A 60,948-nucleotide genomic window follows, 5' to 3' on the forward strand; every position below is an offset into this window, starting at 1 on the left:
GTGGGTGGCTTCATCATGACTGACTGTAAGAGTGCTTCTTTTGTTTATGCGCTATCGCTATACAACTCCATAGATAGATGTCGATATACAGTTAGGATTGCAAGTATTTGCACTGGGACAGAGTTTGTATGAGTTTTGCCTCAATGCACGACCATGATGGATTTGAAATGAATAAACTGTCCTGTATAGACAGTAATGGAAGATGTTTCACACGAGCAGGGCTTTTACGGTTCAGTAATTGCAACTGTTGACAAGCAGAATATATTGTGAATATAATCATCTCAATGACCCTGTAACTATTGATATGGTTAGAGAAATAAATATGTTAAAACGTATGTTATGCTCACTGATGTTGAAGTGGTTCACGAGTCTGACTTTAATGACGGTAGCATGGGTTCAATTCCCACTCGGTGACAATGTTCTTTCATGGCACAGAAGCCGTCAGTGTACGCTGTTAGCTTCATGGCACATGCGCACCGGTCAATTTTCTTCTCACCACATTGTGCATGTTAGTGAATCCAATTCTAATTGACGGACACAAGCCTGCAACTTGCAATCTGAATAAGCCACGCCCTTATTTCCCTAACCTGGCAATAGCATCTGGTACCTCTCCGCAGTAATTTCGGCGGGAAAAGGCGGGACATTCTGTACAATAATTCGAGCTGATTGGACGATGCGACATTCTACACGTTTGTTTTAACCAATCACGGCCATGGGTGAAAACTTCGTGTTCGTGTCCGTTCATCGTTCTTGCCGAAGGGGGGGGAAAGCACAAACATCTTACCATCTAGAAATGCACGAAGCGCCTCTCGCTGTTCAACATTCAACAGGGAAACGGTGAATAATTCTGCGAGAAAAGAATTAATTGTAGCGTCCATTCATCCATGTTGAGTTTGTTTGTTAGCCCCTGCATCGGCGCTGGCTTCCTGGCTTCGTCACAGTTGCATATCCCGCCCCCAAACACAATGTCGCTCTGTGATTGGTCCGAACCACCAGCGGTTCGGAACGGCGGCTATCTGCGGGAGCGGTACAAGATGTATTCTCCGGAGTTTGGGAACTTACAAATACCGATATTTGAAGTTGCAAAGCATGGCCCCAATAATGACCAGATGACATTTCACAACAATGGAAATTGAGGTTGTCGTGTCAGAGGTGAAACGAAGGCAAGGAAAACAACCCCTTTTTAAAGTGCTTCCACTGGACTGTTGATGACAAAAAAAAAAAAAGATAACTGAGTCTCTATCACAAAAGCTTTCGGACATTTACGTGTATGGTAAATTGCTGAAATAACTTTGGCCAAAGTGTCCAATGGAATTGCTGTATTAATGTTATAACTTGCCTTCCAAGATGTCGCAATGTCTGTTTTTGGTCAAGTCGTTTGTAAAATAAATTACTCCACAGAAAAATGTCTCTTATACTCCAGTGTGACTTATATATGGGTTTTTTCTACCTAATTATGCATTTTTGGCCTAGTGCATGTAGTCCGGAGCGCCTTATAGTCCTCTATTTATTTATTACTGGTTTTATTTATTTTTTTAAACAATCTGCAGTATGTTGCTGTAACACTAAAGGCTTATCTTATCATATTTTATAATTATTCATCAACTTGTCAAGTGCACCCTTACCCCTGTATGCGAACAAAGTGATAGTGAGTTGATGATTGACATTCTCTGGCAGAGTGACCATCATTTGTCCACCGAAAGAGCGTCAAATGCCACGGAGTATGTGTGTGTGTGTGTGTGTGGGGGGGGGGGGGGGGGTCCAAACAACGGGCTCTCTGCTGGGCTATTCGGCCCTCTTGTCAACAAGGATTGGCCCCCATTTGGAAGAGGTCCGCTTGGTCGACATCCTCACCCACTTTGTGGCGCATCATTAGATGGGCCTGCCAATTTCCAGGCTCGTGTTAGCTGGATGCATCGTTCCTCCTCATGTTTGCGACCATCCTGCTGCTTGATGACTTTACAGTTTGGTTTATCGGCATCTTTGTTGTTGACATTATTATGCCTAATTGTGGCTAGCCTGACAGGTAGCGTTTCTCACGTTTCCTCCGCTAAACCTGCAACGAGGCTCAAATAGGTAAACACGGTTGAAGATCGTGTACATTTATCCTGACTTCAGAGTGGATTTGTTCAGTGCCGATAAAGGGCCAAGACAGGTTTAGAGCATCATTACTCCACAGGGAGTTTGTAGACCCCGAGTCGCCATGCTGGCGCATGGCTAAATTGGCTGCTTGTCAGTCTGCTTGTCCGTTGTGCGGCACTAAGGAGCCTAATGATGTCTGGTCCGGGCTGCTCCATTGTTTGGACGTTTGATCTTCCTCTGCTGGTTCTGTAAGGTTTGAGCTGTTACCGCCGTGCTATCAGCAATAAGATTTCCCCAAATGCATGTTATGTGTCCCAGTGGATAAGCATGGATACGAGATGGAATGTTGATTTGCACTTGGGCCATTGAGTTTATGGTGCCGTCAAGAAAATTACGCAATGCTATGCTTTGTTTAAGAGTGACCAATGGCATTCCCAAGTTGTGTGGATTTTAACAGTCAGACTCATACTGACACAATGAAGTCAAATTGGACTGCAATGCTTGCTTGCATTCCACAAACATGCAAGGATGTAAGGTCAATTAAAGACTCGAGTTGTCCAGGTGAGAGCCCTGGGTTACCCCTTCTATAAGCCGGGATTCGGAATACCTTGATTGAACGAGACACAGTTTATCGATTTGTGAATGCTCAATCATCTTCTTCATCTTCTTTTTATTCTTCTTTGCTAATTTGCATTCTCAAGGAATTTTGGTCGTGTATGGACAGCGCCGTCTCATTCGTGACACGGGCCTCGTTCGAATATACTGATTTCTCTGCTGCCTTTTCATGTTATTTTGTGTCTTTACGGCGAAAATGCCGTTTTGTCAATTACACACAGATATATGAGTATAAGTCCACATCTCCGGTGGGTTACACCAATAAATAATCAAACCGGTGTAAACAAACATAACGGCGACGCAGCAAAGAACATTTCTGGAGCGGGCAGGAAACCGACTACTTTATATTTAGCGTGGTGAGTGACGTGAATATAATGTCTTTTATTGGCTGTCGAAAGTTAAAAGCGGAAATGACGTCTATTTACGTAATTGCGTAACACTTACGAACCGGATATTCCGATTTAGCACAAATGACCATGTAAACGGGGCATCTCGAATGTTTCATAAACTGTAAATCTGACCTTAACCCGAATATTGACCGCATGTAATAATAATAATAATAATAATAATAATAATAATTTATCTAAAGAAAATTTACATTTGATGGAAAACAAATCGAAGACTACAACCTTGACGTTTCTATTAATCAACAAAGGACGTTTCAAGGGAATGTCTTTCTTACTTAAAATATTCTGCAGTGAGATTGAACCTGTAAACCAACATTACCAAGCAGGGACTTTGACTGTTTCAAGTATAAGATCAAACTGACGTGCCATGCAACCCTTTCTTTTTTTTCTTCTTTTTTTTTATTCCCAGTGACAAACCAAGCCATCTAAATTTATGTGTACTTTGGGCAAAGCAAGTCCACTTCACTCTGTCCCTAAAAGAATTAATAATAGAATCAAGATCATTAAGTAAACACAGTGTTTGACATGGAATTTAGGTTCCACTTCAGAATGATGAAAAAAAAAAAAAAGATTAAGCTCAAAGTGATTCTTTCATTTCGCAGGATGATTTTTAGATGGGATGGATCCAACCAAGCAGACTTGCGGGATTTATGGACTTTAAAAGCATGCCCACATTTCTTTTCCCATGCTAAGATGGAATTTCCTGTGTAGCCTTGACACCTTTGACAATTGGGACGAGAGGCAACCTTCACAACTTTCAAGTGCGCATAAAACTTAGATCAGTTGTATTTTTTTGAAAGTGCAAAGAGAGCGTTGCGGCTCACCACTGAATCAACATTTCAAAGTCTTCGCGGAGCCCTTGACTTGTGCCGCACATCACGGCAAAGACTCATTTACATTGTTGGGACATGTGCAGAAACTTGAAGGGAAAATATACTTGCTGTATTTGAACTTGTAGTTCATGTAAAATTGAATAGATGAGAATAGAATAAAATTACTTGTGATTCATATCAAATGTGAGGATTAATATGGAAAAAATACATAAATTGTGCTCAAATATAATATTGTGCGCATATCCCTACATTCTGTTGCCAACAAAAAAAAAGCAGCTTAACTCGACTTCTGATTGGATTGTGCTCACCTCTAAAATTAATACACTTGAATGGAAATCAACTTGCAACAATATAAAGTCATTTTAAAGCAATCATTGTTCTTCTTTAAACATGTTAAATATTCATGCAATAATTGATAGATTTCAATTCTTGATGGGAAACTTAAATATTGACTGTTATTAGCTTGTAACTTAAAGTGGCCATTATTGGTTTCATAACAAACATTGTTGCGTTCTGATCCGTCCAAGTCACCTTCTACATTCATTTAAACATAAAAATGGTATGTTGTGCAGAGATGCTAAATAAATGAAATTGGGTTTTTTGTTCTATTGTTTTACAGATCATTTGTCTATTTTTGCCTAGACAAAAATGATTTTTATTTTTGATCTATTGAACACCCTGTTAAATATTTGTTGTTGAAAATTTCAGCCCTGCATTGAAAATATTCAGTGAATGAATGAAATCAAATATTACTTCAGATTTTTATTTTTTTTAATAAACATTTTTTCTTTGTTCCTTGTGATTAATGTCTGTTAATTAAACACACAAATGTAAAGTTCGTGTTGGAGCGACTTACTGTAATATTGTTGCATTTTGTCAGTTTTTCACAAAAATATTATTATACTATTACGCTATACACTATTTCAAAAATATTTTTAGTTGAATGGTGTGTCAACATAATCATTTTTTTTTCCATTTTATTTTTTCTTTTAAAATTGTTCCCCAGTGTTGCAGGTGGGATGAACTCCGCCAAGGTTACCATATATGGTTCCTTGCTTGACACGGGTTTTTAAGAAATAAGAAAAAGTTGACTTCCTGCGTGAGCTCTCAGTTGATTAACCACCTTGATTAGCATTCGTAAAAGACGCATTATTTGCATTCCAATTTAGCAGCGACTCTGCGGCCGGCGCACCGTGATTAAACTTGTCAAGGGACTTGATTGACAGGGTCAAATCTCGACTGAAATGAGGATGGGGAGGAAGGAAAAAAAGACAGAAGTAAAATGGACATTTGATGTGTCAGCATGCATTTCCTCTGTCGCTGTAATGCTCCCCCTACCAGCCTCACTCAGGAATGTTTTCATTTTACGACTTAGATTCCGCCTGTCAAGAGGAACTGGATGGGCTTCAGTTCAGCCGAGGAGATGTGATGGGTGTAAAACAATAAAAAAAAAAAGAAAAAAAGAAGAAGACGACGATCAGGAGATGGGCGAGGACAAAAAGGGAAAGAGCTCCCTTTATTGGACAGATTTAATTACACTGAATAGAGATTAAGGTAGGCGCTCCACTGAGGTGTGAAATTAACCCTTGATTACTGATGGAGGCTGAAAACAAGCGTTAAGATTGACCACTTGCTGGTGCAATTATATTGCAGATCACTGCCTTTTTTTTCCCCGTACCTGCACTCGGATAGGTAATGTTAGCGCACATAAATGAAGAGCGAAAGGTAACTACATTATTAAGCGCTCTGCTGAGAGAGAAAAGACTTGATGTTCGGCCAAAATCGAGCAGCTCGCTTGCATCGGAGCACGTAACCTTTCCATTATGCTGGGCAAGAAGAATGAAAAGAAGAAAATAAACAACTAGCGATACAAAAATTAGTTCATGTAATCGAACTTACAGAAACGTGTTGGACTACGTATCTCAACACAGAGCTGTGGACTACATGGGATTCATGATTTGCTTCGTGCTATTATCTAAACCATTTCTTTGCACTGCATCGAATGGTAGCACAGTTCTTGGTTGGGGGTTCAATTCCGTGGCTCACCGTGGCACGCCTCTCCCCGCCCACATTGTGCGACAAGCAGCTCCCGCCGACATTGTTCGGGCAAGATTAGCGAAACAGCATGCGCTGTAATGGCAAAGTTGTCAGAGCTTCCTTGTAGGGATAGACCGATTATCGGCTGGGCCGATTATCGGCGCCGATGTTCAGCATTTTGAGAAATATCGGCATCGGCCATTTTGAAGAATCATATGGCCTTTTTTTTTTAAAGTGTTAAATTCAGGGAACTAATTTAAATTTAAATTAAAAAAAAAAAAAGGTTTTATTTTCATTTTTGTCGACCCTGGGAACTCTCTGCACCTTCTGTTTTTGATTGAAATTAAAACTAAGACAAGTAAACATTTAATACTTTGGATATTTTGAAATTTTGGAAGACTTTTATTTAAATTGTTTGTTTTTATTTAACTTTTAAAAACATGCTCCTGCGCCTGGGAGATCCCTGAACTTGTCTATTGACTAAGATTTTGAAAAAAAAAAATAAAAAATATTTTTACTAACCCTAAAAGTTGTTCAATAAACATATGCTTGAGTTTGTATTTTTTCCAAATTTTGATGTCCCTTTTTAGTGAAAATGAATATCGGCTCCAAATATCGGTTATCGGCATCCTTCACTACTAATAATTGATATCGGTATCGGGCCCGAAAAAAACTTATCGGTCTATCTCTACTTCCTTGTGACTTCTCGGTCAGGTATTTTCAGGAAGCAAGCAAAGGGGGCTTTAATTTTTTCAGTTAAGTATCTTCACTCACTCACCATGCAATTTTCCCCAAAAACAAAAGGAAATCCACATCGCTGTCTGCTGCTGCAGATGTAAAGAAAAGACCGAGTCGCCTCACTCACTTCGACCGTTTGTCGGCAAAACCGAAGTTTTTGGACATTATTCCTGTCAACAGGGTAAGAATGAATTTATTTTACCTCTTAGTTTCAATGTTTTGTTGGCATTTATAGTAAATAGTAAGTCAAGAAACATGTGGACGGTTAGCTACCTGGAGCTATCGTTAGCCTTTGGCTAAAAACAACAAGGGAGAATATTACCTTAGCACAGACAGTGGTTTCTGGTCATTTTGGAGGGATTCAACTGGTCGTGTGTTCAAAGTTTGTTCTGTTGGCATTTATAGTTAATCGTAAGTCAACAAACGTGTGGACGGTTAGCTACCTGGAGCTATCGTTAGCCTTTGGCAAAAAACAACAAAGGAGAATATTACCTTAGCGCAGACGTAATAGTTTCTGGTTATTTTAGAGGGATTCGACTGGACATGTGTGGTCTTCCACAAAGATTGATCCAGCGCAGACATTTTTCGTAGTTTGAGGCTTTAGGGAAAGGAATAAACCAGACAGTTGTCTTCCTCGTGTCTCTCTTACACAAACCGTGACTACAGCAGGACGCGCGTCAGTTGATTGGGATAACGGCTATCACTCTTACACAAGCCGTGACTACAGCGTTTAACCATTTTATTGATTTTTAAAAAAAAAAAATCTTGGCTTTGGACAACCATGAAAGGCACATACCGGAAGCTGCATTGCTTTTGTTTGTCCGCAGCAAAACGCACGTGCCGTCGCAGACATGACATCTTGCGTCATGATTGGTTTACTAGGTCATGCGAGCACGGTGTACGGTAAGGTCAATTGAGTAAAAGAGAGTCTTGTGAGGTTTACCTTGTTATAAATATACGATTTGCCATGAAAATTTAACAGGAAGTACATACCCACCTTACAAACAGTATAACAAACAAATCTAATTAAACGGAAGCAAAACATCTTTTGTGAGGTGCTGAAAAATGAAACAAAGTGGTCACAACCCCCCCAGCAGGCTGATGCAGCTCATCCCATCCCACACATTAGCAGTCAGCCATCCAGGAGGGAAATGTGCACATCCGCCCGTTCAAACCTGATGTTCACGACTCGGAGACAGCCAAATGCGCTTCCCCCCGCCAAGGCTGTAGCTGTTTTGTATAATTAGCAGTAATTAATGAGCACAAAGTCAGGAGTCGTTTGTGTTTTAAATCATCTTAAACGATCCCATTAGCACTTGTCATAGTCGCGTACACCAAACAGCGTGAGATCAATTAGATTTTTGTCAAATTAAAGTGGTTTCAGGACACCTTATTTTGAGTCTTCCAGTGGTTCTCCTCCACGCTGGACCGGCCCGGGCCATATAAGGACAGAGCTGTAGACGACGTTCACGCCTAGTTTGTTGGAATTTTGAATCTTGTTGTTTTGTTTTTTTGTTTTTTCCCACACAAGAGATAATTGAAATGTTATTAAATAGGATCTAGAGGTAAACCATCACCATAATAAAATCTTTATACACTGTTTGGGAAACATACTAACTTTTTTACATTATTATGAAAGAGTAAAAATAAAGTGGTAACTAACAATTTGCCCTTTGACGAGAAACTAAACAAAAAACGAACAAAAAACTAAAACTAAAATTCCAAAAACAATTCCATTAACGAAATAAAATAAAAACGAAAATGCTTTTTAAAAAACGAAAACTAACTGAAACTACATTTTATGTTTACAAAACTAACTAAAACTAACTATTATAGCAAAAGTGTCCTTGGTTTTAGCCTTTGGTAATTAATTTAATGCATGAACCTTTGGGTATGATTTTAAATGTGATTTTAAGTAGAATTATTTTGAAATATATATATATATATATATATATATATATATATATATATATATATATATATTTTTTATTTTTTAATTTTTTTAATATTGCGCAGAAGTAAAACACATTTAAACAAAAACAAAAAACTAACAGAACCACCCTGAAAACTAAATTTAAAGAACAAAATTCAAATCGAAATCAAAACTAACTACATTTAAAGAACAAAATTCAAAACAAAATCCATCCATCCATCCATCCATTTTCTTGACCGCTTATTCCTCACAAGGGTCGCGGGGGCTGCTGGCGCCTATCTCAGCTGGCTCTGGGCAGTAGGCGGGGGACAACCTGGACTGGTTGCCAACCAATCGCAGCAAAACAAAATCAAAACTAACTAAAATGAAAAATTCCAAAACTATAACAACCTTGCTGGTGACCTACTAATAACGATGAGGGCCACAATGAATAAAGCGCAATGGTAAAATGATCAGGAAAAGGTTGTAAAATCCTAAGCTGGAATTTAAAATCAAAGTCAGACCAAATTTTAAAATACAAATTTCCCACTTCAATGTAAAATCAGACACCATCACTCTCTCTCATGAATATCAATTAAAAACACATTGGAAACTCAACAAAACAGTCAAATTGTGCAGTTCTCGCTTAGAACTTGTTTAAACCATCAACCAAGTTAAAATTTTTAGCCCATCCAGATTGAAACTGACAACATAAAACTTACTACTGTATTTCATTGCTTGCAAAACTTATACTGACCCCGGGTTTTCACTGGATGCGGTTGCGGTGCGGTTGCAGTGCGGTCCGGCGACGCAAGCAATTAGATTCCATTCATTCGAATGGTGCAGTCTACACCGCTTGCGGGTGCGTTGCGTGTTGACTGCGGAAGGCTTGCGGCGTGCCGCAAGCCTTCCGCAAGGATAGCCTATTTTCTATTTTTGCCGGACGCCGCAGCGGTAGGCCTCCGGCAAATGGCAAGCTAGCACAAAACACATCGAGCGCGACAGGAAGACCGAGGCAGTTTCAAAATAAATTTCCGGTTACCTTTCAGAATAAAACACTCGCCAGCTCCTATTTCGCAAGTTTTTCAGCAAAACGTGACGTGGGCGTCGCCGGGCCATGTGCTCATTCACGGTTTAGACACCAGCGAACATGGACGAGGAGAGGTTTATATTGGAGGTGGAAAACCACAAAATAATATATGACACGGCACATCCTTTTTATAAGGACTGTAATGTATTGTGAGTTTGATGTTCGCGATTGCTTGTTGTGCCCGTCTCGCTTGCCGTACTGAGCGGCAGCCGGACCCGGAAGACAGAAATAAAGAGTGGACCCGCACTGACCCGACTCTCGTTATTAATATACTTTACAAGGACAACCAAAAAAAGGATGCTGCATGGAATCTCATATCTTTCTGCTTCTCTGTTGAGCAGACTTTCTGTATGTTTGTCGTTGTGAAATGCCACATGATCGCGCGCGCGCGGTCCCGCGAGACACGTTGGGAAGTGGGCGGCGACGGAGCTGCCGGACCGCAGCTGTGCGGAGCCGGTGTGGATTGACAAAAAAATTGACCCGTCCGGAGCACGCAGTCAAGACGCACCGCACCGCAACCGCACCGCAACCGCATCCAGTGAAAACCCGGGGTAAAGTGTAACAGTCCACCATCTTAACATAATGTTTAAATTTTGCTTTAATATTTTAACTTTATTTTTGTGAATTACCACTTTATTTCCTCATATTTCAGTTGCATTCCCAAAAATTATAACCATCATATTTTCATTTAAATCAGATTTAGTGTATTGCGTTGTAGTTCACGTAGTTGTTTTGTTTTTTGTTTTTGTTTTTAAATGTAGCGACAAATGTTTTCCGCTTCGGAAGGGCTTTTGATATTATTTTTTACTTATTCTCAGTTGTATTGATGTTTACATAACTTTTCTCCATGCCAAAGTTTTGGTTGTACAGTATGTTCATCCTTACATTTGCACGAGACGATCACAAGTGCTCACCAGATACCCGATTTGATCTAAATTTCTTCATGGGCAACTTTAAGGATGCATTTTTCCCCCCCCACCAAAATGGTGTCATTCTGTGCTTTGCACTGTAAGCACAAGCGCTGGCTTCCATTTTGTGTGTGCGTGACAGTGTGCATACTATAAAATATGTAGCCTGTCTTGTACGTTTCATTGCTGCAAGCTGAGCAGACAAGGGGGGAGGACATAGAGGAGAAATAAGGTGCCATAATGAATCTAAAAGGCATAATTCATTCAGATCAAGCGCGCTCTGGGATGAGTCATGCACCGGTGAGCCCCCCCCACACCCCCCACCAGACCAACCCAGAGGTCTGAAGACGACGAAGGCGGGATTGACGAGCGCGCATAAATTCTAATTATTCCCAATGCATGCCATGCTGCAAATGGCCGTCCTCACAGTGGTGGCCTATGATGCCTTTCTCTAACAAACTAAACCTTCCTCTCAAAATGTCTCCTTGGACTATTTTATGAAGAAGCAGGACAGAAAGAAGGAGTGGGCGAAAAAAAAAAAAGAAGAGTATCAGTAAGGGCTGGGAAAATAAGGCAGGGCGATCAATTAATCCAGCCGGTAATTGGACGAGTGTGTACATAAGGCCGTAATGTTGTAATGAAAGTCATCCATTGTGCGCGTTCCCTACCTCCCCGGCCGGTGAACCCTCCCCCCCTAACCGCCCCCCACATCATCCTCTGGATCTCAGGTGCTTAGCCATGCAAATCTGTCTGACAGCCCAGTACATCTCTGTCCGCCTAATTGGACAGTATGGAGTTGTTTATGGATATCACAGACATTTAGGGCTCAGTCGGGGGCTGCTCAAAAATCATTAGCAAGCGGCCCCCGTTACTGGCCTGTCAGCTTCGCTTCACCCACGTCAACGGCGTGCGATAAAGAATGTTTATCTCCAGCAGCGGGAAGAAGCGGGCTCCTTACAGACGACACAAGAACTTGCTGATTGTTCAAACAGGAGTGTTCAGATTTTAAAAAAATGTGTTGCCATATGACAACACAGTTCCCTATATATATTTTTTTGGCATTAAAAAGTCATGATGGGACCAACACTGTCAGTTTTTGCAATCAAAGTCAGCAAATGCCCAACCTCTTAAACAGTTACTCTCAAGGTAGTCCTAGTACTAGTACTAGAAAATGAGCTCCCTCTAGTAGTACATGAAAGAATCACTGAATTAAATGTCCAAACTGTGCATAATATTATTGGTGGCTTCAGTACAGTACATTTGCTACAGTTCAGTTTTACTTTGTGTAAAATGTTTAAGAACTACTGCTCTAAAAAAAAATAATGTACTGAGTGATTTTCCTGTTTCCTGTGGGTGTATTAAAGGGGAACCCCCCCAAAACCATTATTGACAACAATATGTTCTATATGCAGCTCCACTAGTCTAAATACAGTATTCAATATTGTGCTAAGTTGACTATGAGTTAAACAGCAAAATCCAGCAGGTTTTATCAATATCAGAAGGCGGCCATTTTGCCACTTGCTGTTGAGTGAAAATGGCATCAATGTTGCTTAGATAACAATCACAGCTCAGCTTCAGAGAACAGGTGAGTTCCCCCGAACACTTTTTTAAATTGATCTATTATTAACCGTGTGATTCTTCAAAATTCTTTATATTATATACCTATATATTTATACCTTATATATTTTTTGCTTGCAATAAATAAATAGTTCGAACTCGGCTCCCATTTTAAAAATTTTGTAAGTCAGGTTACTTGTACCAAAAGGCACTTGAAGTATATATTTTGCAAAATCACACTTGTGATCAAAATAAAATCCTAAATCAGATTGGTGTCATTTGGGTCAACTGCAAATCTTTTTTTTTTTTTTTTCTGAAATAATGTCATTTTCAAGAAAGTGCATACGAAGAGAGCGAAAGTCATGTCAAAGACAAAGCAGACAATTCCATCATCGCCATCGCGTCATCAATGGCCGCCTTTTAAAGGAGCAACTGATTGATTGGGCTCATTTTCCAGGACTTGACGCGATTGCACAAAAACAGGTGACAGGACAAGGGTATGATCAAGGTTCAGCAACGCTCACTTGGACCCCTTTCCCCCCCACTACCCTCTTGAAGCCATTGTATCTTTATAGGTGGACCAATCAATGGCAGAGCGGTGTCTTTGTGTGTTCTGCGCTCGGGCCGCTGGCCTCCTCCTGCACCCGACGACCATTATAGAAATGTTTCTTCCCATCAGTGCCCTTACTTATCACTTCCCCGGTGACATTGAACTTCCGATGCCCCCGCCGACGAGACACATCTCTGAACTCGCGCAATCACTCTTCATCCCCCACTAACAATTTAGTAATGAAGTATTGATTTCCAGATTCCCTCTCTTATGGATGATATTAGATTTTGTTTGATAAACTGTGGCCGGGCCTCTAATCTGCGCGCTCCCTTTTCCCACTGTCTGTAAAACAAAGTGCCACTGGAGGGATAATGACCGGGGAACACCGATGAACTCATTTCATCAATTTGTAACACTTGACAATGAAAAAGGGCAGGCATTTTTCAAACGGCAATGTCAAAGTTTATTGCTCTGGGTACAGTCTTATTGGAAGCCAGACATCTTGAGCGGCGTTGGGCCCTAATTTATAGGCCCCGCTGTGCCAGTTTACTTTTAAAGGAAATGTTTGGGTAACCGGGATGATATTACAGCTGCACCTGGTTCATCTGATTCCAACTGGCTCCCCAGGGGAATTTGCGTGCCATATTAGAAAATAGGAAAACAGCAGAGGGGAGCTCGGTTACTTGCAAGGCGACACGATGCTGCTTTGAGGACGTAAATCAATGTTTACATGCGCGTTCGGCTTTCATGGCTGGAGCAAACATGAACGACGTTTGTAAGGTGTGTCTCTATGACAAGCGATGCGTTGTGCATTCAATATTATTTATGGCACTTTACAAAAGTCCACCTCTAGCTTTGTTCTTTTCATGACCTTTTTCACAGTCATGTCAACATAGTGAAACAGTAGATAACGGCATGACACATAAAAATACTAAACTGTGTAAGCACGGGCCATTAAAGAAGCAATTACATCTGCATCTAGATAAAGTTACGGACAGAGAATTTATTTACTGGCATCAATGGAAGCAGACAGCAAAATTTATGGTATTATTTCAAATTCTGAGGTATTTATGAATTTGTTAAAGTGCAAAAACTGGTATTTGTTTATGCACTTTTATCTGCAGAATTTGAAACATGTCAATTGGGCAACTCACATGGTTATTATGAAGCTGTTTACGTCTTGTCTTTGACCTTATGCAAAAAGTGGACTACAGTGGGCCACGACCATTTGCCCTGTCAGTGAGTAGCAACAAAGCTGAATTTAGGTCATTATCATTGTTTATGATTTTTACCATATGTCTAAGACATTTTATTATTCAGATTACATTTGCATTGGACTGCTGCCATGAAATTAGTGTTTTTATGTTTTGTTGCCTTTACTAATATGGTCTAAAATTGTAAACTATCATTAACTTTTGGGAAATAAGACTCTAATTATGGCTGGGGGACAGTATGTGGGTTTTCATCCACCTATTTTCAGTCGAAGTTTCAAGAATTGTGAAAATAAACACAGATGGAAATTTAAATAAAATTAAAAACAAAACAAAAAAATATCTGAAAAAAAACAAACTTTTTGTCTTGGAGTGTATTGATAAAGGAAAATGCAAATTTTGGCTATGAAATGTTGCGAATGAACGATGACAGGATACCACATAGCATGGGCGATAAAGTAAATATGTTTGTGGGGATGAAAAAAAAAAAAGAAATATCTCTGGAATTAATAAAAGAAGTGAACATTAATATTTTGTTGCCCAACAAGCGTCTAATGGCAGAGAAGCACTCTCATATGACGTCGCGCAGAAATCGCATGGTGGTTTTGCGCATTTTCACTAAATCTGCTTACATTTGTGAAACATTTGGATGGAAATCCCATTATTGACACATAAAACCGAGGAAGCATCAAAACAATTGCTCAAGATAGGAAACAAATCACAAGCATCTTTACCGTTATGAATCAAATTATTTGAAAAGGACCCATATAAATCTAATTTGAATGAAATAAAAAGCTTGTCTGATGGGAAAATGATACACTTTCCTTAGTGCAAAATCGATTCTTAATGCCTATTTAGTCAGACGACCTGCAATTGAGTCATTTGACTGACAGCATGCAAAAAGTTCACCTGGTGGTTAGCAGTAAAGCAACCATGCCAGGTGCTGAGCCGCTTCCGGGTTTGTTTGCAGGCGGAGCTGGGGATCGAACCCGGAGAGCCTGCGGTGGCTGGGCGACTCACGCTACATCCTCTTTTGCAGCTGTCCCGAGGCATATCAGGGTGCGAGAATGCTGACGCTAGCGTTCAGCTCACTGCTTTTCCTCCCGAGTGCTCATAAACTGGTCCCGTTAAACCAAGGAACCGGAATCTCATTAGCCCCAGTCGGCTTCGGGAAAGGAATTAATCTCCGCCTTCACTCGCCGACTGTTAGTCTTTGTTATTCAATAAAGAAACATTGAAAAGTTTGTTTTTCCGCCTACTTGCGCTTATAGCTCCGGCAGGTGGAATGCATCTAAAGCGCTGCCTGCAAATTAAGAGTCCTCAGAGACACTACATGAAACATCAAACCTTTTTGTAACTTTTCTGCACACGTGCTGTTCTCAAGTGTTCACTCGCTGGTGAGCCTCGGGCGGTTTATCTGCTGCAAAGTCAAATCATTTATTTCCCCTCATTCATCCTGATAGAGTGAGGGACCCAAGGAACAACAGCCAATTTAGACGGAAAATCCCAGTTCGGCTGGGAGTAATGTGATTGCTCCACTCCACTGAAATCTACATGTATAGTGCTTATCAAGTGGATTACTGGCAGGTAGGAAGAATAACCCAATTTCAGGTTACTTGTTTCTTGCTGTGTACTATTCAGTGTCACAATGAATTAGCAGACAGCAGCTATTGCTTTCTCTGGGACGGATGCGTAACTTCCTTGTTCCAGTTGTAGCAGCTCATTTGCTTTTTTTTGCTTTTTGCAGCACAGGGTGGAACAAACAATCAAATGTAAATGTTCTGCAATCGGATAATGGCTTTGAGCGAGGCATTTAAGTGGAGGATTCGAGTTTGACTGCATGTGAACATCTTTAAACACATTTTTCACTTTTGAAGGCAGTTTTGCAGGCCTGCTAACTGCTAACTGGGCTGGCTATTTTTTAAAGGGTATTTTAAGCCCTTCCAAAAGTTAGCTATAGTCATCCATCCATTTTCTTGACCGCTTATTCCTCACAAGGGTCGCGGGGGGTGCTGGCGCCTATCTCAGCTGGCTCTGGGCAGTAGGCGGGGGACACCTTGGACTGGTTGCCAGCCAATCGCAGGGCACACAGAGACGGACAACCATCCACACTCACAAACACACCTTGGGACAATTTGGAGCGCCCAATTAACCTGCCATGCATGTCTTTGGAATGTGGGAGGAGACCGGAGTACCCGGAGAAGACCCACGCGGGCACGGGGAGAACATGCAAACTCCACCCAGGAAGGCCGGAGCCTGGACTCGAACCCGAGTCCTCAGAACTGGGAAGCGGACGTGCTAACCACTCGAACACCGTGCCGCCCAATCTGTTTATTATTATTATTATTATTATTATTATTATTATTATTATTATTATTATTATTATAATAAGGCAAATTACATTACCTGAACATATAAATTGAGCTCAGTTGCAATCTGTTTCCACTGCTCTTCTTTGGGGTGTTAGTCTGAGCACAAACCAAGCATGACGTCAAGGGAATTTGAAATTTTGAACCTTGGCTTGATTTGAAATAGTCAATTATAATAGACAATTTAGAGCAACTTAAGCCCAGCTAATGCTACTGTACAAACCTAAATTGTAGTTTTTGTGAGGCTTAGGTAACAGATCGTCCCCGCCCTCCCTAATCCATGGACCATCATCAGTACAGAAGTCACTCGCCCTTGAGCAAGAGCAACACTCCTCCCAAAGGTGGTTTATGGGTGACACACCAATGTAGGCATGAGCGATACCACCCTCTGGTCCAATCACTCCTCCTCCTAGTTGTGGACAGGGAGACCTTGCTTAATGTACAAACACTGTGGCGGGACACTATTCCCTCACCTATTGAGCGACCATAAAAGAAACGGAGTGGAAACCATTAGGGATGCGAGGGACCGTGAGACTTCGTCCTCACGCGTCTCGGCCAATCATATTTTCTGATCAACTTCACAGTCATGCACCGTAAACGCATCACGTGCACAACCCTTTCTTTATGTTGTCTCATCTTGCGATGCATCTTTACACTAGATACATCATCTTAACGCTCTGTTAGGCAGCCTCGTATAGCTTGTTTACATCTCCATGCTCTCATCTATAGACTTAGTGCTTTCGAAATTGCTGCAAGAGCCATTTTTAAGGATGTTTGTGGAGTTCTTTTAAAATCAATAACTCATTCCAACAGCATTTGTTGTAGCCATAATGAACATTTGATAATGCAGCACAGCATATTGTAATCACAAGTCGGGTGGAAACTCTTAGAGCACATGCTCCATCAAATGTTTTCACACTGCCATGTGCACACTGAAATCAGGTAATCACCAATAAAGCAATCAGTGAACATGGTTTTAAATAAAATAAAATAATAAAACATTTAAATTATTATTATTATTATTATTATTATTATTACATTGAATAAATTGTCAAGGAAGAATGTGGTTCTCAATTATGAATGAATAAAATTTCTTTAAAGTTTGCTGTTTCAGAAAATCCCAACTGGTGAAATACTGGCAAAAAGCTCTACCTATTATTAAAATACTTACCAACTTTCCACAGTATTTCTTGGTGTGCAATAGCACTGTCATTACGTTACAATGGTATTAGAGAAAAATTGATTAGGTGTGTCTGGTTGGAGGGAAAACAAAAAACAAAAACAAAAAAAAACATTTTTAGCTAAATATTTGACAATATGCAAGTCAAATATTGAATGAATTTAAAATAGTAGACTATTCTCTGCTTTTTTTTTTGTTTTTGTTTTTTTTTTTTTGGTTTTTTTTTAGCTGCACGTTTCACCTCTAACATTGAGCCGGACGAACAGTGTCCCTTGTGTGAATAATGCATCCTGGAGAAAATATGGAGAAGTACGAAAGCTGATACCAAAGTGAAGTAAAAAGAGAACAGAAAGGGACGGGAGCTTTGAACATTTTCCTTCCATTATACAGGTACGAAGTTACTCCACCAACAATCAAACTAATGGTTGCTTTAAAAAAAAAAATGCAAATGTTAATTAACCTAAGTTAATATTACATACGGCGATTGGCTGGCAACCAGTCCAGGGTGTGCCCCGCCTACTGCCCAATGCCAGCTCAGCTTTTAGCGCGTGAAGACCTGCGCGAGTCGGTGACGTCAGTACGCTGGTGCACGTATAATGTTGCGTTCGAGTGCGTCATGGAAAATCATCAATTATTCTACCCCTGCACAGTCACAACTTTTGAAAGACGTGCTTCATTCAACCGAAACAAGGCACCGTTTGATTTTACGTGAATCGGTGCTCGGAAGTGCCGACCCAAATCGACCCAAATCGGTCCATACCACAAAAAGTACCGTCTTCAGTACCCATCCCTTATCTGGGACATTTCCATCTAAAGACACATGGAGGCACAGAAGAACTCTCTTGCATTTTTAAAGATATTTTAATATTCATTATTGTTATTATTACTATTATCATTTGCATTTTAGGTCTTATGTTCGATTAAATTTATGTACAGTACTTGGTTTCAGCCTCGGTCGTTGGTGTATTATAAAGTTGAGAATTATGCTGATGTTTAAATTGCTTTTACAACATTATGATGTAAACAATTCTCTATCATAAAATCTGAAAAATAAAACTACTTTATTTGCTATTAAATATATTGTAATATTCTCACAGAAGTGTCTTTCTGTTATTTCATTTTACACGTCTTTATTTCCACCTTTATTGCTATTAATATTACCACTGCTGCTCACATTTTTATAAATCCCCAAATACCAATCATTTTAACTAGAAATGTTTGCGTTTGAGCGTCCCAGTGCAAACTGTAAAGCGTAGCAAGTTAGGGAAAACAACAGTTGCTTCTAAAGGAGGCTCCGATGTCACCTTAGGGGGAATCTCATGGCTGTCATCCCAGAAAGCCTGCCGCATTGACGCCCGCTTACCATCTGCTCCCCATATGAGCAGAAAGGCACCTCAATCACGCTGTCATTGAACTATCACACCAAACATGTTCTCCGCCTTTGGACCGCATCTTGGTAGAATACGCAATGGTGCTATTTGGCTGCCACAGATAAGGAGTGAACGATTGTGCCAGAATGTGAGAACATGTAAAGTGTACATCATTGTCCCGCCCCCTTACTTTCTCATTTGGCATCTAAACTGGAAGCCTTTGGACTCTTGTAAATAACCCCTCCATGCCTTTGGTTTTATCATTCCCTGACAAAATTATCCCATGCAGGCCCCTCCAGAGTCGATGAGAAATAGCATTACTTTATGGCACGGAAAAAAGGAGGAGATAAAAAAAAAAAAAAAAAAGAGCAGCCAGGGAGAGTAAAAGGGAGATGGGGCTAAAAAAGGTCCTTCAGGGAATGTGGTGTAAATGAAGTTCCAGGAATGACACAGGCGAGCAATGAGGCGTGGATGGAAAATATACGCTGCACATCATCAGATAGAGATGCCGGTGGAAATGGCTTCATTGAAGTGTCAACCCTCATCCATCAATCAATCATCCGCGAGAAACAATAACGCTGCAGCGGCGGCGGCGGGTCGGCTTTTATGGGGCTTACTCATGGGTATCGGAAACAGCACTTAAGTGTCGTTCCAACACCGGGCGGGAACAGAGGCGAGCTGCCGGGCTTATTCCACATGCAGGTAGATGGGTGAGGGGGCTAAGTACGGTATACTGGAACACCTGACATGACATAATAGACACAAACTTCATAGGCTCAATTGATGGAACATGTGAAGCAGAAATGAAAAGTGTGTATTAAGTGAAATATTTCAGCAAGCATTCATTGAATTATTAACTTTGCTTTGCAAAACGTGCCCACTGTACAGTGAATTTTAGCTGAAAAAATTATGCAATACCATTAGTGTTGTTCCAATACCGTTTTTGGGCCCCCGATACCGATACCCAGCTTTGCAGTATCGGCCGATACCGATACTATACCGATACTTGAGGGTTTATTTTTTTCCTCAACATGAAAAAGCTGTCCTGCTATTGGTTCAGAGCATTCAAGGGCCAATAGGATATCTTAGATTGGCATGCAGTGAACATGTCACATACCAGTGAATGTCATGCACGAGCAAGACACAAGATGCTGCATCCAAAGTCCTATATTAGCGTTATCGGCATGTTACTTGTGAGTAGTCACCGATACCACTGTTTTAATGCAGTATCAGCACCTCTGCCGATACCAGTATCGGTATCGGAACAACACTAGTTTCAACCAACAATAAAGTTTACTGACCTATTTGGACAGCCACCTAGCCACTGTTGTTTCTCGTATGTCCTTTCTTGAAAGTGAGGAACGAAATTCGTCCCTGTTTTCGTTGGAGCATTCCTGGAGCGCCCCGGAAGACCACGGAGCGCGGCCGGACCACGGCTGGAGCCTCCTCGGGCATGAAATATGGTCATTTGCCGGTCCTCTATCTCCGGGATGCAAAGCCACTGACTGCTAGCCAGTGCTAGTTACAATATAACCAGCACAGTACAACAGCTCTCGATGCTAGCAGGAAAAAAAGAAAAGAAAAGTACAACAAACTGAACTGCACGCCTCCTACCCTCCCTCCCGCGAGACCTGTGTTGCGTCCACTAACAATCAGACATCATAATGCTCAACCTAAATGGCAACCCCACTTAGTTCGTTACACTTCCTTTCCTCAAAAGTTCTCCGGGAAAAAGGCACTCATTGGGATTCGGTGCTGAACTTGAACTGAACAATGACTGCTGACCACAGAACAAGACAAGTAAGCCAATTTTGCGCATGCACGTTGTCAGATAGGCTGCGTGACCGACAGCTTTTTTGCCATTCAAAAGCCGCACGTACCGGAAATAATGTTCACGGAACTAACACATGTTTTCACATTGTGTATGCGCGAAACAAACTGTCGAATTCTCTGCTCCCGGCGAGGAAAACAGGACAAAATATACAGGAATTTAAGACCAAAACAGTAGAACCACGGTATTGTATTTTAGAGGACACTGACAGAAATATTTTCAATTATTTTATTTTGAAGAGGTCAGACAAGCACCGCCTAATAGCTTACTATGAGGATCGCAATTGCTTTGATTTCATAATTATATTTATTTACTTAAATTACCCTGTAATTGCCCTATATTTATTGTTTTATTTATTTAATTATTTATTTTTTAACCGCACATATTGAAGTACCTGCGATTGGCTGGCAACCAGTCCAGGGTGTCCCCCGCCTGGTGCCCAGAGCCAGCTGAGATAGGCGCCAGCACCCCCCGCGACCCTTGTGAGGAATAAGCTGTCAAGAAAATGGACAGAAGGATATTGAAGTACCAGGTTGCAGGTCCTGTCCTGTCTGGTGTCTGTTTGGTTGTTGTTTTTTAGTCCAATCCGCAAGCCAATTGTTAGGGTCATGTGTTTGTCAATCACACAGTTGTCATAGTGATTATGAGGCATACTGCTTACAGTAAATGAGACCATTATTGAAATGTTGCAGTCTGAGTACTTAAGCTAACATGTTATGGTATAAATGCTTATAAATCTACAGTAAGTAATGGGTGGATGGTGAAGCTAAAGTAAAACGGGTCAAAAAACAGGAAAGTATTCTCCTATAAGAAGAGCTTGAGTAAATCACTTTCAACTCAATATAAAGGCATGAGACATTGTGCTGGGCTATAAGATCAGCACTCTGACAACATAAAAATAAGCACCCAAAAAGCTTAATGGTCCAACAGTCACTTTTGCTGTATATGAGTCTTTTGAATTCCCCAAACCGAGTCTCTTGATGGCTTCTGGGCATCATGAAACATGACACATCATCCATTATTCTGTACATGTGCCCTGCTATCTCAGCTCGCTCCATATGGCCTCTGTTGTCTCCAGACACCCAAATCCCTTTCCTGAGGCCAGGGGCTGTTTTTGTGGGAACCACGACATCGCTCCTCTTCCTCAGAGGAGCGGCGCTAGCTGACGATGATGAGCTATCACAGCCAGAGCCCAGATTCCGCCTCCATATACTGACAGGATGTGAAACAATCGACTCGACTGGCTTTTGTTGGCCCAATTGCTAATTCATGCAAGTTGACAATCTGGAGGCAACAATTAGGAGTGATGAAAGCGGCGCTTTGACGATCACGAGAGTTGAGAGGAAGAAGACAGAACACTTCCTCGGCCTTCAAAACATGTACGTACCTCGGCATGCGGAATGGACGAGTGGATGCTAACGCGAGCGTGAAACGCCATTTGTCTTTGGAATGGTGCACTCCGATGGGTCCAAACTCCCAACGTGAAAAAAACAGACCTGCAAAGGAGCCGTGAAGACCTCAGGTGCTTCATTCCCAAGTGATGGAATTATTTTCATGATGAAAAAACACAGATGGCTCCAATATGTCATTTTTATGAATTACTGTACTTTCTTAAAAGTGTTCTTTCGTCTCTCTAATTGATGCTGTGCCCCAATTACTTTGTCATTTAAGACAAATGCACCCTCCCTCAAATTGATGTCTGTTACCTCTGTCAGGAGGAAAAGTGTATCTTAGTTCACGGACATTGCCATTCACACACAAAGATTAAAGGGATACTTTACTTATTTAGCCATTTTTGGCAGTCAAACATTTAATATTTTTCCTATAATAAATTTGATATTTTCATTATTTTTCATGTACAATTGGGACCTTTAAAAACACATTTTGCAACTTGCTGTCGACTGAAAATGACATCACAAGGACGCGGGTAACCAATCACAGCTCAGCTTGTGAATGTCACATGACCAAACCTAGAAAACAGGTGAGCTGTGATTGGTTATCTGAGCACTAGTGATGTCATTTTCACTTGACAGCAAGTTGCAAAGTCTGTTTTTAAAGGTACTATTTGTACGTGAAAAATAATGAAAGTATCAAATTAATTATACACAAAATATTAACTTTTTATTGCTATAATGGGCTAAATGAGTGAAGTATCCCTTTAAATAGTTAACTGCTGAGCTAATTTGAACTCTGTTGTTAACCAAAACAACAGCACCCACCAAAGCACAAAAGCAGTCTCTGTGTGGAATCTTGCCACACATTGTAATCAAATCCTCTGCAGCGTATTAATGTCTTTTTTAATAATAAATATTAATAAAATAATCATTTATAATAATTTTTATTTTGTCCCCATTTCCACTTGTAACACAGCAAAAGTATTGTTAATATTTCAAACAAGCATTTATACAAATAAAAGCCCCCCTCCCATCTGCAGTTCAGTAAATAAACCACCGCTATTTGCAGAAATGCAGTAATTAAGGTTTATGATTATGATGATCATTAAATGAAGGCCTGCCATGTTATCTTTGTGTCGGGTCTTAAGATGGAGGTAAACATCTGGCACGGCACAATCTCCTGATGTTCCAGTACTCCAGCAGACTTTTTCAGAGTATCTTTGTCTGTTTATAGTTTGAGCCATCATTAAAAATAAAAATAAATAACAAAGAACATACCCTGGCGACCCAGAGACGTAGAGAGTCGGCAGACGGATGTCATAAGCAGTTGTCGACTTGCGAGGAGCCCCGCGCGTTTGCGCAGTGCAGGGTAATATGAGGGTGATGCTAAGTGAAATGCTCATTTTGCGTTCGTGATTACGGAGGCCCATGGGCAATATGCACTAATGTGAGCTAATGCAATAGATTACACAGTGCTGGCCCAAGGGAGCAGACAGCAAACAGATGTGGTCTACTCAAAGGGAAGGGGGAGTGACGGAGGGGCAAAAAGGGAAAAAAAAAAAAAAAGCCCAAAGTTGAAAGTATTCATTGTGATGAAGATTGTCCACAGTCATTTGTTGCCTACACGATGCTCAGTCTTGATCGAATGTGTCATTCATTCTGCAAAAAATAGCCTTAAAAAACAAACAAACAAAAAAACAAAAAAAAAACAGTGTGTGCTCTAGGTCTAAGTTTGACATACAGTATACTATAGCTTATACTGGGCTATACACAACCTGCAGGCCCCAGCACCTCTAGTAAGGTGAAACTACAGCATGTAAAATAATAAGCGACTACCAACAATAATATATATTTACAAATTACATGTGTGATACATTTTTTTTGTATACTATTGACATAGTCGGTTTTCAAAATGAATGATTAGTTCACTATCAGATGGCGCTAGGGATCACTAACTGTACATTTAAAGCCCCAGTGTTTATTTTTATTGGTGAACTAATAATTGATTAAATTAAAAAACCCACTACTGATTTAAATAATGTGCAAAAATATATATATATTCCATCACATCAACATACATTTTTTTATGTAATCCTAGGTGTAGTCATCACTAGTAGTCAGCCTGGGTGGTGTTTTCATCGAGAGTTGGACGCAATGGGTCGACACCGCTTAGCAGGCTGCTGTGAGTCAGTGGTTGAATGGTCGGCCCGCAACCCAAAGTTTGTGGGTTCAATTCCATGTCATTGTGACCACGTCAAAGTATTCTTGAGCTGCCTTCCAGATAGTCACCATGTTGTTTTGTTTTGTTTTTTAAAGCAAAAGCACCATGACATCATCTTTTTGTCGACATTTTCGTTTTCTCTCTGCCTGCCAGTCCCCAACTAGGGCCGCGCAATGTGTATGCGGAAATGCTCCCACACCGTCAATCAAGCGGAGCATTTACCGAAGTCGCACAACATTTAAAGATTTTGTAACTTGATGCACACAAAAGAATCATTTCATTATTAAGTCCGCCGTCGATTATTGAGAAAATTTAAGACTTTTAAGTGACCCTAATTGTCATAGAAATAGTGAAATACGGTAACTCTAATGTATAAAACGGGGACTAACGACTCGAGTGCAGCCCAATATAGCGGAGTAAGAGTAGCTTCCTTCTTCACACATCTACTGAAGTAAAAGTAAAAAGTATGGTGTAGTAACACTACTCTTAGAAGTATTTTTTCCCCAAAAAAGTTCAAGTAAATGTAGCTTAGTAAATGTAACTCGTTACTACCCACCTCTGAAAACGAGTGACATCATAGTGAAAGATCCTAGAGTCGGACAGTAGTGACTCAGTGGGTAGCGTTTGAAGCCTGATTGTCAACACCTGGTGACACATAGGAGACTCCAAAACAGAGACACCCCATGAGGAGGCAGAGACGGGCAACGGCAATTTATATGTATTAAAGCAAACACGATATAAAATAAAATCAATGGTCTGCACCATACTCTTTAGCGACAACGGAGTTGGCCTGAAGGTCCATGGAGCTTTATACAGTACAGTACTTTGTAAATATTGCCCTCTGGTGGCAGATTTCTCAAGTCTCTGTTGAGCTCAACAAAACACAGTACAACCCTAAATCATAAGCCTGTATGATGCATGTACTGTTTTTTCCCCCCATTCACATTATCAGACAAATATTTTTAGGATTAAAGATCAGAGGTTTAAGTTAAAATGGCCTGTACTTTAATTTTACGAAGGTATAGCACGAGGCTATCTAAATGATGGTCCTGACAAGAGTAGTCGCTACAGCCAGTAATACCAATATAGCCAATAACTGACACGCACGTCTTTGCCTCTCTCTCTCTTTTTTTTTTTTATTTAAACGTGTAATATAAACCTCAAACAATATATTTCAATTATGCAAGTTTTGAAACAAAAACAAACATAACTTAATCTGAACACATCAAAGTGGCACGATATCAATTCAATCTGACTTTGCCTGCGATTTATTCACATTGACAAATGGATTCTGCTGATAGTAGTTATGGCTGTTTCATTTGTTTGGCCCTGAGAACCCAGTCGCCTTTAATAGAGATAACAAGCTGGGAAGAACAACTGCTGTATGAAAGTAAATACTTTCAAGAGTCGGCAAGACTCGAAAAACTGACTGAAAATGTGTCATAGAACAACAAAGTACAGCACTAATAATAAAGTAACCACCAAATCCGAGGACCATTTGAAGAACAGCACCACCCAAACTGTGCCAACACTCGGTCAACCAGACAACCAAGTAGCACATCGGGCTTCTTTAAATTAAAAAAATAAAATAAAAAATAAAATAAAAAAATTAAAAAAAACTCAATATACCATGTACTCCAACTTAAAAGTTTCACCTTGTGCATCACTGGTTTGACATTAGGAACACTGCAGTCAGTGCATCGGGAGAGGGGCACCTCTAATGAACAAAGCAGCAACATTTCACAAAGCAAAGGTTTGCTAGATATTATTATTACGTACTGAAAAGACACACAAATGTTATGTGATAAACTCTGGTGAACATTAGTGTTGGTCAGACAGGAATGGAAGCTTCTGGGCCTGCAAATATTGGAGTGCATTTTTTTTCCAGCCCTAACAACAACAACAAAAAACACTTAACACCTGACAATCTCCAAAATAAGGTAGCAGCATATGAAAATAAATTCACATTTTCAAAAGGACCCATTTGTGTTAGGTCATAGGTGGGGAAAAAACACACAAAAAAAGATTTTGTAAGTCCTCCAGTGTGCTTTGACCTTTTTACGTTGTATTGTCAGTGGTCCCATGGTGTTGATTAGGGACGGGGGCCGGGGGGTCGCTCCTGGGCAAGATGGGTGGGAATTTCTGGAACAGCACACTCAAGCCCCCTGAGGAAAACATCGGCCATGTTAGACCCACAACATGCAACCAGACAGTCACAGACAGTCCCTTTCAATCTATCACAATTCGATTCCTCTGTTCGTATGCTTCAGTTGATCAGGTGTGAACACAGTACTCAAACCCGATGTTGTGTGGACATTAATCAACAGTATCATTTGAAATCTGCACTAAATCTGATCCAACTGGCAAATGAATGAATCAGTATAAGATAACAGAGGTCAGATGACCTGTATATCAGCATATACTGTAGAGTAAATTTTACTCAAAATAGAGTGTTTGGTCCCACTCTAAACGGAGCAAAATTTACACTTGGAAGAGAGTAAAATTCAATACTCGAAGGTACTCATAGTATTTTGAGTGTGTATGAGAGAATTTTCCTATCCCATAAAAAACCTATTAAAGATTTTTCACTCAGTAATTCTAAGTAAATTTTGCAAGGAGAGATTTTGACTAAATTCTCAGAGGTACGAAGATTCCAGCTTACACGAGTGATATACCAACACACAGTAGGAGTGGCATAGCTCAGGTGGTAGAGTTGCAGTCTCCCAGGCTGAAGGTTGTGAGTTCATTCCTCAACCCGTCTGCAACTTATTTTCTTTTTTTCTTTCTTTTCTTTTTTTTTTTTTTTAAAGGATTACACCACGGTATTTTAAGACCTTCCAACAACTAACTTTAGACATCTAAGAATTAAATATTGCCTTTGATACCATGGCGATGTAAATTTTTTTATGAAATATTAGGTATTTTGCTGGTTACTTTTTTAACGCGTAAGCAAAACGCCCGGTTCAATAAAACTCCGCCTCTCCCCGTGTGATTGACGCGCCCCTGGCGAGCCGACTACTGTTGGAGCACTCATTGAATGGCCACACATCTTGACGCAAGCCAATTCTTCAAGAAACATTTGAAACAAAACAACTCCTTGCAGCAAGAAATCGTGGAGAAGGAAGGGAAGAAAGAGAGGGAAGAAGAGAGAAAAAAAAACAAAAAACAAACCTGAGCTGGTCTCGAACCAGGTACTTGCTGCTTACAGAGAGAGCGCACTAACTACTATACCAGTGGTGTCAAAATACGGTTCTTGAGAGCCTGAGTCCTGCACGTTTTTGAGGTTTTCCATGTTCAACACAGCTGATTCATAGTTAAGCTCATCAGCAAGCGCTGCAGGAGCCCGATAATGATCCTGATCAGGTGTGTAGGAATAGAAAAACCTTGAAAACATGCAGGACTCAGGCCCTCGAGGACCGGATCTTGACACATGTGCACTGTACTATGCATTCAGTTAGGTTCTGCAGCGCCAAAGTTGTACTTGTAGTTTACACAAGTGTCAGCCAGAACCTTTCTGGGATTTTAAGACAGCCAATTGGCGTTGCACTTTGGCATTGCAAATGTGAAAGATAATTGATTGCTTTGATTTCATTTGGACAGAACGTTTACTGATAAAGGCTCATTTTCTCAGGTTGGGAGGGGCTGGTGCTTGGAGAGCAGAATGTGGAGGACACCACCACTTTGGTGATCTTTTTTTGTGAGGAAATAGCATTTTAACACGGCTAAAAGCTCCAAAAAGTTTATTTTTCATGTTGCTGTCCCTTTAGATAAACTAGTAAAATTTAGTCACAATCTCTCCTTGAATTACTTAGAATTTCTGAGTGAAAAATCTTTAATAGTTTTTTTTCATAGGATAGGCAAATTATCTCGCACAAACTAAAAATAAGTCAAATTTACTCCAAAAGTTTTTACTCTTTTCCAACTGTAAATTTTACTCTGTTTAGAGTGGGACCAAATATACTGTTTAGAGTAAAATTTGCTCTACAGAATTTACTGCGTTGTGTTGTATTTTACTTTGTGTAAAGAAACAGAAGTGGGCCAAATTTACAAATCCTCAACTGAGTCCGACTTCAGAACTACAATCATAGGTGAGTGCCGCTAGCCCCACCCTGTAGCATACGTACCTGCTGTTGGATGAGCGAGTGCCATGTGGTTTTGGTTCAGCGGGATGTCTTGGTAAAGAGATGCCAGGTTGTTGGGGGTGCAGGCACCAAAGAGGTTCATCAGATTCCAGTCAGCATCCAAACCTCCTCCAACAGCCGGAGCAAATATGTCCGCGGGCGGACATGACCCTTGCGACGTACCTTGAACACCACTGCCTTGGAGACGCAGCCTGATGCGTCCGTCACCCGGTGGTGGTCCTCTGAAGCCAATGTCCATGCCCCCTGCAGGTAGAATTCGCTTTAACTTCTTGCTGGATGGCTCGGCGATATGAGGCACCCCCACGAACTGGCTGGGCAGGAACAGGTGCGCGGCGTCAGATTGCCACATGGCTGCGCTTCTCTCAGGGAAACTCCTCTCAGCAGCTGCCACTTTGGTGAAGGTGGGCGCATGCTCAGCCTGGTACACGCCCACCGGGCTGGATATCCTCACCTGCTCGGTTAAGCGAGCGGACTTCTGACCCAACTGCGACTCCGTGTTTTGCTTGTGATGCTTTCTCTCTTGGGGACCAACGTCAGGTGGTGCGCGGATTTGCTTCGGAGCGTGAGGTAGGGTGGAAGTCATCGTTTCTTTGGGTTTCGTCTCTGGAGGGGACGGAGACTTGGTTCTGCGAGGGTGGAGCCTGTCAATAACAGCAAGAGGGATGACGTCTTTCCCTTGGAGCGCAGGTGGGCAGCCTGTGAGGCGTCTCTGCTTGTTGTAAGTATTCTTTCTTGCGCCACCACTCTGCTCTTTGTGAATCAGCCTTTTGTGTATAGTCAGAACCTCCGGGTACAGGGTTTTATACGTGCAGAATGAACATACAGATGGAATTAATGCGTTTCTAGGTTGCGTGCTGGCAGGGACGGAGAGAGACACTTTTGAGGACAGATTTAATGGGGCCTCGCCATTCTCCTCTTTTATCTCCACCTTCAGATTAACAGCTACAGGGCACTTTATGGTCACGTTCTCAGTTGGGCTGAAAGCTCGATTAGCAATTACTTTTTCATGCTCGTCATCGTTCTGCACAGGCACTTTGTCAAGATCGCCTTTAAGGCGCTGCAATTCATCCGGCAGTTCTCCCATGTCCAGAGGAAGCCAAAGTTTTGAGCTTTTCACTGTTGAATTTCCTTTCCTGTCACTCGGGGAGGGCACGGGAATCACAGGTTTTCTTGGGATCTCCATGTAAGGTTTGCCCTTGTGACGCCGTTCCAGGTGATATTTCAGGGACGTCCTCTGGGTGGCAGCATAGTCACAATACATGCACTTGTAGGGTTTTTCACCTGACACACAGAGAGAGTATAACATGAATGAACAGAGAAAAATGTAATGTTAATGTATGCACTGTAATGTTAATGTATGCACAGAAACATCTGAAGTTATTTGATTCACAATCAAACTTTTAACACAACAAATATCCTGGTGTGTTTTGTCGTGTGTTTTGCTTTTTCTTTGTTCGTTTCGTGACGGCAAAGGAGAAAAATGGGATCTTGATAACAGAACCAAAAACTGTTATTTTCACTTAAAGTGGTACCATATCTCTGTTCTGGATAATGAGTACAATTTGAAAACATTTTGAATGTAGGGATCTGCGTGAACGATTTACCTCGCAAACATGATCAATATTGTCTCTTTGCATTGTTTCTCGTAAAAATATGGATGGCAAGAGATTTGGTGAATGTTTTACTGTTCAGAGGTTTTTACAATAATGGCTGAAGAATGTTAAAGTGAAACACTGAAGTCTGTAGTAGTCCTCGATTTCTAAGTTTGCCTCAGTGTCTCTTAATATCAAATTTTAGATTGAAAAAACGTGTTGTTTTTATGTTCTACCATGAAAACGTATTGACTTGTATTTTTATACCACTTTTAGTTACTCCCGCCGAAAAATATTATTTGCAAGATGTGCCCCAACTAGTCTAAACATAGCATTCTGATTAATAACGCATTTGTGGAATATGAATTAAGCAGCAAAATCCACCAGTTTTTATCCATCTCAGTGGGCGGCCGTTTTGACACTTGCTGTCGACTGAAGATGACATCACAGTTGCTCAGGGCTCAGGTTACAACCAATCACAGCTCAGCTTCACAGCTCAGAGCGTCACATGACCAAACTCAGAAACAGGCAAGCCGTGACTGACCTGACCTGAGCAACTGTGATGTCATTTTCACCAGACAGCAAGCGGCAAAATGGCCTGTCCCTGAGAATGATAAAAATTAAAAAAAAACTGGTGGATTTTGCTGCTTAATCCATATTCCAGAAGCATAATATTAATATCAGAATGCCGTGTTTGACTAATGGGGGCGCATGAAACATTTTATTGTAAACAATTTTGACCTTGGAACATATTTCCTATGAGAACATATTTCACGTTTCTACTGTAAAAATTCAAGTGGGATGAATGTACCTGTGTGAGTCCTCAGATGCACTGTTAAGTAATAGGTCGTGCGAAATGATTTGCCACAGTAGCTGCAGTGTTTCGATCTCGAGCCATCTTCACCTGAAACAAGAGAACACAGGAACAGAAATAAAAACTCAAAGAGCTCAGACCTACATACAGACAACAAGAAAGCCAGATGTGGGTGGGGCCCCCCTTCCTAGATTTGCGACTACTGTACATGGGAGAAACACAGAAAAAAATCAGGCAGCAATATTTTTACATTTGCTCTGGTCTTTAAAGGGGAAGTCAATCCCCCCCAAAAAATGTGGATGACTGGTTAGCACGTCCGCCTCCCAGTTCTGAGGACTCGGGTTTGAGTCCAGGCTCCGGCCTTCCTGGGTGGCGTTTGCATGTTCTCCCCGTGCCTGCGTGGGTCTTCTCCAGGTACTCCGGACTCCTCCCACATTCCAAAGATATGCATGATGGCAAATTAATTGGGCGCTCCAAATTGTCCCTAGGTGTGCTAGTGTGCGTGGATGGTTGTCTCCGTGTGCCCTGCCATTGGCTGGCAACCAGTCCAGGGTGTACCCCGCCTACTGCCCCAAAGCCAGCTGAGATAGGCTCCAGCACCCCCGCGACCCTTGTGAGGAATAAGCGGTTCAGAAAATGGATGGATGAATGTTCTATGCAGCCCCACCTCGTCTAAATATGGTTAATATTTTGTTAATGGAATATAAGTTAAAAGCAAAATGCAGCTGTTTTTATATCAATAACAGAAGGCGGCCATTTTGCTATTTGCCATCGAGTGAAAATGACATCACAGTTGCTCAGGTCTCAGGAACAACCAATCACAGCTCAGCTCCACAAAACAGGTGGTTGCCTGAGCAACTATGATGTCATCTTCAGTTGACAGAAAGTAGCAAAATGGCTGCCCCCGAAAGTTTGGAATTACCATGTTCCACTCTAACTGTTCCAATCGGCTGACAAGTCATGTCTGATTTGTTTTCACAATGATAAATATCAATTTGTTTATTTTTTCACTACTTTATTTAACCAGGTAAGAAACTCATTTAGATTAAAAATTTATTTTCCAGGAGTGATCTGGCCACAGGGGCAACAAACACACAATTGTTAAAATTTAAGCCAAACAGCAATATATATGTATTAATAAATTCAACGAATTTGCTAAAACTTTAAAAACAGTCATATTGTCCAATAGCATTTGTTTCGCGCCTTCCTTTACAATAGCCTTGAACTCTCCAAGTGTAATACGTTCGTTCAGGCAAGATCAAATACTTTTGTAAGGTATTCCATGAAAAGAGAACAGCATATTTGAAAGCTGTCTTTCCTAACTCCGTCCTGACCCTAGGAACTGTCATTTGTAGACATTTTTTGAGAGCGCAAACCATAAAGCTGTTGTTGATGTAAATATACGCAAAGGAAGAAGTGAGAAGCTCAATCATACATTTATATTTATCCGCATCAAAATTTGACTTCTGTGAAAATCTTCAAATCTTGCACACAAACAAGCGTACAGCTAAACAAATAAATAAATACCTGTGTCAAAGCCTTCCTCAGTCCCGTCCTCAATGTAGGCTGCTGACCCTGCTCTGGACGTCGTTCCGTCGGTGGGCAAGGTGAGACTCTGCTCTCCGCCTGCCTCACGCTTGTGTATCCTCGAGTGAAGTACTAACTGGTGGTAGGTCTTAAAGCTTCGCTGGCATTCCATACAAGCGGTGGGCTTATAAATGTCTTTGTTCTTTTGCATCAGGCGCCGACGCTGCGGAAGTTGCGGTTCCAGGATCGCCGCCACATCCTGCTGCTGAGATCCAAGCTCTCTGCTGGGAACCTCTTTGATATTTTTGTCCCCTTGACCATCACACCCGGAAATGCTCATCTGCTCCTTGTCAGAGGTGCAGTCTTCGTTGTCTGTGCTGGCATCCGGGCCAAGTTCTTTCGTAGTAGTAGGACCAATTGCAATCTTGCCCCTTGTGGTCAATTGCCAGGCCTGAAACGTATTATAAGGATCTAGTTGAGGAATCCATGTTGACATTCTTTCAGGTTGCAAAGATTTGCCTGCAGGGCAAGGTTTGAGATTGAGATTGTGGAAAAAACTCTGCTTGGTCAGGGTTTCAGTCGTAGTGCCCTTTGACTCGGCGTCTTCGTCTTTTCCAGGCCTGACCTCGCGATTGTGTACTTTACTGTGTTCTACCAAGCTGCTGTGGTCCGGGAAGAAAAACCCACAAGCCATGCACATTTTGTAGGCAGTGACCACTGGCTCCGACGTGGGTTCTTGGACCACGCCGTTGACGGTGACAGGGCCCTCCTGGTCTTGCAGGGCCTTGCTCTTGGCTCCTGACTTGCCATGCATCTTCATGTGGTTCTTGAGGCACCAGGGCTCTCTGAACCGCCGCCCACACACATGACAGCAATAGCTGAAGTAGTCCTTGTGCTTCCTCAGGTGGGTCTCCAGCTCGCCGGCGTCCCGCGACGCCAGGCCGCACACGATACAGGTGTGGACGTCCTCTTTATCAGACACCAAGCTGCTCGGTTTAGCCCGGGCTCTCTGCCCCGGGATTCTAAACTCCGCTTCGATTCTGAGCACGGTCGGCTCAAAGAAAGTGGTGGGGTGCTGCGTCAGAACGTGATGCCCCACCTCATCCTGGTGAACGAACGTCTCGTCGCAGAACATGCACGACGTCGACTCATTCTCTCCGCATTGTGCCACAGTCTTTGAGAGGTAGGAGGCGTGAGGGGTCATGCTCGAGTCAGACTCCGGGATGCTGGCGGTGTTGCTGATCAAACTGTCTTGGGTGAGCCCCTCCGGGCTCTCCACAAACGACGGCAGAGACTGAGTTGGCATGGTGGGATGGAGCAACAGTGCCGTGACGGTTACTTGGAATCTGCAAACAAAAAGAACAGTCTCCTAAGGCTTTGGTCAAAGATGACATGAAACATTACATCAGTAATTCTTGTGAAAAGAAAAACTGCCATCCAAACAATGTAGTGAAACAGGAAATTAAGCTTACTAACAACCAAATTCAGACAGAACTGATTACTGTACCTCAAACTGGAGACTGCTTGAAAAACATGTTTTTGTAATTTGACATACAATAGAATAAATACATAAACAGAAATATACATAGTAAATATAAATAGACATACATAGATCGACGTAGACCCTGAATATATCCTATAATCTCATTTCCAAACACTTCCCAACACATGTTCAAAATAATTAACCTTAATGTAAACCAGCAAGTGTGTGTATTAATACAGCTTATAAGCAGAGAGAAGAAATGCAATAAGTTGAAGAAAGTGAGCGATAGTAAGGTAAAACACGCACGCACACACAAAAGCGCTTTATCTAAAATGTGTCCAAGTTTCAAATTAAGTTCAGAGTGACACCTGGCCAATTTATTCCCTAATTAAGAGAAAAACACTTTCCTAAAATTACCAAATACAAATTAGATTATATCTATTAATAATTTCATTTCATAAGTAGAATTGAATGATCTGTTCATTTGAGCTATTTTGAGATGTTTATGGCAAAAAATATTTTTTAAATCAAAATATGACTCATTACCTTGAGGTGATGATATGAAAACTGCTTGCAGTCAAATAAACCAAATAAAAAAAATTACAAATTAAAATCAAACGACAGCCTGAAAGCAGACAATATTGATTTCTACAATTGTAGATCTTAATTTGATTTCAATCTGCCCGCTACCTGTCATGTGTTTGGCCCAAAAGTGGAGTAACTGGACCAGCCAGTTATAGTGTAAGCACTGTACTGTACACACAATACTTAACCACCCACGGTTACACATCACAAATAAACTTATTCATTATTTATTTAGTATCACACATGCTTCTGTCCATCATTCCATTTCCGGAGTCAACTGAAGATAAAGCAGCCCCAAAGATTGCAGCTTTAAAAATAAATAAATAAATAAATAAATAAAGATAGAAATGTAAAAAAAAATAAATTTTGAACCGTCACTGATAGATATTGGTGCTACCTCTCAATATATAACCCATCCAACAATCCACCCATTTTCAAACAGTATCAATCTCCATGCCACTCCAGCAGGCGTCTTGGAACAGCACACTTGTTGATTAATAATCTTTTATTTTTGTTTACGATTATGCTAATTTTGTAATTGTGGAGTTTAATCATTCAAATTGTAATTGAATTTCAAGATGAGATAGATAGATAGATAGATAGATAGATAGATTTTGTGCCGGGGTGGTCACTATTTTTTTAACAAGCGAAAGAAAAAATAAAAAAACAGAACAAAACACCCACCCCGCCTCCGGCCTTATACTAACTGCCTACGAGTTGCATATGTCTCATCTGTATGTATACCTTGTGGTTTACACAGTTGTCTGCTCGCGACGTGGGAGTAACAAGATGGCCGCCCTGTGACTTCAACGGCTTGCACTGGCGTGTGTGGGCTATCAGCTATTCAGTCATATACAGGTCAGTGGTCTGCAACAAGTCATTTGGAGTTCAGAGGTCCCCAAAAAAATACTCTGAAAAACAGAAGTTAGTGTTCTGTTTTTTGGATATGAATATTTGTAATATATGTATGTAATATATGATTTTTTTTTTTTTTTTGCTATTTTTTGGAATATTTTTTTTCTGTTTTCCTGAATATTTCCCCCCCTGTTTTTCTGATTTTTTTTTCAGAATAATTTTTTCCCGTTTTTCTGATTTTTTTTTATGACAGGAAAAAATATTAAGTAAAACAGGGGGAAAAAATCAGCAAAACAGAAATATAAAATTACTAAAAAAAAAACAAAAAACAAAAAAAACTCCGGAAAAAACAAAATCCCCCAAGTGAATGCAATCCTTCCGTAAGAACCACTGCTTTAAAACAACAAACGCATAGCGAGCAGTGCACAGTACTGAATGGTACCACTAACCCAAAGTGATATTTCATTTAAATAATGACTTCATTAAACGCTGGCAATAATTTAGTCTGTCAATAAACGTTCAAAAGTAACGACAAGAGTCGGGCATGCTCACATAATTCATGCATCTTAATACAGTACTCATTCACATTATGTGCCCCACAAGAAACTTTCCCCCAGAAACTTGTCAAGCAAGAGCAAACAATTCTTATTGTTACATGCATGTCCAAGGTGAACAACACGGCTCGTGTCACGCACACTTTTGTGTATGCACTGTGCGCTTGCCATTATAGCCACGTTTATAATCAGGAAGCTGGCCAAAATGGTCTTCATTCCTCCGTTCGTTTCATTCGGCACTTGAGCCCAGAGTATAAACGTTTGTTAAGAAACGTCCTATTACGTTTCTATTATCTGCCTCTTTGTACATGTTGAAATGTTTTCCTGAATCAAATGCATCTCACATACGTTAGAAAGACACTTTTTTTTTTTGCAGTACGTGTACTTACTTTAGGCGTATCTGTGGTGCGTTCAGAGTCCAAACAACGACTTAACTGTCAACAAGTTGTTGTTTTTTAGAAGAAGAAACAATAACCGAACCTCTCGTTTCCGGTTTAATAAACGCCGACTTCTGTAGTGTCTTTTGTTGTTTTGTAGGAGGGATCTTTTCAAAGTTTGCTTTGATGCCGTCTGTCCCGCTCAACTCACCTTTCCGCCCCCAACAAATTGTTCAATCATTTTTGTCAGCCGTTGGGAAGAAGATGAGGCGCGTGCACGACGCCCCCCACCACCACCACCACAACCACTTCTTCCCTTCCTCCTTCTTTCCTAATCTGACCTCACGCGCACGCGCGTCCTCTCTGAAGAGGAGTGATGTCACGTGGTTGCGAGCAACAGATGAGATGAAACAAAAACGATAACTGCTCATTTGGAACGTGCAGTTAGTTTATTTTCATTTGTTTAAGGAACTTGCAGTTTAGTTACCCGGTGCTTGTTGCCATGCCGACGTCACAATATTCAATCAGCTGCGAACGAGCGACTAATTACGTTTGTATGCTAAAACAGTAATTATGAACGAGATGTTTAAGTGCCTTGTCACAAAGTGTGCGTTAATAACTATATTTAAGATGGTGTAAGCTACCTTTTGAAGCGCTGTTGCTCTTCTTCCTCTTCATTTTTCTCTTTAGGCACCATGTGGGGGTGGGGGAGGGGCAATCTCCAACCTTTTCAGAGTTATATGGGGAGTTTTTTTTTTTTTTTTAACAAGTTGATTGAGTGAGTCAGCTTCCTCCTATTTCACGATTTTGAGCTTCGGGAATTGTTATCAAATCAATTGATGCAGCTTAGACAATAATGGTGAATATGGCCTGTGTGTAAATTTGAATGTATAAGGATGACACGTACATCATATGTGTGACAGTTGTGTCAAGGGAATAAAATCAGTAACAATTCACGACTCTTTCTTTCTTTTCATTTTTTATGATATACTGTACAGAAAAAGAAGGAGCAAAGTGAAGAGAAACAGCCCCTCCTCCACCCCTCAAGCAACCAGACAGCAGGCACATAGCGGTTTAAAAGCCACATACATACAATGATACAATCAATGAGTATATTCACTGAACACACTAACTCACGGCCTGGATGCCTGCGGGAAAAGACGAGCATTATGTACAAGCACGCCCAGCTGAGGAACAGTAGAACAAAGAGCAGTTGTGAGCCCAAAGTACATTAGTTTAACTTCTCCAGTCCAAGTTTTGCTAGCCACCATATTTCATTTTCATGGGATGAAAAGTGGATTTGTGGAGTCGGGCCTTACCAAAACGTAAATATAATGTGCTACAATGTACAAGTAACTGCCTAAAAGCTGTATATTGAAGTAAAACAGCTCAGTGAGCACCTATAGGTACACAAAGGAAAAGCAATACAATGTCGTAGTACACAATAATTTTGCAATGGGTCTTTCCAATAAAAATAATAATAATGATAGACTATAAAGGTCGAAAAAAATAGCATAAAGTTTTGTATTGAAAGATTTTTATGTTTAAAAAAAAGTTTTGTATTTCTATATATTTGATTAATGACGTTCTACGAGGTATAAAATATGCCCAAAAGTTGTATATATTTTCACAATTGCATGTTGTTTGTTTTAGTTCATTAATTCATATTGAAATATATATTTTATGTTTTCATGAAAAACATCTCACCACTTTTACACAAAAACGACACTGTACAGTAGTCCCTGGCCTTTCGCACACATTTCCATTTGTTTTAATTACCTCTACAGCTCTACTAATTAGCATTCAGTACACCAAATGGAAACAGCCTCGCTGTTGGATTATTGTTCTCTTTGACTTCCTAACAAGTAACAAAAAAAAACAATACTTCCAAATAGCAACATCAACAACAACAGTAAAGTTATGTACAATAAGGCCTAATAAGAAATGGATGTATGCAAAGGACCATGTGTTTTTTGTCCTGACTTGTCAGGAGCAGCTGACTTCTTTGTTCTTCTCTAGTTTCATGACCCCAACCCCCCCTTCTTTTATAATGGCTCCTCAAAAAGGGAGTGATAGTATAAAGCTGATCTCCTTCCACACCCTTGTAGCCTCCATTGTGTTCCATATGCAACCAGCTGTTTGAGTTGCCAATCACTGGAAACATTCTCAAATCTGAATTTTCTGACATCTTAAATGATTATCCGTTTCTAAATATGCAATTGAGAACTGGTTTGTATTCGGAATGAACATGTACTTTTTGAATTCAGAAGGAATTCTGGGTATCATTACTCCATGTGAACATAACAGACGCGAAACAACTGCCAAGCTTACCTGATTAGATCTTATCGTGTCAGTTAGCGTGCAGTCAGATCTGGTTTCAACATGGTTTGACATTATGATCCTGCATACTCATTGCGCAAATGGAGGAAATAATGTCATCAATTAAATAATGAATCACAAACTGTCGCACAAACAGTAGATAAAAGTGATTTTTTTTGTTTTGTTTTATTTGTTGCTTTGATAAATGAGTCATGTGATAGTATTGATGTGCTTCACATCATGTAAATGCTTTTTTTTAAGAGTCTGCTTAAAAATACATAATGTTGTTTTAAGACCAGCTCCATGAAATGTCATTTTCATGGGCTTCCAAAAGCTTTTCGTCACTATCAACTTCGGATGCCTTTTGTTGTCACACTCAAAGAGCATCTCCATGACAATGACCCCCCCCCCCCCCCAATTCAGCCTGCAGGCGCTGCTGTTTTGAGCCTATAGCCTGATGAAGATCTGAGTTGCAAATTTGTAATCATCTTTAGTCGACAGCTTTTCATTTTTTCTAGAAGTATCGCTACACCAGCAGGAAAGTTTATTAGCTGCAAGTAGCATCATAACGCACATTTAGGGCCTCCACCCAGGCCGGCCTGCCCATTGAGCCTCATGCCCTGGGATGAACCTCAGTAGTATGGTGGTCCATGCATCTGATCTAATCCTTTGCATGATTAATTCTGTAGACACAACCATTCCACAGCTCCACTCAAATGTCAAAGCTTATTGAAAAGATATATGCTTTCACATTGTACATATGGAGATTTCCATTTGTTTGTTAGTGAAGGCAAAAACGTAGAGGGGAAAAAAAAACTTGTGGATAAATGTAACGAGCAATATTATTAACCTGTAGCACAGCTTTTATGACTCTCCAGGATGGGTGAACGTATAAAAATGAAGAACTCTGTTACCAAATTTATTATCAATAAAGATGACAAAACTTCTCTGTAACAGAATGCCTCAGCTTCTTCATGTCTCAGCTTCTCAGAGTGCTACAAAGTTAAAAGAAAAGAAAAAAATTGTTGGTATTCCAGATCTGGATGAGATGTGTGGATGTTAAAATCTCAATCTATGCTTTTTGGGATTAAAAAAAAAAAAAAAAATGTCGTTGGAGGAAAAAGAACATTTGATCATTTTATTACATGAAGCTTCTGTATTTTGTGACTACTTCCTAATTTGTTTTACTCAAGCTCCCTCCCACTTGCTCTGTCATAAAGCTGGGAGTGTGCAAAACTACTCAGGCGATGTCGTCACTTTCTTCCTGTCATTGCTTCTGCAACTACATTGATGCACAATTGAAAATGATCCACCTATTACGGAGAGTAACGCAAGAAGAGTCTCCTCGATAACAAAGGAGCGGTGTGAGTTCTGGCTGCAAGGGCCGTGATGACTCATCACTTAGTGGTGGCTGAATGCTTTGCGCTATATTGAAAACAATCATGTGAAATGTATTATATTAGCAATTGTGTAAATCAGTGGTTCTTAACCTGGGTTTGATTGAACTTGAGGGTTTTGGTGAGTCAGTTTTGGCGGAGGTCAAGACACACACCTGACTCATATGATTTGTGACGATACTCCTGCTTGGCCATCATTGGCTGCAGATAATAAGTACTCAACTTGTGACTGTTGTGTTGGTACGCAGTGCGATTTCTTGATTATTGTAAGTAATCCATTCTAATACAGTACATTAGCCAAAAAAAAAAAAGTTGCGCATAGGAAACGTGTGGGGTTCAGTACCTTCAACAATGTTAAAGTGGAAGTCAACCTTAAACATTTCTTGACAATAATATGTTATGTGTGACCTCACCAGTCCAAACATGACATTCTGATTAATATTACATTTGTGTAATATGAGTTATGAAGCAAAATCTAGCCGTTTTTATCCAACTGAATGAGTGGCCATTTTGCCACTTGCTGTCGACTGAAGATGACATCACAGTTGCAAATCAAGCTAATGCTGCATTCGAGGAAGTCGGATTTATGCGAGTTGGTTTTTCCCAGTTTTGACCTGAAAGCGTTCGAGGCAAAAGTACACAACCAAAATGGCGGCTAGCGATAAATTGCTTTTATTTTGGTCCTCAAAACTTATTTTGACCTCCAGCAATTTTGCTTCATTTATTGTTTTTATCTTATTTCATACACTTCAGTATACTTCACCGTATTTCATGCAGGGAGATAGCGGCATATTATCATGTATGTTGTGTTACGTGAAGTTATGTTGAATATGTATGAATGAAGAAAGCTATCTAGTATCTACTATCTAGTATCTCTTACTCAAATAAATTGTGTTTTACCATTCTGGTCTGTGTTTCCAAAAGGAGTCGCTACTGTAAGCGTGACATGACATTGTAGTCGGGTTACTTTTTTCCCCCCGACTTCGCGAGTGGGATTTCCGAGTTCAAGGGGGCCTTCCCGTACACACAACGTGGTTTGAAGTTGGACTTTTCCAACTTCAAAACATTCTCGAATGCAGCAATAGCTCACCTGTTTTCTGAAGGTGAGCTGTGATTGGTTGTTACCCGATACCTGAGCAACTGTGATACCATTTATCCTCACCATGTTCTCGGGTGAGCTGGAGCCTATCCTGGCTACCCTCAGATGAGAGGTGGAGTACAGTGTTCCCTCACTATAACGTGGTTCACTTTTTGCAGCTTCACTGTATCGCGGATTTTTTGTGTGTGCAATTTTTCATGCATTTTTTTTTTTTTTTTTTAACAGTAATGTACCTATTTTATAAACATTGAGAATGTTTAAACGAGAGAATTGTGAGAAAATGTAAATGCCTCGATGAGAGAAGTGTATGAACTGTGTTGTGGGGTGTTTTAGAACCTTAAAACATTTATAATAAATGTAAAACATAAAGCTAACTACTTTTTTTGAGCCCCCAACAACAGAACCGCGAGGTGTATGTGTTAACCACACATCCGTAACGCTGCAAATAACTTCATGAGCTCTATTTTCATACCCAGTGGGAAAGTCTGTCAGTACAGGCAGGCTAGACCGGATTTTGATATTTTTGGATAAGTACGCACTCTTTGGCACAGTTTAGAACAGGCACTTTGCGCCGTTGTGGGCATGCTCACTGCTGATGAGGCCTGGAGATAAATTGTTAGGCGCATAACAAAGGAATGTCCATCATGGCGTACAACAGTCTGCCAATTTCCTAAACAGGTGAAACAAGGCTTGCACAGGCACAAAATCAGGATGCACCAGTTTTTTATACTACTCAAGTGCAGCTGTGCCAACTCAGCTAAATAAAATCCTTCCTTGGGAGAGTTTGTGTTGTTTCCTTGCAGGTATCAGTCAGCGAGGCAAATGAATAATAAAAAATAATGACTATGAATTTACAGCAAGCGATTGATGCGTCACACTTTCTCACAAGTTCACCAAACACGTACGCATGATGGCCGTGTCATATTCTGAACATGGTCCAACCCAGTGACTCATTGTGGGTTGTTTTAAGCAGCAGCGGCCTAATATGAAACATTTCACACTGAGCATGAAACGACAAACCTGTTTATTGTCCTCAGGATGTTACACATAAACACATTAACAGAAGCAGACAAAAGCACAATGTTAATTACACAAAAAATGCCACAGGACAGCCACTGCTTGACAGTGCACAAAGAGGCAACATCATATTGATATGGTGTCAGTTGCAATTTATACAAGATACTTACGCAACATTCACGATCATTTCACCGTATATTCATTCCCACCTGAATTTGTTATTTTTCGAAGCATGCAATTATTTTCAGACATTGTAACGATTGTGATTTATCTCAAGTGTCCAATAGATGGGGTCAATACCAAGCGCTCACATCAACATAACATCGTCTTTAAGTGCAATCAATTTTGTCAAGCGCATACCAATTTAAGTTGACTCAGTAACAAAAGCGAACGGTTTCTATTTGGCACCCAAGTCGAGTGTACAAGTGGATCTTGTAAAAGGTGTTTATTAGTCCACACAAAGCGAATTTCATTTCATGTTGAGTCCTTAAATTGTCCAAAAGTTGACCTCTCCCACATTGTCACTAAGCAGAGCATCTAAAAACTCCACCTTCAGCTACCTGCACTCCCTTTCATGTTCACTTTTGTTTTTTCACAACTGACCTTGAAACTGCTAAACAGACAAAAACAAGCAATTATTAATGTGATGGTTCCACGAGATGGAGGCATGAGCCAGAGAGGGAAATAAAGATCGAGAGGACTCTATACAGAAGAGCTTGAGTGTGGATTCTATTTTCATTTGGCTGCTGGAGCCACAGTCACTGGCTCGGTCTGGACCCCGGCGTCTGTTGAGTGACGTTTCTGACCCTAAAGAGAGGAGGAATATTAATATTACAACATGGATCAGGCTTCTCTTGATGCTTGTAGTGTTTCCTTACAAAGTGACATCGCTAAACACGACCTGGAAGCACTGACATCTATATTACAAATGCTTTTGTTTTTGCAGGTTCATATTAATAGAGATCTTTTTGACATTTGTATGCATTAGCACAGTGTGGATCGCCAACACCCAGAGCAAAACAAATGTTTACACTTCACCAGTCCTTCGGTCTCTTCCACCCGTCTAATATTTAGTCCGTGGGACAAAACAAATCAACCACATTTTGTTTTCTACATACATTATCACTCATTATTACCACTACTAATTTTACTATCTAAGTTCTCGAAATTTTGTAAAATTGATTTCCACCCAGAGATGGCTGAAATACAGTAAACCGAGCAAAACTGATAACAACTTGGTGTGATGAGATCTGAGCTTAAACATGAACACGGTGAATTTGCTGCTGGTTAAATCTGATACATCCAACTCAGGTCCCAATTGGTTTGATATTTGATTGTGATTGTGAATTCCGATATAAGATGATCTCAGTTTTTAATGTGTTGTCCAAACTGTATACCTTGTTGTTGTTGTACAGTGAAAGTATCAATGTATCAGTCCAGCTAAATTCAATATGAATATTGTAATAATACAATATATATAGTAAATATAATAAAATCCCGTTCTTGAGCAGGCAGACAAATGAAAATACAAACCTACTCTCCCCATGGTGACACTAAAATTGACTTTATTTGTTACCTGGTGAACCGCTGCTGCCATCTGGTGGAGACAGTGCTAGCAGCATACTGAAACGGGTTACTTTGCGCCTTTGAAAATTAGCTCTCCGGGGAGATGAGACCAACTAATTAAGGTGTGGGAGCTGTAACTAAAAATTGATTGCGTTTTGTTTATTTATTTATGTGTTTATTTATTTATGTATTTATTTATTTATTTATTTACTTATGTATGTATGTATGTATTTATTTATTTATTTATTTATTTATTTTACCAGATGTTTCAAGAAGAGCTGGATGGAGTTCCTCTTCTCGGACTTCCGGCCCGCATTAGCGACATTGTCGCCTGCTTTGGGGGCCACTGAGGCCGCTTTGTCGTCTCCGACCACCTCGCACGACTTCGCCGCCGCTTTGGGCTCCTCTTTGGGCTTTACTGCTGTGGGAGGTGCGTCTGCAGCTTTGACGGGGGAGGGGCTCGCCTTCTTGGGTTCGCTAGCCTGATAACAGTGAAGTACACAAAGAGGAAGGGGCGTCGTGAGTAAGATACAGTCGTGAATGTTTGGTTCGTCAACTAAGGGCTATTTTGTTAGCCACCACATTACAAATATACGTAAGCTATGTTAAGACTTTAAATTGTAATTAAAAAGTGACTTCAATTATTAAAACAGAAAAACACACACACACATTTAAGGACAGGTACTTGCATGTACCAAGCCCAATTTACCAGTTAAACCAAATGGGTCTGAAAGATTATCATCCTGATTGATTTATCCAGTGGTTTGGAATGTGCTCAGACTGATTTAATTAACCTCAATCCGCTCAGAAAAAGTCGGCCGACAATTTGAAATGTTAAACCTGTTGATGATGATTTCCACTCACAAAGACAGTCAATAGGTTCTCACTTTAGGCTTGAAGAAGGTCAAGAATGATGACTTTGATGGATTTTTCTTGTCCTCGTGAACTGGAGGTGGGGGGTCTGGCTTGGCAGTGGCCTCCAGAGTCCCAGCTTTAGAAGGATCCACCTTCTTTTATGAAAGACAAAAAAAAAAAAAGAATCATAAACATCACCAGCTATTTTATGAGGATGATGACAAGGACGGCATGAAAGTGGACACCTAAGAGTGAAAAATGATGTTAGGTGAGGAAAATTTTGAGACAAGAATCACATCCCAGCAAGAATAGGGAAAAAAAGCACACCCTGATCCATCTTTTTCTAATGATTATTGTCTTGATAATAGTGTAAATAGAAGAAGTGATAGAAAGTGTCACCCCAAAATTTTTTACAAATTCCTGGACCTTCAAATGGATTTGCATCAAACTGCAATGCAATCTCCACACCACTCCACAAAATTTCATGCTAACCGGTTAAATAATTTTAGCCACAAACCAGTAAACAACATGCTGTTAAGGTAATAATGACCAGAGTTGACACCTGCAAGTCAAAGAGGAGGTAAGAATGACAAACATTATTAACCGAGACAGGATGAGGAAAAGAACCAAAGCCCAGCAAGAATTAAAATCGACGCCTTAAAATAATCGCCTAAAGTCATTTTTTCAGATAACCCAAAAAAACTGAATCATTTGCATCATAAGGCAGAAAAAATAATTTGACACAAAAAAATGTCTTAGGCAGTTATTTTAAGATGGTGACAAAATGTAAAAATCTAGAGACCAGTGTAACGCCTCTGGGTGATTACCTCATTTTCTACCTCTGTCTCTACCGTCATCTACGGAAAGGAAAAGGTTATTTTCTCACCAATTGTGCTACAACTAACTAACTAACTCTAAACATAGTCACTATTTTTGCAATCTTATATTTAGTGCAATACATTTTTGCCAGTTATAACCTTTAAAAAAGAGGCCCATGGTTGAATTTTCAGATTTGGGAATAATTTTTCAGCATTAAGTGTGGAATTAGAAATTATTTGTTTGTGGGTCAGACTGTCGCCATCATAAAAAAGCAGTAATTTTTCAGACTGAAATTGTATCTTGGGAGGTAGACAAATTTACTGGAAATTTTAGTGTGCAGTTTGAAGTTTCAGTACAACTTTAGAGGTGCCGTTTCCTCCCCAAAATTGGGCGAATTATATATGTACGACCTCTGGGTTGTTCCACTTTATATGTTCCTGAGTATTAAACTCCATGTCGACTGCTGCTCAAGAAAGAAAAGACATTTTGAGCTACTTTACCTTCTCTTCTACAACCATCTGTGTTGCCTCTTCTGGTGTCTGTTGAGGTTCTTCAGCCTCAATTAGCAAATACAAATGAAAACAATTTGGTTTTATATGAATTTCGGATTACTTCTCGTGAATATCACAAGTCAAATATTTACTTTCACTGAATTACCTGGACCTCCACAACAACTTGTGGCACATCCACTGGAGTTTCCTGCAGGGTAAATTAATGTTTGTTGTTGTTTTAAAATATTACGTACAAGCGTAGCATGAACAGCCTGAAATATATTTAGAGACTACTGAGACTGAGTACAGCTCACTGATCTGTATATATTACTGGATGGCCAATAGGCCAAGACTTTTGAAACCGCAAGGCCGCCCGCCATATTACCACTCCCAAGAAATGTTTCTCAGCATACGATCCTACACATTTACAATATCGAAATTGGAGAACATTTGAGACAGTACTTAGTAGAAACAGCCTGATTTATGATATTTAAATTTGTTGGACATAAACAAGAAGACTTCAGACATTTTTCAACTTGCCTTAAAACATGTATAAATTATATGCTTACTGATGTTTACAGGAGGAAACTTGTACATTTTTTTTTATTAAATAATTATACTGTAATTCAACAAAAGATGCCTCTGCCAAATCTAATATTGGGGTCTAAGGAACTGAGCAATAAAAGAAAACGGGGGTGTACCATCCACTTATTAAAAAATAATGACCACCCCGCCACTGACCCTATACTAAGAGCCTACGAACTGTATGTATGTATGTCTAATCTGTACGTAGACAGTCGTCTGATCGCGAGATGGGAGGAGTAAGATGGGCGCCCCGTGGCTTCAACGGCTTGCACGGGTGTATATTGGGCTATCGGCTATCCAGTAATATATACAGATCAGTGGTGCAGCTGGACAAGTTTACCTGTTTTTCTACAATTGGATCTACTTCAGCTTCTACTGCTTGCGGTTGTGTCTCCTTGTTAGTCTGCAGCACATTGAAACAGTTCTTATCGAGAGATAAGCATCATCATTATTGGCAAACTTTGCTAGTTTGCCATCACTGCATGAGTTGCATATTATATATGCCATTTATCAATGCCAGAACGACACAATACAAATAAAATGATCCTCAAATGAACATTTGTAGCTTCTCACTGAATCACACAATAACTGATACTTCTCTTTTAGCCAAAGATCAAGATAAAGTGTCTGATGTATTTTGCTGCAATGAATGAAAATGCACCTTTAGAAATGTATTCCACCAAACGCAGTGGGGATATATATATATAAAAAAAAGGTTTACACACCTCCCCTGTTCAAATGCCATGCTTTTGTGATAAAGAGAGAGGAGACTAAGTGAAAGATTATCTTGTCAACATTTGCTCACTTCCAAGTAAAAGCAACAAACACATAGTCCAAATGATGCTCGCATTACCAAAGAGGATTAGGGCCAGTGAAGTAGTGTTGCCAGAACTCTCACTTTACTCTCAGAATTCTGACTTTAAAGTGAGAATTCTGAATTTGTGACATAGAGCTATGAATTGTGGGGGGAAGTCGGAAAGCCAGAATTCTGAGAATAAAGTCATAATTCTCACTTTAAAGTCAGAATTCTGAGATTAAAGCCAGAATTCTGAATTATTTGATTAATCTTTGACTGCCAAACGTTATCCAAAAAACAACCCCAACAGTGCCAGCCGATTTTGAGCATTGTCACTCATCTTTCAAGGCAAGCAGAATATTGCGCACTATGACTACAAAAACATGGTAGATAGATACCATATGAAATATTGGATTCCATTCTTTCCTTAGAAATAAAATAGTACCTTTTACCTCATTCCATTCTTTAGTAATCACTATTTGAAAATAGGTAATTTAAGTGACATAAGCGAAAATTGAAAAAGGAGAAAACAAGCTTTTGTGAAAAGATAAATTTTCTGCTCAACAGTGACTTTGACACTAATATATATTTTTAGTGACACTGAATTAGATTTAATGTGACAAAGGCTTTGATCATTCACATCATCCTTGAAAACGTTATATTTCATCAGATTTGTCAAGTTTCATTGTCATTTCATACAACTTGAGCACATTGAAAAGAAATACACTGCTGCCATCTGCTGGCCATAGTTAGTGGGTCTTTTTGATTTCACAACACCATTGACCAGGTAGCGCTCCACAAGATGTTACACTTCCCAGTGATAAAAAATAAAAATGTAGTTGACGTCAATTAACGTTAGTGGCGGCATTCATTGGGATTTTAGCATACATCATTAAACGTTGTTGGCGGTCAGTTAAAGTCAGAATTCTGAGAATAAAGTGAGAACCCTTTTTTTCCCACTTCACTGGCCCTAATCCTCTTCCATATCGCAAGCTACCATGATCGCCTTAATTTTAGCATGTTCTGAATGCTAGTAAAATAAGTGCCTTCCCTTTCTAACCTTGGTTCCTTGTAGGATACATCAACAAGTTGATGGCATGTTTTTATGGGTTGGTGGCTCTCCCTCCAACTCACATGCAAATTAGGAACTTACTGCAGTTATATTACATGTATTGCAATGCAGTAAAGTAGTAATAATGAACCCAATCTGGTGTTATGTTTATTTACCTTTGAACGGAAGAATTTGCTCAGAACATCTTTGGTTGACTTCCCTTTGGGGGACTCCGTGCTCTTTGCCACAGCTTTTGTTTTTTCTTTGGAGGTGGTGGGCTTGGCTGATTTGCCACTTGGCTCCACTTTGGTGTCCACTTTTGGAAGCTCTGGAGGTGGAGGAGGTGGCGGGATCAACATTCCCTTGGAGGCTGCAGGAGGATCAGACACTTGTGCAACCTTGGGAGAGAAACTGACTTTGAATGCTCGACTGCAAGGTAAAGTAAATCAACACTTCATCACATCCCAGCTCGTGTACACCTTGGACTGTTCGCCAGTGCACATAGAACAGCCAGTCACATTCACATCTGTAGGAATTTTAATGTCTTAGAGCAGGGGTGTCCAAACTTTTTCCTCTGAGGGCCACATACAGAAAAATAGAAAGCTGCAAGGGCCACTTTGATTTTTTTTAAAGTTATTTATTAACACATTCATTGCCAGACCAGCAAAAAAAATGCATCTTTTGACGTATTTTTCCGTCAATGGCAGTGAATGAGTTAAACATGGTAATCAATGAAGGAATTATAAATTGTTGATATAATGTGCAGTTACTTATTGAAAACTGCTAACAGTCACAAGGCAAATAGTGACCCCTGTGTGCCACTATAATAGATATGCCTCTCCACTGAGCAGCAGCTGATCCCAACTTGACATTCTGAACCACAACAAGAACAATCGGTCGTCAACTGACCACACTTAAGAACCATTAATCTAATATGATGTTTTCACAAATTGGACCTTGACATTAAGCAACAAGTGGATGAAACTATTTTTATTTCTGAAACTGAATTATTAGCTGCAAATTTGTGTCTTTGCATAGCTAGAAATGCTTAATCCACCCTCTTTTTTTTTTTTTTTTTTTTTTTTTTTTTAACAGCATTGAAAAAATATTTTTAGTATTTGCCACGGGCCGCCAAAAAATGTATGGCGGGCCGCAAATGGCCCCCGGGCCGTAGTTTGGACACCCCTGTCTTAGAGTCACCCAAACCTAAGAAGCTTTAGATAGAGGAATAAGCCAAAGTACCCTCAGAAAACCCACACAAACACGGGGAGAACACATGCATTCTCCACACAGATGTTCCAACTGAGATTCAAACCGATCCCCTGATTATGAAGTAGAGTCTCCCATGCTGCAATAAAGTGTCCATTGCAAAATAATTGTACAAGAAACCAAGATTATTTGAATATCTGTCAAGTGTCAAACACAAACCCAAATTCCCAGAAAGTAACTCAAAGGCTTTATAAAGAAACAGACAATGTGCTCACAGTGGTGGTTGGTTCTGGCTGTTTCTCTCTCTGCTGCTGTTTGGCAATAAAAGAGGCAGCATTTTAGAGCAGATCAGTGAAAAACGCCAGTAGTCATAAAAACATCACGCTTTGCAGCAATAAGAAGAAGGCTTGTCTGGCTGAACCAAAGTCTGAATGAGGAGCTGAATTAGACAAACCGCATCAGTCAGTACAAGTTGTCCATTTTATTGTCGCGGTCTTTTTTTTTTTAATCTCTGAAATGATGAATTTGGGCATAGGTGAGGATTAACAGTATTTTAATCAAATTTCATTTATTGTGGTTCCCATTTTAAATTGATCACAATTATTGGAACCTAATTATTTTGTTGAGTAACTTTTATGCTACAGAAAGAACAATTGCAAATATCACATTTTACAGAAAAACACAAAAGATTAAGTGAAAACCATAACTCACTCGTATGAAATAGCTTAAGCCCCACAAACGATCTTTTTTCATGGCCATCACCGTACTGTACTACCAGTATATGTTTTGAAAATTTGAAGCAGACTACAAGAACACATTTGTAAAGACAAGAAAGGCTTCTTTATGGCGAGTGGATTCTTATGTAACCATTCAGGTTCCTCAACTTAAAACCTATCTTAGCCTCAAAGCGTCGCTTTTACATTTAACATTGAAATAAATCAGCATCATAAATCAGAATTTAAGGGACACTTTATAGCTGCCAGATTTTGACCTAATGACATAAATTTTACTGTGATTAGTGGAGATAAATTATCTTTACTGTATTGTTAACCATCAGCTCAAAAAATTCATTAGTCCAGGTTGCCTGCACTTGGCTCATTAAAACAATGCAATGGCCTTGAGGAGCTTTGTGTATAATTTATGTGCCTAGAAAGTGGGGTCTGAAGAGTGGATTTAACGGACAGTCAAAAGTTTTAAACATGTCGATATTCCCTGCTTTTGCAATCTATAAAAGGGAACTATTTTCAGCGTGATTAGCGCCATGATTTTCGTTCTCTGGTCTAGCATGTAGCGAAAGGGGGTCGGAAAATATGTTATCTTAGCAACACTGACACTCCCTGTTCGCACCCAAGTTGTTAGTACGGCAGTGCATGTCAGAAAGTACACACTTTGAACTACAGAAGCTGCTAAAAAATAAATTGTTGAATAAATAAAAAATAAATTGCTGAAAAAAAAAAATCAAGTTAATCGATTAATCACCCAGCCCTAATTTACCATTTAACTCATTCACTCCCAGCCATTTTCACTGAAGCAACCCTCTTCGCTCCCGGCTGTTTTACTGGATTTTGACTGATATTGCAAGGCCCACAGAGTATTGTGTTCTATTGCTATAAAAACATGGAACCTACCAAAACAAAGATTAGAGTCACTTCTTTCATCAGGAAAAAACAAATATCTGTTTCCGTTTTGCAGCTACTAGCATTAGAATCGAGCTAACAAATCTGTTTAAAACTGTGGGGAAAACAGCTTGTTGCAACATGGTTGATCTCTTATACTCTGCTGCCACCTGCTGGCTACTTTTGTAACAACCACCATTGCTTCAACCGTTCTCTTCAGCTCAGAGGCTGCATCAAAGCCTTCTGTATGCACTAGCATGAAAAAACAAAAACGTATATATATACGTTTTTGGGACACTGGTAATATTTGAAATAGAACATATTTATATGTTTTTGGGAGCAAATTAGTTAAACAGTAAAAATGATGAAGAAGTGGACTTAACATCATTGTGAGACAGTGACATTAGATAGTCCTATATTACTTTTCAGGGAACAAAAAAAATAAAGAAAGAAAGAAAATAAAAAATAAAAAAAAATAAAAAGCATGTTTGTTTTCACCCGACTGTGACGATACAGTATCATATAGACAAACAATTGGATGTCCTGTTTGATTTTTTTTTTTTTTTTTTTTTTTTTTTTTTTTTGTGGTCATCCCTGACCACTTTATTTCGAGTTTCTTTGTGTCATCATCACCTGATCCTTTGGGACTTCTGGAGTTTCCTTTTTGGATGTTTTAGTGGGAGTCATCTGCCGAACAAGGGAAGGGACAGTCACCGTTAAATTCTGCCATGGAAAAAAGAAACACAAAATAGAATAATAGGATGCCCAAGCATTACATTATTAAATATCGCAGCGCTATTAGAAATGTTGGCCATAAGATATACAAGGCCATTTATAAAAGTAAGACTAAGGCCTTTAGAATAAATGAAGTGTTCACTGCTGTACATGGCCATGTGTACACAGTGCGTCGCTGTCAGAGTGTGGCAGCCATTGTGCCGCGGAGATGGCGTAGGCCTGCCCTCGCTCTATCTTTACCAATCTGAACTTCCAGCCGCACAGGCCTCCCTTGTGAGCTCACACGATGGTTCCAACAATGGGACGCCACATTCCCGCATGTTCCAAGCCTTGATGAGCATGGCGCGAGGTCACTGTAACTCTTTAAAACGCCACACGTTCCAAACGACGGCATGATGAAGAGGAAAGACAATGGCTGCTTGTTGTGCGTCAGAGCATAATTTGTTATGGATAGCTTTGCTGCTACTGACAGTTTCATTGTAATGATTTAAATACAATATTAGCAACAGGAAACATTTTTTTAAAAAACAACAACAATCATTTGGTTGAGCCGAGTTTTCTTGTGACTGAAGAGAAACGACAACCAAAATATCACAAACACACAAATGATCAAGTTGTCATGTTTACCGTACATTAAAAAATGTGTCACTTACTAAATTTTTGAAGAAGTTCATAACTGGACTCTCTTCTGGGTTAGTCTCCGCTTCTGCAGCTGGACTGTTAGCGTGGTCAGTTTGGTCTGGAGTCCCACTATCTGGTTCCGTCAGTGCCTCTGGCTTTTGGTTAGCTGTCTCCTAAGCACCATCACACAGAGTTAGCCTTTTGAGGGTTATGCTGTAGCAGAGCAGTGCAGCAGCGTTCTTAATCACAGCATTGAGATGGGAGCACAATTCCAACCATGCCTCTGCCTACACTGCACATTGTAAACAATAACCCTTTTATGAAAGTGCATGTCCCACCCCCCCTCACTCATTGATATTCAAGTATGTTGGATGGTCATGCCTCAAGAATTGCTAGAAAATCAGAATACCGTGCTGTGTCCCAATGAGGGTCTTTGAAGTAGCTGCCCTTGATTTTAATTTGATAAATCTAAAGATAATGAATGCAGGAATTCTCTGAACACAACTTTCGTAAACGTCAATTTAATCTTCAGTGAACAATTAGGTGCGTTTTTATCAACAGTGAAGGCAACGTTAAGTCTTCCGCTAACTCATTTGCATGTGTAAGGTCACAAATAATTTACGATAACAGTCCTAAATCCTTATATTTTATAAACATAACAGTATATTCTAGAGAGCCCCTGAAATGAAATATAGAAGAAAAAAATGTGGTTACACTATTGTTAAAGCATGTAATCAAAACGTGCATACAAAAAGACAGTACAATACTAAGATAAGCAGCTGAGATCGGTTAGCAATTAGCTATCTTTCTCTGCTAGCTCTCAGCTGCCACACTGTGGTGGGGCATGTGCAAGCTTGTTGTCGTCCACTCGACTGTGGGCTCCTTTCCAGTTTCGGTCATGGCACTGCTGTGAACATCTGTACGTCTCTTCAGGCTTGATTGGTCTTGGCGGAGGCCTCCGGACTTCTTCACCGTACCTGGGGAATTGTCCGCATTCCACCATGGTGGGCGCCGTTCCGTCTCTGTGGTTGACCGCGATCATGACAGTCACTCTTCACATTTAGCCCACACCGACCTAACTATTGTTTAATGTTATCTGATTTTTTTTGTAAAGTTTGTCTTTGAGTGTCTTTAAAAGTGGTATATAAATGTGATGTATTCTTATTCTTATTCTTCTTATTCTTATTCTTATTCTTATTCTTATTCTTATTCATTATTATTAATTACTATTATTATCATTATTAATTATAAAACTAATGAAATCATCACAGCTGTATGTGTTTGTCAATACTACGAGATAAGAGTAACAGTTTTCAATTAACCTAGCGTATTTTTTTAAGTAAACAATGTAGAATCTTTGTGACCATTGACACTTGTACTTTTTCAATTTTTATACAATAGTTGTTTTGAGAGTAGTTAACGCGTCCTCCTCCCAGTTCTGAGGACTCGGGTTCGAGTCCAGACTCCGGCCTTCCTGGGTGGAGTTTGCATGTTCTCCCCGTGCCCATGTGGGTCTTCTCTGGGTACTCCGTTCTCCTCCCACATTCCAAAGACATGCATGGCAGGTTAATTGGGCGCTCCAAATTGTCCCTAGGTGTGCTTCCGTGTGTGGATGGTTGTTCGTTTCTGTGTGCCCTGCGATTGGCTGGCAACCAGTTCAGGGTGTACCCGTCCTACTGCCCGAAGCCAGCTGGGATAGGCTCCAGCACCCCCGCAACCCTTGTGAGGAGCAAGAGGTTAAGAAAATGGATGGATAGATGGATGGATGGATGGATGGATGGATGGATGGATGGATGGATGGATGGATGGAAGAAAGATCCTGGCCCGAGATTCAAACCTGAGATCCCAATCCAGATCCCAGTAGGAGCCTTATGGCAACACTGATTATAAACTCACTTGTGTGTTGACATGAAGAAAGTTCCAAATAAGAATGGTCAATATTTATTGCCAAAATTACTACATTGCAATGTGATTTCAAAATACAGTGCCTTGACATTGTTAAAATGCTTTTTACATTCGATTCCATGTACTGTACATTTCAAAGCATAAAACAAAGAAGACATAATGTGGCAAATAAAATCACTTTTTTTTTTTTTTTTTTTTTTTTAAAGCATTTGTATTTCACTGCTAATCTTCTAATGGAGCTACCCGAATGACAACCATGATCTTGTAGCCCGATGAAGATATGCCGAAATCTTCAAGTCTGTACGGTGATTCTTCAACAATAGATGTACATGAAGACTCCAACCTCACAAGTAAAGCTTCCATGTTCTCCTGCTGTTCCAGGTTTTGGTCTGACCAACCTTCGGTAGGCCTAATTTCTGTTGTGTCTTCACTTGATTTAGCCTTTGAGCTCATCCCTGGTGCTTCATCCTTTGAGGTTTCTGCCTCAGCAGCCTCGGTGATGGCCTTAAAGCATGTTGAAGCTGCTAAAGAAGCATGACATTTGTCTAATTCAGTCATTGCTTCTTCTCTGGCTACATTTGTCTTGAGGATTGTAGTTTGATGCTCAGGAAGTCCTATACTCTCCTCTGAGGGATCACCAGAAAAGAGAGGAGCTTCTAACACTTCAATGTCACTCAAGGAGAGAGACTCTTCAGCATCATTTTCCTGGGTTTTCTCAGTTTGGGTAACACTGTTCTCTACTGCTGGTCTATCATGGGCTGAGCTACATGAATCCAGCTCCACTTTTGTTAATGGTTCGGCTTGCAAATCACACCATTCTGTATGTCTGATTTGACCAACTTCAAAATTTTCCAACATCCCTTCAACAAAAGGCTCCACGTCCCCTTGACCCTTGCGAGGACTTTCATTTTCTTCTTTGAGCACATGTGAGACTGCCGGGTTTTCTGCGTAACTCTTAGCTCGTGCAAAAGCATGTTTAGATGACTCCGAGACTTCACTTTCAGATGATGTTTCCCCTAAATGGCTCTCATCTCTGGCAGGAATGATACTATCGAAAACAGTTGGCTCACAGAATTCATGTAGTGTTTGGAAATCTTCATCTTCTGTTGAAGAATCTTCAGATGTTTCACAAGATGATTCATCGATTGGTGTATTTTCCCCTTCTACGGCAATCTCCGTTTTTATCTTTGTTGATTTCTCAGAATCATCTTGAGCAGGGGGAAAATTGTCATCCTTAGTTGTCTCTGAGATTTCAGTGAGTAGTTGTGAACAGAACCCAGCTTCCGCAACTGCTTTGTTATTACATTCAGAAGACACTTCTTTGACAAATGTATCTTCATCAACACCATCTAACACTACTTGAGTTTCCTTCTGTGTAGATTCGTCATCTTTAATGGGGATCATGGTCTCCTCTATAGCTTGTTTTGGGACTGCAGGGATTTTGATGTGTAGTTCTGAGCGGTATGCCACAGTTTCCACAGATCCTTCTATGGCCCTACGTTGTGAAGATGGTTCTTGGACAGGTATATTTTCACGAACGCTTTCTAGGGCTGCCGTGGTTCCTTTCTGTGTAGATTCTCCAGACGTGACCTCATCATTTGTGGCTTGCAGCTTCAGGTGGCTGTCGCTGGCAGGTGTGGCAATCCTGGATTTGGGGTTCTGAGAGAGGGGAAGAACTGCTTCCTCTGGTATTTCATTTGCAGCTCTGCTCCAGTCTGTAGGAATGCCAGATTTTGCATTTGTTTCAAGTGTCATGTGAGTGTGTTTATGTGTGTAAACTTCTGCATCCTGTGAACATTCATCAAAACAATGTTCAGGAACCTCATCAATGGTTGACAGTTCTTCGTGCCTAGCAGTGTACCTTTCTGAAGAGTCCTCAAGCACAGCATCACCTTGAGAAATAGTGATACCTTTTTCATAGACTGGCTGTGTTCTCTCAAGAATGAAACGTTCTTCCTGCTCTGAGATTGTTTTCATCATCTTGTTTGGCTGCTCAACCATGATGACCTGAAGCTTAGCAGTCTCGCTCAAATGTGTTTTATCTGTTGAGCCTCCTTCTCCATTCTGAAGCTGAGACACATTGACCTCTTCAGCTATTTCAGTGATGGATTCAACTGGCTTACATTGTACCGGAATTTCCGGATCAAGTCCATGAGCGTCATTACGGCTCCTTTTATCAGGATCTTGGATTCCAGAATCATTAGTCACCTCCACCTTCTCAGCCCTGAATACAATATCCTCATAAATGGCATCGACGGTGGATTCTCCAATGGTGATCCCTGCCGCCTGGTGGTCGGGCGATTCTTCTGGTATGGTCTCCTCAACCGCCTCCTCAGCAATCACAATATCAGATTCACTCGGTTCTTCGACTCGGTCTGTTCCAACCATCTCTTCAACCAGGAACTTGGTGGTCAATGCTCCTTCTGTGCCATCTCCTGTGTGTGTCGAAATATCGGATTCAAATTGTTGGTCTGTCTGAATGGACGTTTCGGCTTGATGATGCAGATAATCCGGCTCCTTTTTGGGTGCAGATGTGGCAACTGCGTCTTCTCTGCTCGAACTGGGTTCCTTTGTCATGAAAATCAAGATTCACATTTAGATTCACACTTTGGTGTTTGACGATGGGACAGACAGTAATCTTATGTGTAAGCAGGATGCATAAATAGCAACCGCAAACAAGAAGGACTTGTATACACTTTACGTAGGTGATTTCAAAGGCAGATTATTGAAGACATATGAGAGTGAAATCATAAATTATTTTCCTATATCTATACATCTTTCTATAATGCTTGTCCTCATTAGATCAAAGACGAATTAGGGCATAGCAGAGCATAGCAGCAGTAATTTGTGCTAGAGGTGGGGTACACCTTGGTCGCCAGTAAATATCAGGGCACATCCAGTCACACCTGTGGACAATTTAGAGTACTTCACTGAACCCAGGCATGTTGTTCATGAAGAAAACTCATCAGGTCAAATGTTGGCTCCTTTTACTTACTGTACATTTAAGATGAGATTTGTCCACAGATTGTTTTTGTTTGTTTGTTTGTTTTTAATCTTCCCCCTTAAGGAGTGCCTAATTTATACATAAATAACTAACATATTGGAACCCTTGCCTCACAAGAAACTGGGCCACCTGATCTATATCCCTGGCCCAAACCTTTCTCTCAGACTGTTTTCTCACCCCAGTTCAAAATGAATGTGGCGGCCTTCACCCAGACCTAAAATTATTTCAACCCATTACTGCCTATAACCAACATCTCTATAAACCTGGCCCCCTACCCTAACACTAAAAGTGAAAATACTCACCAGCTGCGTGTCGGGCGCAGGAAGACTTGCATCTCTTGCAATATTCTGACGGACCTCTTCTTCAGCGACACTCTTTACATCAACTGGTGCCTCCGGTTCTTCTTTCTTTTTGAATATTTTGTCAAAAAGTTGCAGTTTTTCTTCGTGTTTCTCAGCCTCTTCGGTCTGCGAGGTGGCAGACGACTTTTCAGGAACAACTACGGTTTCAACATGCTGACTGTCTGATTGCACAACCACGTAGTCAGATTCTGCAGTAGAATTTAATGCAGCCTTGCCGTTTTGTTGGTTAGGGGTCAAACTTTTAGCTAAAAAGAAGAGAAAGAAAGTCAAATGAACGTCAACACGTCAACATCCATGATGCACTCATCCATCTGTTAAGTTCTTTAACTCCTGATTTATTTGAGTTTGATTTAACTTTTTCACAAATCTAATTGACAGACAGTAATTAGTTTTGTAAACAACAACGACAACATAACATTGGAGATCCCAAGACTGGGCTGAATTTACCTAAGGTTTGCCCTTTCCAAAACAGGCACAAACTTCATTTCTCACACAAACACATGTGGAAGCCGATCTACTAACCGGCGCGCCCAGGATCTTTGTCAACCAAACAGACAATATTGACACACAGTTCATTTTGCGTCTTTTGGGAGTTACGATATGCAAATAACGCCCAGTGTGATTTATGAACCTCTCCAAGGAACTATTATGTTGTGTCGTTAAATACCATGTAATGCAGGTACATACCAGAACGGAAAGCAGTGTTGGCGTAGCTTGTGTAAACATTTTTGGAATGCCAGAAACTAAAATTATTTCTGAGCAATGGAACATTGGAACTTCTGAATGATCTGTGGGCTTAGTTGGAGCCTATCACAAGAAGGAGTCATGCCATTTTAAACTCCTTTCAGTCTCTTGATTCCCAAGCAGTTTTTGCTGATGTGCTTTCCCAAATTTAATGCATTCTTTTAAAAATGTAGTCCAAAACTGATTTTTGCAGATGATTAAATCAGTAATAGCATTAGAAATACATACTGTAGCTATCCTTTGAAATGATCAATGTGGATAGTGCGCCATGAAGTAAACATGGGCTGGCCTACCTAAGAACACGAGATTAGCTTGATCACCAGTATGTCAACATCATCTGACTGGGTGATTCTATCCGCAGGGACACTAACTACACCATGACAGATTAAATAGTCCATTTGGAGACTACGCCTACAGTTCACAATAGAGGGTACAAGAAACAGCCACTGTTTACCCAGCATAAAAAAAAGTCCAAAGGACCAATTCATCCTGGATATGGAAGACCACTAAAAGATAGGTAGTGTTTTGATGTTTTGAAAAGTAAAGGAAAAAAAAAGACAAATCTGATTAATGTACAATTTAACTTGGAAACTACAGTTTGTAAATATATAAATATTTTATAATAAAATGTCATTTTGCATTTTTTTTTTACTTTTTTTTTTTTTAAACACTTTTATCAAAAAGAACTAACAGTCAACAAGGAGTGTGAAGAAGATTGTGAAAAAGATTATAAAAGGGATTTACCATTAGGTAAAATCACTCACATATTCTATTTACTATTAATGATGTTCCATTTTACATGCTTGACAGTGAAGAATATTTACAATATTATGTGAGTTATGTTTTCTTTTTATGCTTAAATATAACAGCGGTAACCTATTTTTACACTTGTATGACAAGTGAAACATTTTAGTGTTACTCAAACCACTGTATATTTAATAAAGATGAAACTTATTACAGTTTCACCCTGGAATAAGTGTTAGAATACTGATACAGACCTTTGAGATTCAGCCGCAATCGTAATATGAAAAACTAACCATCAATGTCTAATCCACTGGATGTGATGTTTACCGCCAGGCCATTGGGTACTCCATTTTTGTCACACTGATTGATCTAGGAACAAATCGTATGGAACAATAAACAGCTACAAATAAATAAATACAAATACAAAAGGCATATATTCCTGGGAAAGTGCTATAATATAAGACTATTGCCTATAATTAAAACAAATTTTATTATTATACTTAATAATAGTAACCATCATCAATATTAATAATCAATAATAATAATAATAGAAAAAAAATACTTTACAAGGTGAATTTGCTGGCGTTTCTGTCATTTTACCTTGCTTTGATCTTTGTTCTTGGAATGTTCATTCCCCATACTTAAGACCAAAAGTTGCAGGTTTACTGGAGCAAAGGGAAATTAGTATACAAGTAATGGTTGCATTTGGTCATATAATGTAACATTAATCAACTGTCTTACCCAAGCTGCACTTCAGGTCAAAGTAAATGAGATCCTCCTCTGGAAGACACCAAGTAGAGTGACACCTTGTCAAAAGGGTTCGACCGCTGCTCCGGCCCAACTGTGCTTACAGCTATTGTTGACAGGCCATTATATCTGTGCTTGCAGATGGGTGGGACTGTTTTTAACTAATCAATCACATTTCTTCCCCAAGGGCCAAAAGATGGGCAACAGCACATGATTAGGTCAAGCTGATTACTCTTTGAGCCCTCCATCGCCGTATGTATATATATATATATATATATATATATATATATATATATATATATATATATATATATATATATATATATATATATATATATATTTTTTTTTTATTACATATTTTTGCTTTATTTGTTGCAACCCTCTTACAGAAACTCAGGTACCTAAAATTCTAATACTTTTTACAGCGGCTTGTTCAAGAAGCCACCATGCACACGTGTACCACTATTAAGCATTTAAGTCCATGTTTTTGGAGGATACAAATTTAGTAACTCGTCATGTACTTCAAACGCACTCTCAGCGGTTATTGCACTTCAAACTGCTGTTCGTGTAATTTTGAGATCAGTGTTGTTTCGGCGTCTTCCAACAAAGCAGACAGAAAGTTTTGCATTTAAATTTGGTAAACATATAATCTGCTACCTGTAAGACACGATTTTCTTGACCTAATTTGGTCCTTGCTTCTTGCAAACACCCCACTCTTGCTACTTCTCTCGTTGAGAAAGAAGTACTGTCTTAGGTTAGGAGGCATACTTAAGCAATGTCTGCCTTCTAGTGGTGAGCACTTTTATTACAACATAATACTGCTCTCTCTATCTCTCCCTATCTATCAAGCCCAAGAAGTTTGACCTATGTCAAACATACGGCCCGTGGGCCGGATCAGGCCCCCAAAGGGGTTTGATATGGCCCGCGAGATGATTTTGTAAAGTTAAAAAAAAAAAAAGAAAAAAGAATGTAATGTTGGAACTATTAATCAGCTGCCCACAATCAAAACATATAAATTTGGAATTTCACAAG

At 40.1% G+C, this 60,948-nt stretch overlaps 2 protein-coding genes across 7 annotated transcripts; both read right to left on the reverse strand.

Annotated features, from left to right (window-relative positions):
• Positions 1 to 26,054: 26,054 nt before the first annotated feature.
• Positions 26,055 to 36,943, reverse strand: znf217 (zinc finger protein 217). Of its 6 annotated transcripts, none has more exons than XM_077512820.1 (6): positions 36,446 to 36,562; positions 35,193 to 35,359; positions 32,381 to 33,726; positions 30,851 to 30,943; positions 28,430 to 29,728; positions 26,055 to 26,470 (listed from the first exon to the last, which is right to left on the reverse strand). In XM_077512820.1, the coding sequence occupies exons 3-6, from the start codon at positions 33,684 to 33,686 to the stop codon at positions 26,364 to 26,366; spliced, it is 2,805 nt and encodes a 934-aa protein (XP_077368946.1). In that variant the 5' UTR covers positions 33,687 to 33,726; positions 35,193 to 35,359; positions 36,446 to 36,562; the 3' UTR covers positions 26,055 to 26,363. The 6 variants fall into 6 exon arrangements, with proteins under 6 accessions (XP_077368946.1, XP_077368945.1, XP_077368944.1 ...); XM_077512819.1 differs by having other exon boundaries at positions 35,193 to 35,315; positions 36,247 to 36,548; XM_077512818.1 differs by having other exon boundaries at positions 36,247 to 36,548.
• A 5,113-nt stretch (positions 36,944 to 42,056) lies between these two features.
• Positions 42,057 to 59,988, reverse strand: bcas1 (brain enriched myelin associated protein 1). Its single transcript, XM_077512821.1, has 11 exons — positions 59,911 to 59,988; positions 59,770 to 59,834; positions 59,463 to 59,538; positions 57,622 to 57,926; positions 52,443 to 52,583; positions 51,688 to 51,741; positions 49,714 to 49,749; positions 48,406 to 48,627; positions 44,520 to 44,642; positions 43,893 to 44,114; positions 42,057 to 42,873 (listed from the first exon to the last, which is right to left on the reverse strand). Exons 2-11 carry the CDS (start codon positions 59,806 to 59,808, stop codon positions 42,802 to 42,804), a joined length of 1,290 nt encoding a protein of 429 aa, XP_077368947.1. The 5' UTR covers positions 59,809 to 59,834; positions 59,911 to 59,988; the 3' UTR covers positions 42,057 to 42,801.
• Between the last annotated feature and the right edge of the window lie 960 nt (positions 59,989 to 60,948).

Source organism: Festucalex cinctus, chromosome 2 (genome assembly GCF_051991245.1).
Source record: "Festucalex cinctus isolate MCC-2025b chromosome 2, RoL_Fcin_1.0, whole genome shotgun sequence".
Lineage (NCBI taxonomy): Eukaryota > Metazoa > Chordata > Actinopteri > Syngnathiformes > Syngnathidae > Festucalex > Festucalex cinctus.

Bases quoted from the DNA above. Each gene is read 5' to 3' on its own strand.
- znf217 (XM_077512814.1), bottom strand. From the start codon at position 36,931: ATGGTGCCTAAAGAGAAAAATGAAGAGGAAGAAGAGCAACAGCGCTTC. The intron at 30,944-32,380 runs GTATTTATTTAT...CTCTTGTTTCAG, and splicing joins TGAGGAAGGCTTTGACACAG to GTGAAGATGGCTCGAGATCG. The intron at 26,471-28,429 runs GTACGTATGCTA...TGTTTTCCTCAG, and splicing joins ACTCGCTCATCCAACAGCAG to GGGGCTTGAGTGTGCTGTTC.
- bcas1 (XM_077512821.1), bottom strand. From the start codon at position 59,808: ATGGGGAATGAACATTCCAAGAACAAAGATCAAAGCAAG. The intron at 51,742-52,442 runs GTAAGTGACACA...CTTGTTCGGCAG, and splicing joins TGAACTTCTTCAAAAATTTA to ATGACTCCCACTAAAACATC. The intron at 44,115-44,519 runs GTGAGAACCTAT...CACTGTTATCAG, and splicing joins TGACCTTCTTCAAGCCTAAA to GCTAGCGAACCCAAGAAGGC.